The following is a 67410-nucleotide window of genomic DNA, read 5'->3' as shown; positions in this document are numbered from 1 at the left end:
ATGATCGTAAGGTCCATTGACACATCAATGATGATCATATACTCTTAAAAAAGTAGGGGATAACGAACTTTCAATTTGGATAGGAAATGTAAACGTTAACGAACATTTCAAGGACAGGCATCTTATGAACGCACCACCATTTCCCTCTATTACTACCCCCAAACACTACGTATGATATGCACGGGCACAATGCAGTAGCCCCATACACGTGCATGGGGTCCCATTCTTGATTTTGACGTTTTTTCAAGAAGGTCGAGAAATCACTTAGAACATTAACTTTGACACTCATCTTGCATCACACATTTGTTAGTGTTTGTTTCTAGTCGTTTGTTTTAAAATGAACATCGCATCGTGCAAATTATATGCCATACACCAATCATCTTTCAAAAGCGACTACATTCCAAATATCTATGGTTGTAAAGAAATGCAAATGGTGATGCACTCACAAAACATACAATAATATCATATCAACATTCATTGACTCCGACAAATCTCCTAAATATTTTAATCGTAAATAAAACAAAATAAGATCCCCTAATTTTTTTGTGAAGAGTAAACATATTTTATCACCATGGAATAACCATTTTAACATGACTGTACACTGTCTTTGGCCAAGAAAGCTATTGTGCACCGTCTTGCAGAATTCAAAGGTTTGCTGTGATTCAGTTAGGAGATAAACATCATGTGTTGGCCAATTTCCGGGTGTTATTGAGTATTTGAAGCACGGGAATGCATTTGGAACCGACGGCCTCAGCCGGAGGTTTCAAATGAAATATTATTATTACATATAAATATACAACATCATTGTGAAAGAACACGGAGCTTTGGCTATCCTCAGGAACAAATTCCGTGTAAAGGAAAAGATCGCTGTGAATAGTTTTTATGAATGATTCACTGAAAATCTGTGGTGACACCATGTGTTCGCAATAAAGCAGATATCATTTTCATACGTAATAACTCCATATTTGTCTCTAACTTAATCAATTTTATTTTTTACAGCTATTAATTGCTTCACATTTACTTCTGAATGTTGCAAAGAATAATAACCAACAATTACGACTGTGGCAAATTTGATAAGACAATTCTGTTTGTTTAAGAACACACTCTTTTATGTCATGGTTTGGTATCTGGTTGTGGTTTTAAAACATCCCTTAACTCAATATGTCTTCTTTTTCGGCCATATTGTAACTGGCATGCTGGTTACCGGTTATCGATGTATGTGCTTATATGTAACATTCAATAGTAAGTGTTCTAGTAACTGCCTGCTGTGATATTATTGGAATATTGCTAAAAGCGTCGTAAACCCATACTGACTGACAAGGTATATCAGAGAGCAGTTCAATTTTGGCCTTGCTTAACGGCTTTCAATCATTTTGACCACCCGATTACCTACCCGTCTATTTGTCTTTGCTGCTACATCACAGACTAACTGGTCATTGCATGACATGGAACATGATTTGTGGGTTCATGTATCAGCGGACAAGGAGTATTGTCACCTTGTAGTGAGTGACATATATGTATCTATCTGTCTTCTGTTGCTTGTTCCAGTTTCACTGTTGCTTCTACCAGTGTTGTTCCAAATGCTGCAATTGTTGCTTCTACTAGCATTGTTCAAATTGCTGTTATTATTACTTCTACTAGTGTTGTTCCAATTGCTGCTATGATGCTTCTACCAGTGTTGTTCCAGTTGCTGCTATCGTTGCTTCTACTAATTTTGTTCCAATTGCTGTTATTATTGTTGCTTCTACTAGTGTTGTTTCAATTGCTGCTATTGATGCTTCTACTAGTGTTGTTCCAAATGCTGCTATCGTTGCTTCTACTAGTGTCGTTACAATTGTGGCTGTCGTTGCTTCTACTAGCGTTGTTCCAATTGCTGTTATTATTACTTCTACTAGTGTTGTTCCAGTTGCTGCTATTGATGCTTCAACTAGTGTTGTTCCAAATGCTGCTATTGTTTCTTCTACGAGTGTTGTTCCAGGAGCTTCAATTGTTGCTTCTGCTGGTGTTGTTCCAGTTGCTTCTTCTAGTGCTGTTCTAATTGCTGATATTGTTGTTTCTACTAGTGTTGTTCCAGTTGCTGCTATTGTTGCTTCTACTAGTGTTGTTCTAATTGTTGTTATTGTTGATTCGACTAGTGTTGTTACAATTGCGACTATTGTTTCTTCTACGAGTGTTGTTCCAGGAGCTTCAATTGTTGCTTCTACCAGTGTTGTTCTAATTGCTGCTATTGTTGCTTCTACTGGTGTTGTTCCAACTGGCGGTACTGTTGCTTCTACTAGTTCTGTTCCAGTTGCTGCTATTGTTGCTTCTACTAGTGTTGTTCCAATTGCGGTTATTGTTTGTTCCATTGAGTTTGTTCCAATTGGTGAAACTGTTGCTTCTACTAGTGTTGTTCCAATTGGTGCCACTGTTGCTTCTACTAATTCTGTTCCAGTTGCTGCAATTGTTGCTTCTACTAGTGTTGTTCCTATTGCTGTTATTGATTCTTCTACTAGTGTTCCAATTGCTGACATTGTTTCCTGTATTGGCGTTGTTCCAATCGGTGCCACTGTTGCTTCTACTAGTGTTGTTCTAATTGCTGTTATTGTTGCTTCTACTAGTGTTGTTCCAATTGCTGGCATTGTTTCTTCTATTGGTGTTCCAATCGGTGCCACTTTTGCTTCTACTAGTGTTGTTCTAATTGCTGTTATTGTTGCTTCCACTAGTGTTGTTCCAGTTGCTGCTATTGTTGCTTCCACTAGTGTTGTTCCAGTTGGTGGTACTGTTGCTCCTACTAATTCTGTTCCAAATGCTGTGTTGTTCCAATTGCTGTTATTGATTCTTTTCCTAGTGTTGTTCCAATTGATGGTATTGTTTCTTCTATTGGTGTTGTTCTAAATGGTGCTGCTGTTGCTTCCACTAGTGTTGTTCCAATTGCGGTTATTGATTCTTTTCCTAGTGTTGTTCCAATTGATGGTATTGTTTCTTCTATTGGTGTTGTTCTAAATGGTGCTGCTGTTGCTTCCACTAGTGTTGTTCCAATTGCGGTTATTGATTCTTTTCCTAGTGTTGTTCCAATTGATGGTATTGTTCCTTCTATTGGTGTTGTTCCAAATGGTGCTGATCTTGCTTCTACTAGTGTTGTTACAATTGCTGTTGTTGTTTCTTCTACTAGTGTTGTTACAATAGCTGCTATTGTTACTTTCGCTTCAACTGCCGCTCGTCTATTGTTACTAGTATGCCTCTATTAGTGGTTACTATTATGCTTTGTTACTGCTATACCGCAACCACAGTTTCTACTGTTGTTGCTATGGCTACCACTGTTATTGCTATGTTGTTGCTACGGCTTCCATTGTTACTACTATATTGTTGCCCTGGCTACCCCCGTTATTGCTATATTGTTGCTACCGCTTCCATGGTTACTACAATTTTCTTGCTATTGCTACCGCTGTATTACCATACCACACCACACCACACCACACCACAAAACACCACACCACACCACACCACACCACACCACACCACACCACACCACACCACACCACACCACACCACACCACACCACACCACACCACACCACACCACACCACACCACACCACACCACACCACACCACACCACACCACACCACACCACACCATACCATACTGTTGCTATTATTACTATATTGCTGCCATGGGTACCACTGATATCACTACTTTGTTTATTCTAACTACCACGTGCATTTAGAACCAAGCTGTTACTATTACACTGTTGTTACGGTTACCACTGTTACTACAGTGTTGCTGATGCCACTGTTATTACTGTGCTGTTGCTATGGTAGCACTGTTACTTCTGTGCTGCTGCCACCGCTACCACTCTTACTACTGTGTTGTTCCTGTGGCCACTACTGTTACTACAGCGTTTTTGCTACTACTGGTGCTATTGTCTTGTTGCTATGGCAACCACTGTTACTACCGTTTTCGTTGCCGCTTCCATTGTTACGACAATATTGTTGCTACCACGACGACTGTTACTCCTGCGTTGCTACTACCACCACTGTTACTACCAGTATTGCTTCACCCCGCTGCTAATGTAAGTGCTTGTCTGCTATCGCTGCTATCAAGAAGACATTCCAAGCGGGAAGAGCAGGTACTGAAAGCCAGTTGAACATTCAAAGTTATCCTTCAGCAGTTATTACAATTAAATAGCGAAAATCTCTTTTAAATTACAATTTTATGATGTCAGTTATGCATTTTCACCTTACAGTGGACACGTTTTGACATGTTTTTTGACAGCGGCGCAATGTATTCAACTACACACATTGCTCAATAGTATCACCCAGGTCGCCATCTTGCACCCAGTGCCCCGTCAGTTGTATGGTTATACATGCTGGTACTTGTTGGGACATGTCGCCTGCATGACGACGGGGACATGGCGTGGGAGCAAGACGGCGTTTGTTGACACTGTCAACGTTCATGCTCCTCGGAACCTAACGAAGTCAGCGCGTGTATACATGTTGAAACATTGATGAACTTGGCAACGTCACGATGGCAACCCTGATTGCTGTGAGAGAAGTTTGAAGACGTGTTATATTGTGTGCGCGTGCGTGTGCGTGTGCATGTGCGTGTGCGCGTGCGTGTGGTGTCTGAGTCAGTGAGTGAGTAAGTGGATGGGTCCAACGCTGCTTTCAACATTATTCCATAGATAGGACTGTTTGATCTGAATCTGAGATGTTAGCATGAAATGACGCATGTCTTGCTCGAGGGCAAACCGAGATTCGAAACCAGGATCATAGGTTCCTGGCGTGCTAAAGGGGCGCAATTCTACATGCCAAAATGCGGAGTCTAAGACATCTGGTCTAAGTGAATAATCTGAGTTGTTCTATTGTCATGTGCAATGTCAGAATTTATATTATAATCTTTGTTACGAATAAAAATGATTTATGAAAATGGAGAAAACTGCCCCAGCATATCATGATCTTTTAGATAACTTCATCAATAATATATGAACCTATATCGAAGCAAATGAGTTTGAATCATTCGCACATAACTGTTGCTTTTAGTGAATGAGTGAGTGAGTGAGTGAGTGAGTGAGTGAGTGAGTTTGGTTTTACGTCACTTTTAGCAATATTCCAGCAACATCACGGCGGGGGACACCAAAAATGGGTTTCGCACATTGTACCCATGTGGAGAATAGAACCCGGGTCTTCGGCATGACGAGCGAGACATTTAGCCACTAGGCTACCTCGTTATGATAAACATGTAATGGAACTGTTTGTAACAGCTGCGTTCATTACTTATTTACTACATTGTAGTTATGAAGTGAGTGAGTAAGTTTAGTTTCACGCTGCTTTACTCAGCAATATTCCAGCTATAAGGCGGCGGTCTGTAAATAATCGAGTCTGTACCAGACAATCCAGGTGTTCAACAGCATAAGCACCGATCTGCGCAACTGGGAACCGATAGCATGTGTCAGCCAGCCTAACCACCCGTTAGTCGCCCTCAGTGACAAATATCGGTCGCGGGAAGCCTATACTATCCCGGATCTTCACGGATCTGTTATGAAGCGGTTACTATATAAATGATGAAGAATACTGAAAATGCATGTTTTATAGTCAAAACAATGTAATCTGGAACAACTGGTATTATCGTTAAGGTCAGTTTCACATGAAAAGTCGAAACTATCTCATTCACTATTTATGCAACGGATGGCGATCATATAACATAGCATAATGCCACAGAGCACAAATAAGTAAAGAGGAACAGCGTTATGTTTTGGTTTTTTTTATATGTACCCCCATGAGTAACGTAGTTTTAGTTCACTTTGTGTTCGTAAATCGACTTGATAAAGTACCATTGATCTTGTAAAGGACACATTCCCTTTTACATGATAGCACACACCTTGTATGAATCGATCTCTACGTATACAATGAAGTTTCTGAAATGCAATCTCGGCCAAAATTACCATAAATATAATTTATAGAATTGAATAATTCTTTTGATGTTACGGATAGAAATGTTCCTCCCTACACAGCAGGGCAAAAGAACATATACAGACGCATTCTGGATTTGACTGCTTTTTACATGTTTAACTGAAACATGACATACTGAAAATAGTCAGTGAAATATTTCAAACCAAAGTCTAAATACAACTATGATACTTCGGTTCCTTGCTTGTTTTCAAGGGCGGTGTGAAAACCCAATAGTCAAAGCGTTCGCTCTTCACGTTTTCGATTAACTGATCTGAAATCTTTTTTTTTAACCGTTTAGGGGCGGTAGACCCAGGTTCTAGTCCTCACATGTATACAATGTGTGAAGCCCATTTCTGGTGTTCCCCGTGTGATATTGGTAAAATATTGCTAAAAGCGGCGTAAAACTGAACTCACTCTTTGTTTATAGCCACTGTCAATTTTTGTAGATATTTTCTGTTGCCCGATTGTGTAATATCAGACAGCTTCTTCTGGACTGTTCGTAACTACGAATACTATTTGTGTTCGTAACTACGAATACTATTTGTGCTCGTAACTACGAATACTATTTGTGCTCGTAACTACGAATACTATTTGTGCTCGTAACTACGAATACTATTTGTGCTCGTAACTATGAATACTATTTGTGTTCGTAACTACGAATACTATTTGTGCTCGTAACTACGAATACTATTTGTGCTCGTAACTACGAATACTAATGAGTTCTTACATGATCATTCTTTTTGTGCTTTCGTTATTTCAAGACAGCATCTTGAACAATGCTTGGAGAGTGAGTGAGTGAGTTTAGTTTTATGTCGCACTCAGCAATATTCCAGCTATATGGCGGTGGTCTGTAAATAACCAGACAATCCAGTGACCACCCGATCCCGTTAGTCGCCTCTTACGACAAGAATAGTCGCCTTTTATAACAAGCATGGGTTGCTGAAGACCTATTCTACCCCGGGTAGACCTTCACGGGTCCGATGTTTGGAGACACGTATGAGCAAAGCGATCAGCAGTTTGCACTTAGGTCGAATTGACACATAAAACAGCTACAGTAAGCTGCGTTTATGACTAACACGCTCATATCAAACTGTCAGATAAACGAACAGTTGTTCGGATATCCAGGAAACTTGCGCTACAGAACGCCGACCAGGCCTCTAATATTGGTTGCCATCTACAGACGAAACTCACATTCACACACAAACGCGGGAAAAGGGGTTGTAGCCTCGTGGTTGAAACTTTCTCTCTTTACACAAAAGAGCCGTGTTCGATTCACCACTTGGAAAGAATATGTGAAACATTCTTGATGCCCTCCGCCGTTCAATTGCTGGAATATAGCTAAAAGCTGCATAAAACAATACTCACTCACTCACTCGCTACTGTGCATAACTCGCAGATGCTATCGCCCAAAAGGTATAAACAATACTCCTAACACTATAGCTACAACCTGTCATTTCGCGTCATAGATGGACCAGATGAAAGAAAAATACACTGGCATGTTATGCAGCACGGGAGAAATCAATCGGCAATGACGCCAAGCGTCAAGATCATACCACGATCAGCTGACCGTGTGTGACATCTGTTAAGGTTGTTTCATCTCTGTCACCAGGTGTGTGCCCGGCGGCATATTGAAATGAGTGAGTGAGTTGAGTTTTACGCCGCTATTAGCAATACTCCAGCCACATGGCGGCGGTCTGCAAAAAATCGAGTTTGGACCAGACAACCCACTGATCAACAACATGGGCATCGATCCGCGAAATTGGGAACCGATGACATGTGTCAACCAAGTCAGCGAGCCTGACCACCCGATTCCGTTAGTCGCCTCTTACGACAAGCATAGTCGCCCTTTTATACCAAACACGGGATGCTGAAGGCCTATTCTACCACGGACCGTAACGGGTCTCATACTGAAATGAGACATATTATACGTGAAAAAAGTGTCATTTTACCATTTTCTACGTATATTGACAGCCGCGTACAAGATTCATTAGACGCTATTTCACAAACGACATTAGATTAAAAATTTCATGTTATGTTCACAATGGCACGGACAAGGAACGGGAAGGAATACAAACTATAGATCTGCGTGATACATTACCTGGTTGAGATGATATAGACTTCTACAAACCATTTAGGGCGGTGGGGTAGTACAGTGGTTAAAGTGTTGGCTCGTCACACTGAAGACCCGGGTTCGATTCCTCACATGGGTGCAGTGTTTAAAGCCCATTTCCGATGTCCCCCGCCGTGATATTGATGGACTAGAGGCGTAAAACTAAACTCACTCACTCACGCTACAAATCAACTTAATCTTACGTTACCCAAAAAGCCTTTCTCACTATGGATGATACTAGATGTATGCTATATTTTAATTATACAACAGACAAAGACAAATGTCCTGCCAAAAACTCTATGATGAGTCTATTGAGAAACTGTTGGTGTGCGCTTCGTCTTGAAATTCTTTCCGTTTCTGGATTCGCATTTTTGTTAGTTCAAGGCGAATTACTCTAAATTTACTTTTTATCTGCCCAGGAAATGTCGGTATTTCTATATCAAGGATTGATTGAGGAAGTACAGTTTTGTGTCGCACTCACCGATGTTCATTCATGTTCCTGAACATCAAATACACCATGAACATGCATTTACTGAACTGGATGTTAGAAGTAGTCGAGTAATGATTTTGAATGTTCAGAAATACATTTGACGATTGCAAACAATCGGTTCTCACAAAAGACTTTATAGAGTGGAAATAACCGTCATGTATTCAGCAATTATTTACCGAAAAAACAAACGAAAGACAATTCAGGTGATAGTCTCATTTTGTCTGATCTCCAAGGTTGGCACACGTTATAAAGACTGAACTAAGGTTTTCTTTATGAAAGACAGAAACCAGTGTTAGGTAATCTGGGGTAACGGGTCGCTTTATGGACCCATGCTCGATAAACTCAATTAGGTTACTGGGGCAAATAGACCCGAGGCACGTAAATTATCATACCGTGTTATCTATGTTTAACGGTATCTTATAAGAACGAACCTGTTATCTTCGATATGGATGTCGTTACGTATCATCATGGTAACCACAGTTACGGGATCAACCGTTGAAGAGAATCTGTTCATTCAACTGAGGATCGTGATTTACTTTGATATGTCAACGGGTTGACGTTATCTCGGATGTGTTTATTATTTTTGGTGGGATTAACGATTATAGTTTAATATGACATATATGCATTTCTAATCTACATAAGACATATGCATTTAGAAAATAGATGTTACATGTATGCATTTATTACCCATATGGTAGAACAGAACACGAGTCATATATTATTTTTTAATCTAGGAGGGTGAAAATATCGGGATTCATATTTTTCATTCCGAGCTCCGTTGTTTCTGTATTTTGTCGTCTGTGACGTCATTATACAATCGAACGTGACGTCAATGAAGAGGGCCTTCACACTTGTTCAACGTGTTTTACTGGACAAATCTACATTAATAACATGGATAACTAGGAAATAATTAGACTCGAGCAAGTGTGTCATACGACTTACACCACACTCGTTCCGTATAAGCGATATGACACACTTGGTCTTGTAATACATAATCTCTATGTAGAACCTTGGTAAAAACACATGCATTTAGAACCTAGATGTTACCTACATGTATTTAGAACCTAGGTAAAACATGTATTTAGAACCGATTTGTAACGTACATACATTTAGAACCAAGCTGAAAAGAGACTGTACAATCATTTAAAACCTAGATATAACAAACACACGTTTAAGAATTTGATATAACTTAGATTCATTTTGAATCCAGAAGTATCAGTATTTGACAAGACCCGCATGCATTTTGAATCCCAGCTAAATGTGATATTCAAGCACACGGAACTTAGATATTAAATATATGCGCACACTGTACACACATTTAACATCTATATATTATATAGGAGCATTAGGAATCTACTTGTATGATTCTGGAATACAGATATGAAGCGGTTTTGAACTGTTCCAGGTATATCACGACCTGTCTGATTGATTTGAGGTCAAGCCCAGAGTGATCCTGGTGTGCAGAAACCCAAGTCTAAAAAAACCCAGAGGCAAGGATATTGTACACACGCAAACACGTATCGTGAGCGCAGAGCATTGTATGTGTCCATTAGAACCTGTTCGTGGCCATGTTTTCAGGACGAACTGACTTATATGAAGTAATTGGGATTGGTTTAACGCTAGTTTGAACAATATGTCAGCTATTATCTATCGCACTGTCCAGTACGTCCATTTTAGAGCAGACACCGAAAATCTTCCATGTGTACACTCACGCCTTTGATGTATGGAAATGCTCAATTAGCAAAGGTAATTCATCAGGTGAGATGAAAGAACGCCGTGTTTTATTACCATACCTGTTTGATTCGCTGTCAGGTGCGTCCAGACTTATCTCCTCGGTCAACACAAGAGCAATGACCAATAAGCTATCTGTCGGAGGACAAATCCTGCGTAAGGGTCAATCTCGCAGTCGTATTGGCCCTTAATCTGAATAGTTTTTATTCGGTTGTTGAAACGTTATTGTTATCTTTCACCGAGAAACACATTTTTCATATATAATATTGTAACACACCTCATAAAAACCCTCACCAGATTTCGCTTGCCATGGCAATGGAGAGTTTGCAGCAGTGCGTGTTAATAGTGAGGGATTAATGGAAATAGCCATTAGGTCACAGTGACCAAAGGGCACGTGCAGGTTTATTGCACGTGAATTCATTGTATCGGACAATTTCTCAACAAATGAATTAGTGAACCGTTGTTTCGAGGTCTGATTGAATGAGAAATTGTGGATTTGGATACTGCACATAAACCTCTAACTAAATATTTTGAAAGATCAAAACTGCGAAAGACTGACACAAGTAGATTTGGCGAGATGTCAAAAGATTAGGGGATTAGTAAAGAGAAGACTGGGGGTCAATTTGGTGTTCTTCATCAGCTTCATCTCGCTCGGAATAATTTGTCGTATTACTAGAACACAACACTCGTTCTTTTTCCCATTGAACGAATACGATATTATTGTCTAATAGAAACATAAATGTTTCAAGAAAATGTTTCATTTCTACAGAAATGGTCTGTACTGCAATTTTACACATACGTATTACATTTAACTGTTTTTTCGCACTGCATTAATTTTCATTAATCTAGCCTTACCGACTGTCTGTCCTGAGCCACGGCATGTGCTTATTTTACCCCCAAAGAACTCCGAATCCCTAGCTACTTTAATATACACGGGCTATTGTAAAAGCGTGGCCAGTATATTCTTTTTCGCTGTAACATTCGCTCTATCTGCATGTTCATTGTACCATTTCAACAAGTTTTGATATATATCGATGTATGTTGAAAGCGAAGAATTTACATGAGACGAAGAACGAAAAGAAGTGAGAAAGTGAAAAGAGTGGTTCTTTTCTTTGGAGGTGAGGTTTGGGGTTTCGAATTAAATATTCTGTTTTGTTTCATGATGTAGCGGTCACGATATGGCTGTAATATTGCCGATGTGGCGTTAAATATTAACTCACACTTAACTCATGATGTGGCGTGTATCTGAAATTCACTCACTTAGTCGCGTTGTGTATGACAACGTCATTGTTATCCAGTTTAAGTTTTTCCCGTCTACTTGTTCAGTGTCGTTTGTTTACATGTACTACTTGAACACAAACCCTTTGAATGAACTAATTTGTCAATAAATTTCAAATGTAAACGCTTGCTAAAATGCCCCTCATGACTCAGAACGATGAAGTGCAAATTTATTCAAGGGCACAGTGCAAATACTGTGTTACTTAATCCATTGGAATCGCGTCATTCACAGGGATAGGGGATGGGAGGGTTTTTTGTTAAGACTAGAAACCAAATGAGATGAAGGAAGCAATCGAGTGATACGCAATGGCTGGAAGATCTAGATTATCGCTCGACCTAATTCGCATTGAATTATCTTTATACCTCAGACACCAGTTTTCAACCAGCAAATATGATATCGTTATACAAAAGTGTCTTAGCGCCAAGTGTCTTAACTCCCATACTTTAACATGGACTTACGATAACCGCAGTGATAAGGTGATAGTAACTCCAATACTCTGAGACAGACTTAAGATCATCGTAGTGCTAAGGTGATCGCAACTCCCATACTTTGACATAGACTTACGATCATCGTAGTGCTAAGGTAATCGTGACTCCCATACTTTAACAAAGACATACGATCATCGTAGTGCTAAGGTGATAGTAACTCCAATACTCTGAGACAGACTTACGATCCTCGTAGTGCTAAGGTAATCGTAACTCCCATACTTTGACATAGACTTACGATCATCGTAGTGCTAAGGTAATCGTGACTCCCATACTTTAACAAAGACATATGATCATCGTAGTGCTAAGGTGATAGTAACTCCAATACTCTGAGACAGACTTACGATCATCGTAGGGCTAAGGTGATCGTAACTCCCATACTTTAACAAAGACATACGATCATCGTAGTGCTAAGGTGATAGTAACTCCCATACTTTGACACAGACTTACGATCCTCGTAGTGCTAAGGTGATCGTAACTCCCTCACTTTGACACAGACGTACGATTACCGTAGTGCTAAGGTGATAGTAACTCCAATACTTTGACACAGACTTACGATCATCGTAGGGCTAAGGTGATCGTAACTCCCATACTATAACGTAGATTTAACGTTGTCGCAGTGGTAATCGCTTTGTGTAAGTGGGTACAGCTTGGTTGAGCTTATCCCGCAAAAGAAGCACTTAGGAGCCAAAAATCCGTTGTCGTTCATATGTTACACTGACTTATGTATATAAAAGTAGCGATCTGACATTCAAATGTTTTTGTAATGAAGTTCCAGGTATGACAAATATGACTGCAGTGAGAAGTATTTCATTAAATGATAGTTTTCTGAAATAATGCAAATCAGGGCCAGATAATCAAGTGATTGCATCAAGAGCATCGATGGGGCAATTTGAGTGTTACAACATCTATCAAGCCTGATCATCAAACCTCGTCAGTCGCCTTTTTGGCAAGCATGGGTTTCTCAAGAATCAATTCTAATCAGAATTCGCACGACATTTGGGGAAATTCTGCTGAGCTGAGCTGAGTATTTCGTGTGGCAGTACATGCACATCCTGATGATCCACGAATGCAGTATCTCAAATGAAGCAGAGCATAAACCATATTTTTCATAGTTTCACGTGCAGCACGCAATCCCATAAACTGAACGGTCTAGATCTATTTGATCTACTGACGATCACTTACTTCCCCAAATCATTTAGCCGAGCTTTAACTCATATTATTACCAGTCTGTGTAAATCATCCATCCTATGGGTTGAACAAAACTGAATGTAAATTTCCACTATCCAACGAAATTTGCGTAAATCAGTGTGTGATTGAGTTTAGTTCTACGCCGCCTTTAGCAATATTCCAGCAATATCACGACGTGGGACATCGGAAATGGGCTTCGCACATTGTAGCCATGTTGGGAATAGAACACGGTCCTTCGACGTGACGAGTGAATGCTTTCACCACAAGGCTACCTCATCCCTCCATGTAAACCACAACCCATTATGCGACTTCGAATGTACCAGGAATGTGTTCACGGAAAGTTGGGCATACCTTCTGTACAGGCAACACCTGTCACAAACACATGCAAAGTCAAATAAAACAAATCTCTGTACAGTTTTCCTGATGTATCTAATGCTTAAGAAGCAAGTGAGATATTCACCGGAAAATACACAGGAACGTTATTTGCAAGGCAAAATAGGGAATTGCATCATGCATATTTTTTGTCACTGATGAACCATCTCCCCACAACAGACCGCCGCCACATGGCTGGAAAATTGATGAGTGCGGCGTAAAACTAAACTCACCCACTCACTATTCTCAATTTATGGCGGAGAGTTGAGGAAATATTTGACACGATTATAACGTTTAACGATGTTCGGTAGGTTGATTATGTCGGTACAAAGTACATTGGTTTGAATTTTAATAGGTCTTTATGTGTACTGTTTCTGTGGCGGTCAAATTGCACATTTGAGGAAATATTTTTGTTCCTCACGAATTATCTCAGGATAATGATAATAATAACAATATTATAAAGAAAAAACATAATTGCAGTTTTAGGTCATATTGCTTTTGGAATTTAACGGACTGAATAATTAATGGTGTTCGATAAGTTAAATAAATTCTACAACCGGTGGTTTAAAATGTGCTTCCACATTGCCCTTTGAAGTTCAGTAATTAACAAACGTCATAATTGCATATTCGAGTATCGTCTCGTCGTTGTTATAAATAACATCAAAGAAAAAAACCCGTTATGTTGTATTTATTTTGTATCTGGGTGATCCAGGAACTTAATTCACCATCATGCGCCACCACTCCTCTCATCAACCTGTTCTTTGTACTGCCGAGCGCTAAGATCTGTGTATATAGACTGATGAAACCAGTCCATTTACTGGGCCCAGTCTGCTACCACTTGGTAAATAGTAAAACTAGCAATTAGACTTAATACACTATAGATAACAATGTAATGAATTTGAATAGATTTTCTTACATATACTGCACTAATTATAAACTGTTTGAATGGAAGGAATTTTGAACATCTGATCAGTGTTAGGCTTCTGAAATACTAACATTATTCATTGCCAAAGTTGTCTGATATCTATTTATGGCATTTTAACCATAATTTCGTGATAAATTGACCTGAGGTACCTTTTAAGCATTATGGCTGATTTACCCATTACGGTGGTTTATAGTCCTCCTATCACCGGAATGACTGGTCCATGTTCAGATATTTACGGACCATTGTAGTCTGGCATGTAGGCTTTGAAACAGATATATCCAAGAAAGCCCGGGTAAGTGTAGAATGTGTAGCAAGTCTAGATTTCAGTTTCTCAAAATGAAGAAAGTCTCTGGGTTCCTTTTCACTATACACGTAAAATATGATTATTTTATGAACAGTATTTTTCTGTAAAAAATGTTGATTTCAGAGACTGGATGTAACTTTAAATTCTCTGTAAAATAATACTGAGTAAAGCCTTGAATAACGTGAATATTTGATGCTGAGCTTCATGTATACCCAGTCTCATCATGTGCTGACAAAGTGAATCATACAAAACAATTGTATTTTGATATTTAACATACAAAATATCAGGAAAATTTTAATAGTGTAGATGAATGATAAACGTCCCTATCCATATCTTCCACCTTGTAATCTAACAAGAGAAATTTACAACCTAAATTTCATATTTACATATCCAGGGGCGGTAGGTAGCCAAGCGTGGCTCGTTACACAGAAAGCCGGGTTTGATTCCAAATGAGTACATTGTATGAAAAGCGCATTTCTGGTGTGATATTACTGGAATATTGTATAAGCTCACTCACTAATACACAAATCAGCCACTACATACTATCATACATTCACAGCTACCCAGTCATCCACCACAATAGTATACAAAATACTCTCTCTCGTTGCCAAGCGACCCCACTGAAATATTTACTTTATCGAATTTATTGAATTCCCAAGCAAATATCTGCAACTCGTTCTGTCTTGTAAGAGACGCTGGGCTTTCAGAAGAGGCAGTGAATTATTATATCAATTTTTAGGAGCTACTTAGCTTTTATATATGCTTGTTTTCATGGTTCTTAGGCGTTATGGTTGCCACATCAAGGTGTGTATGCCCCGAAGCCAGTCAAACTTGTATCAACTTGCCCATCGATAAAGCGTTAGTATGCGATTTACTGAAGTAAGTAATTAACAAATAGCTGCACCCTGTTTATAAATATTTATACAACACCTAGGATATATTGGTGCAATTGCAGTGTTGTGAATAAGCTGTTGTAAAATCGATGTATACAATATCCCAGAGGATGCTGGGTTTGAAGTGTGATAATTATCTGTTGTCGGAATTGTTGCTGTCTGTTGGTAGGGTCACGTTCACCTCTTCTTTTGGGGTAGCCCTGTGGTTACAGCGTTTGCTCCTCACGCCGAAGTCACAGGTTCGATTCTCCACAGGGGCACATTGATAAATGCGGTGTAAAACTATATCACTCACTTTTATGTGATCGCAGTGAACCTTACGTACATGTAATTTGTTCATACGGTCACGATGAACTTGGACTTTCGGTTCGTTGATAACAAAACGCGTTTGTCAATTACTTATAACAAATACGCTTAACTCATATTCAGCCATGGAGAGACCTGTGAATAGTGTGAAGGTATAGATTGAGAAGAAGTCTGGATACGATTTACTTCAGTCAGTGGGTGAGTGAGAGAACATGATATCCCAAGTTTTATCAGCGTTTTACAGGTGAATAGAACAAAAGTTGAACGGTGTGCTAGTCTTGGGACCGACGATGACACTCTCAGAATAATACTCAGCCAACTCGGAACGAAGTTCGGATACTGTAACGGACAAGAGAGACAAATCTAACAGCCATTGGTCAATCCGAAATTATTATTAGCTATACCGACCAACCAAAGCAAACTTCCTAATAAAGTGTCGCTTGTGGCCCGCTAGCATAATGTGTCTCAACTGACTGTAACCCTGTTAAGATCAGGGTTAGAACTAGTCTTCAGCAACCCATGCTTGTCTCAAAAGGTCACTATGCTTGCAGTATGAGACGTCTAACAGGATCGAGTGGTCGGGCTCGCTGACTTGGTTGATTTTTGTCCCCGTGGAATGACGTAATTTTAAGCAATTTGGGTGATTGTATAAATATATCCCTCAGCTGTTGTACCACTTGCTTGACAACGACTTTAGGATCAATGTCGAAACGTCGACAATACAGAATAAAGAAGGCTGTATATCCAGAAAACTTGTCCCCATTCTTCATCTTCTCAACTTTCAGAATGTCAGTCAAAAAACAACTACAAACAAATAAAAAGCCACCTAACCAACTAACCAACCCACCAAACAAAACATGTCATCGTATCCCAACTGCATGGATAGCTGTTTGTTAAGTCATCACTGCATTGTCTGCGTTGTCAGCTGGAATACTGCTGAGCGCGGCGTTAAACAACAAACAAATAAACAAACAAACACTCATTATCATGCTCATACTTATGAGGTGTGTCCCAATTTGTAAGCACTCCCACATAACCCTGAAATGCTGTACCTTCACAGGCTCTCGAAACCATTTTCAAGTGAACGTAAAGCGCAGCGTACTCTCAGCTTCAGTATAATCTGGTGACCCTGGCGCCCTGACACAGCGTTTTCACCGCCGATAATCATTTCATGGAATCAATACGCCTGAAGCAAGACTATTGCTGATGTCAGAAACACTCTCCTATGACAGAGGCAAAGCAACGAGTTTCAAATTGATCCCCACAATACCTCGGAATCATTTATTTTTGGTTTAACCACAATGCATTTTTCTTCAACCGGAAGTGAGACGAACCATGACTGACACATCCAACGTTTTTCATAAGGAATAATCGATACTATATTGGTATTGCACAATGTAGATTTTTTTCATAATTTTCGAGTAATATCCGTACAATTTCACTTAATGTTCCATTTCAAAAGACTTGTGTTTCACCAAAAAGGACGCGTGAATATGTTAGTTATGAACTCGGCGATGCGGAACGTTCGTAACTAAAGCAAGGGGGAAGGAGGGGGGGGGGGGGAGGATTTCAAATAACGGGCGTAACTATGCAATACAATGATGTCGTAGACACGTAGATGTCGTTAGAAACGTCATCGCTTGTCGATCCTTGCTTTGAGTCTAACGGGTTCCATTTGGGTGACTTTTCGATTGGTCGCTATACTTTAAAGGTGTTAACGTATAAATAAATGGTAAATGATAAATGCCGGGTGTGTGTTCAATGCCAATTACTTGCAGAGACTGATATGGCATGCTTCAAGTAACACCAGGACACGGTAGGGTAAACGATTCTTGACAGGCAAAGGGTGTTTTTTGTCACGCGGTGCAGGATCATTCTGATTGATTCTTTGGAGAGAAATATTGATTTCCCGTCTTAACTAATTTTACGATTCAAGGAAGCATCCATGATTACTAAACTTAGAGGATGCATTAAGTAATACTCTGATACCATTAAAGGACAATTTGTTGGTGTTTCTGCAGAAATGAAAGGTTGAGAGAAAGACATGCCGATGATTATGAAGATGATCACTTTGTTTATGATGGTTATCAAAATCATGGTAATCGGAGAATAGTGTAGACGGAATTTAGACGCTGTACATAACTCCTAACATTTTTATTCCATTCTCCACAGTGACGATTCGTTTCAAACGCATTCCGGCGTAAAACCGCCATTACGTCCCATCCGACTCGTTGTCTGTTGCCATGGCGACACGCGTGACACGACTGTTGTCTCATGTGTACACCTGTCGCTAGGCGGATGATGCTTTTGAGTGGTTCAGAAGCATTTAAATCAATTCCAGTTCAATCCCCGTTGCTATGGCGACCATCCTAACACACTTCTCGCATTATACGAAGGGTTAGTGACAATATTTGGACAAGATAGCAAATGAATAAGCTATCATATGCGCTTCATCTTTGCGACACGTCTTCTGAAATATTCATATGGCATCAACTTTTAGAAGCTTGATAATTTGTTCGCGGGACAATGTTTGACAAAAGTTCTAAGCTCAAGCGCGTGGCAAACAAACTGAATGTAAACAGTCGCTTCGCCATCAATGGACGAGACAGGATATTCTTTAATCTACCTCTAATGCTCGGAATAATGACACCATTATATTGGTTTGGACAAAGCATCTCGAAGAAAGGTTTCGGGATCTAGAATTCATCTCAAGAAGGACATGAATTAAAATGTGTCTAGTCTGTTTTAATTACAATACGTAAAACCATCGACAGTTTGGGTTTTAATAGCAGCAGTTGCAGTTTGGCGTCAAATGGAATCTTGAGATAGGCGCAATGGGGGATCACCCCATGGGAATATGATTCGAGATCCTGAATATTATTTTATTGAGCTATTATGTCTTCCTTCGCACGGGGAGATGAGATGGGGGAAATCCCTGAGATGGGGAAATATTCCTGTCTACGAGGTTAGCGGTTAGCGGTTTAAATATTTAAATATCATCGTGTTCCTCACACTAATTTAACAATGCGGCAAGTGATGGCAAAGTGATGCGGCAAAGAAACTTTGAAAGTATTATTCTAACCAAATGTCATTTCACGGATGAATCCTCGTTAAGATTATGTTTCGCTGATCGATTACTAAGTGTTGACATATTTACGAGATATTCTCTGACACGATCTCATTTGAGCATTTACAACGCGACCTGACATTGCAAACAGCCATGAAGGGGTGTACCCATCTCAAGAAGCGAACTGGACTTGCCTTGAAGTTCTAATACTGCAGTAAAAACTCCCCGAGCTATCGTACAGTGGTCTGTAAATAAACTAGTCTTGACCAGACAATCCGGTGATAGACGTAATGGGCAATTGGGTATGTGGGAAATGAACTCTGGTCTTCCGCGTGACGAGCCAACGCTTTCACCACCGGACAGCCTGTTATTACGACGCGAGGTAGATGTCAGGGTTTTCCATCTAAACAAGTAATATTTGTTCATCTATATCTTTTTCAGAAAATAGAAGACAAACTATTTTTAGATCAGAATACGTTTCATACCGATACGTTCCATGCAAGAACAAAAGTTGATTCTTAGTAAACATTGTCCATATTGATAGCTCGCATCTTTGATGTTCTGTATCTTCTCTGTTGTTTTACTCCACACACTCCAAACACTCCAAACACTCCACACTATTCATTTGAATAGCCGCTAAGTGCGTCAATGAAATCTTTCTACACGCCACGCTTTCGACACGCTGGACATGAGGATGTCGGTGACCCCAACCTGATTACCTTGCGTGCTCTCCTTTCCTGTAATTCCAGAAAGTTCCGGTCAGTGCCAATCAGCTGGACATTGGTCACGTGGTATTGACTTCGAGATCAATTATATGATTCTACCTGCGTATTAATTTACAAGGGTAGCATGGTGGCTAGGGCTGATTGGATAGGTTTGAGAATCTTTGAGATGTATGGGCTTCATCGGTTGTATTAATTTTTGTGTTGTGTCGTGCAGATGGACATAAAACAGTCAATTAACTATATCATGACCTGGATTAACACAACTGCGAATGTCCAAGCAAACAAACAAACAAATAAAAAGCCAACCAAACACAACATGTCATCGTATCCCAGCGGCGTTGATGGATGTTTATTAAGTCATCACTGCATTGTCCGGCCCAGCCTCGATTATTTACACACCGCCGTCATATATCTGGAATACTGCTGAGCGCAGCGATAAACAAAAAACAAACAAACACTCATGATCATGCTCGTGGTTTTCACCAAGGGCCGAACTTATGAGGTATGTCCCAATTTGTAAGTACTCCAACATAAAGCTGAAATGCTGATATAAAAATCAGAGAATGGAATTACATCTTGGAATCACTGGCACTTGACAGTCCTCAATCAAATGATAATGTCACTTGAAAGATCCAGGTGGGGCTTTCTATAACGGATGTGGACATTTCAAGAACACAATGGAAGCACGAATCAAGGGACGCCAGCACGTCCAGCGACGGACAGTCAGCTTGACTAACGCTCAGTCCCTGAATATCTGTAAGTAACAAATAAACCCTTTTAAACTGAAAAGGAACCCCAGTGAGATTCGCGACCTGGGGAAATCTAGACTTGCTTCATTGAGGGTTTCATCAATGCGGGGATGGCCAGACTGTTGGTAGAAATGATGTACCAAGATTTAGTAAGCGTTTTAACCCTTTCACACAGAGGAAACGGTCATACTGTATGAACAGGTTTCAACGCTTAGTAAATTTTGGTTATTTCAGCAAAAACTGTCCAAATGAAGTAAGAGCAAGATCATCGGCTTAATGTGACTTGCCTTGTATCAGGCGAACTTTGAAACTTCAGACACGACTACAAGGAATACAGGAAACCTTGAATCGCATACAAGTATAACCTGTGAAATTTAGCATTTTCTCACTATATGTCGACAAATTAAAACATCGTATTACGTTATAATGTGCTTTTCCGTATATAGTCGTTATTAAACTCACAAAAACGAAACCTCACATTGCTATAATCATAAATAACCCCCAAATAATCTCTTTCGATCGTGGACTGAGTGGGGTCCAGTTGAAGGGGTTTGATTTCCAGTTTGTTCAACAAACAGGTCATATGACAGTTTGCGTTGAGAAGTGATTACAAGATTACAAAATCTCATTATCATTAATGACTTTTGATGGATGTCTTTCTAAGTATCGGCGTGATGAATGAAAGATTTGACTGAAAGTTTTTTTTATGTTAAAGTCTTGTAAGTTTATGGAAACGTGAGGTAGCGATTACGTTTTTGTCACATGACGTATTTATAATCAGGAGGCTGGTGGTCTTGGAGATGAAATAGGGTTCCTCCACATGACGCCGTTCATGCGAGTGTATGCGTGACTGATTGTACTAGCCACAACTTATGCTGGTCTTAAAGTGCTAGCTCACTAGCTCACTGAGATACCAGGCCACAGATAAGCATGAATATCCCACCTCAAACACACTTCACTGACTCCGGTGCGACCAACCCTTGCCGTACCCATTAATGCCGAGCACCAGGCAGGGACCAACAAGTACCATATTTGAAAGATCACATATACTGTAGGGGGTGCAAATGCACAAATGACTCATTGGCATCGTTATAAATGAAACCCCATCATTAAAACTGCTCATTTCGATCTTTAATTACCTTAAATCGACCTTTTTGTCAATCGTACACAATTCTCAGCCGCAAACGAAATTTCAACAAATCCGTGACGTAATAGTAGGTATAGGTGTGAGGGTCTGTGTAGAATTCATCTACATTTCAGGGGGTAAACTATTTCGTTTGCAGGTTTGTGCAAACCTGAAATCGAGACAGCTGTTGTGAAAAATGAAAGCTATGTGTCTACAATCATTTAGTTTTGTCTCCTGCTTTGCCTAGTTTCCGAGTTACAAACCTTGTTTTCATAGACGACTCTTGGTTTCGCTAGGATGAAAACCGTGTTAGGTGGTATAAACCTACACGTTATTTGTCATCATTCACTTAATGCTCAGTTAATGAATTTGTAACAGGTATAATTAATGGTAACGCCACTTAGATTACCCGACAAAGGTCCTCATTTGGCATTTCTTGTGTCTGGATCGATCAAAGGATTAACCGATAACACGCTGATTGATTAGTTAGATTTAAATGGGGGATTTGTCAAAAGGTAGTGTTTATGTATGTACATTTACTAATCTATACTGAATACACGCTGTCGTATCTGTGCCTGTGTAAAAACAACACTCTTTTTTCAAAGGATTAACCGTCAATACATTGACTGACTATTGGATAACTAATTACTTTTTTAAAAGAATGACGCACATTATGCAATTAATTGCCAGGTGTGCTATCTTGAGTGACCAATGAGACTATACAGCAATGTGAAAAACCTGAAACGATGCATCACGTTTTCGTATATTAGACGAAAGAATATAAGAGATCCATATACAAGATATAAAGAATATAGAATATAAAAGACTTGGGAAATCTGCAGATGAATTATACATCACTCGTTTTTGTGGATATTGATGGATACATTCCCCGAAAAAAGTAATAGCCTGACATTGCACCTCTAACTTTAATTTGTATTAATTTTAATGTTTGCATTTTGTTTTTATGGCTTTCAACAGAATCACTGTTTTCGTCGCGAAGTGTAAGGATACCGACGACATACATGAGGGCGTGCGTGCGAATTATGATTCATATAGGCAAACTATAAAATGTCTAGATATTACACTCCTGTTATACATTCGCAGATTGCTTTTTATTAAGTTTCAAAATGCATACAAGTATGATTATAAAGTAATTAGGATTATGTTATGTTACAGGTTGTGTCATGCAAACTCCTTTTGGTCATGGTTAAAATACATATTTAACTACTAGTAGAAAGTAGTTTTGATTTTCTAACTTGATGAAAACAAACCATAACTCTCGCTTCGCACACACAAACAACCAATCTAAGTACAATCTACGGGGTTCGGTGGAAATCTGCATAGTGACACCATCACTCGACCCCAAGGAGCACTTGTGAGAAATAGAAATAATGTCGAAAAGCGCAATCTCCATACGGTGGTAAATCATCAGTATCACCGGTCAGGGTTCGATTCTCCGTATGGTTACCTTGTGTGCAGCCTATTTCTCATGTCTCCTGTCATGATATTGCTGAGACTGCGCTGAAAGCAGCGAAAAACCATTGTAAACCGATGCGTAACATTGTGTTTCATTTCTTTGGTAACTTGGCATTTAGAAGCTGATATTAGGGACAAACAACATCGTTATTGCTATAAATGCGACGGTTCGATGTAGATGCTGTCAAGCAAGTGATACAAAGTGTTATGAATAAGGAAAGTATATACCTGAAAGATATTTGAGTTTATACAGTTAACGAGGTTGGTACGCAGTGTGATGACGTAACTGGTAATTGTTGTGACAACAGAATGGCATGAAGCCAGATGGACAAAGTGATAGTAATGGTCCGCTCATGGCGCTTTATTCATTGCCTGCTGACGGCTCTGCGTACATTCCCCAGTTATGGGACGTTATCGTACTTTCCGATACGCAATGAACTATACTTTCACACTGTCAGCACATCCGCAGGGGTACCCATGTTACAGCTGGGTGAACTGAGAGAATGTGGATCTAAGTATTTTTTTCAAGGATACGACAAAGGGTAGTACATTACTTGTCTATCCATAACAAAATCTGTCTTCTTTATTAATAACAACTGTGCCATGAGATTTTTCAACACAGTATGCTTTTTCTTTAAATCTTAAAAACGCGGTTATGGTACGCGTTCGGTTTTAAATCAAAATTAGAACTATCATAACTAACACAGTGTTATTTGTCTCCTATTTAGACTACTTAATACGCACAGTTTCCATTATTTCTTTGATTTGCTCATGATTATTTAATAAAGGAGAAGCATGTCGACAGAGCCGATTTTCATTAACTTCTCTCTTTCTTAAATCTCGAAAAGAGATAAACGTTTACCATTTCAAGTGACCCTTAACGACTGTGTTCTGCCTGGCGATCTATCATCGCGTTCGGTTGCCATGACGATTGGAATAAGTCACCAACTACCAGCCTATGGTCATAATTGGTTATGGGTTTGTCGAGGGGTTTACTGCGGATGGCTTCTGTTATTTGGATCCCATGGAGAGACAGTAGAACAAGGCAGTCTCTCATCATTGTAATTGCACCACACGGATCGATGAATTATTTATCGATGAGGAAACATCCTCCATCACCCTGTGTGCTACCTGTATCACGTGACAGGCGCCTGACACACGTCACGTGATACATACTTACGGCGGATGCCGCCATTTTCATTGATGCGAGGTGTAAGTCTGTTTGTTCACTGGAGTGGTGAAGGTTAAAGGAGAGGGGATTAGGGATGGTACAAACGAGTGCTGCGGTGATCAACGTTACATTGGTTTTGCAGTTTATTGCTTATGTCCATTAATCACTCACTGTATGTAAGAAACTATGACAATAATGGTTAGGTCCTCCTTTCACAAAGCACAAAGGTGATCGTAAACCATTAAGGCAACCTTAGAGCATTGTTAAAGAATGGGAGTTAAAGTTAACCTTAGCAAAGGCTGCTTCGTGAAAGGAGCCTGTGAAAAAGACTCTTTCGTACACAGTGACTGAGTTAGTGAGCATGCTTTGACGCCGCGTTTAGCAATATTCTAGCAATATCACAACGGGGAACACAAGAAATAGAGTTCGAATCCCTTCCCCCACACCCATGGATCCACCAGAGCTCTGTAAACCATATACTAAAGTCTCTGAAAACCAGCTGCGATTTTCTCTGTGCACCATATACTCTATATGCCATATACTAAAGTCTCTGAAAACCAGGTGCGATAGTCTCTGTGCACCATATATTCTGTATGCCATATACTGAAGTCTCTGAAAACCAGGTGCGACAATCTCTGTGCACAATATAATCTGAATACCTGCACACCATGAGAAGTTGTCTCTGTCAAAAAACGTGAGAAAGAATCATTATATCTTACCAATAATCTCTACACGTCATAAGCGATGGATTCTGTGTAACAACTACAATTTCGAGTGATAGTCTCAGAACACCATTTTTATAGAACTCTTTAATGTGGTCACCGCAAGATGCAATGTTGGTTATATATAACGAGTTACATCCCAGGCTTGGTGTTAGAAGGCCATGAGAGGAAACGGTACTTGTCGATCACATTGAGGGAGACGTGAACACAATCCATGCATGAGATGGACAGACATAATGTGGGTGAGTTTAACGCTGCTTGAAAGTTTAAGTCATCAGTTTGCTGCAAGGCGTGAGGCAGGTATTAGCCGAATACCCTTTTAGGTGAAACCCACGGCTACGGTGGAATGCTAACAAACAAACCAGTGCAAATGTTCGAACTTGATGTCGTAGTGAGAACGTTTAATGTATGCGCAACTTCGACAACTGGCTACATGTGGCTACCACTGGAAGAAATCAGGGACCATTAAACGCAATGGTATGAGTCGACCAAATGAGGTGATTGATCATTGGTGAGGTTGTGTGTGGTGATTAGAACACGTTATGTGTGGCAGTGAGGACACGTTGTGGGTGGTGATTAGAACACGTCATGTATGATAGTGAGGACACGTTATGGGTGGTGATTAGAACACGTTATGTGTGGTAGTGAGGACACGTTGTGGGTGGTGATTAGAACACGTCATGTGTGATAGTGAGGACACGTTGTGGGTGGTGATTAGAACACGTCATGTGTGATAGTGAGGACACGTTATGGGTGGTGATTAGAACACGTTATGTGTGGCAGTGAGGACACGTTGTGGGTGGTGATTAGAACACGTCATGTGTGATAGTGAGGACACGTTGTGGGTGGTGATTAGAACACGTCATGTGTGATAGTGAGGACACGTTATGGGTGGTGATTAGAACACGTTATGTGTGGCAGTGAGGACACGTTATGGGTGGTGATTAGAACACGTTATGTGTGGTAGTGAGGACACGTTATGGGTGGTGATTAGGACACGTTATATGTGATAGTGAGGACACGCAATGGTTGGTGATTAGAAGACGTCATGTGTGATAGTGAGGACACGTTATGGGTGGTGGCTAGAACACATTATATGTGATAGTGAGGACACGCAATGGCTGGTGATTAGAAGACGTCATGTGTGATAGTGAGGCCACGTTATAGGTGGTGATTAGAACACGTCATGTGTGACAGTGAGGACATGTTATGGGTGTTGATTACAACATGCCACGTGTGGTAGTGAGGACACGTTATGGGTGGTGATTAGAACATGTTATGTGTGATAGTGAGGACGTGTTATGGGTCGTGATTGGAACACGTTATGTGTGGCAGTGAGGACACGTTGTGAGTGGTGATTAGAACACGTTATGTGTGATAGTGAGGACACGTTATGGGTGGTGATTAGAAGACGTCATGTGTGATAGTGAGGCCACGTTATGGGTGGTGTTTAAAACACATTATGTGTGGTAGTGAGGGCACGTTATGGGTGGTGATTAGGACACGTTATGTGTGGTAGTGAGGGCACGTTATGGGTGGTGATTAGGACACGTTATATGTGATAGTGAGGACACGCAATGGTTGGTGATTAGAAGACGTCATGTGTGATAGTGAGGACACGTTATGGGTGGTGGCTAGAACACATTATATGTGATAGTGAGGACACGCAATGGCTGGTGATTAGAAGACGTCATGTGTGATAGTGAGGCCACGTTATAGGTGGTGATTAGAACACGTCATGTGTGACAGTGAGGACATGTTATGGGTGTTGATTACAACATGCCACGTGTGGTAGTGAGGACACGTTATGGGTGGTGATTAGAACATGTTATGTGTGATAGTGAGGACGTGTTATGGGTCGTGATTGGAACACGTTATGTGTGGCAGTGAGGACACGTTGTGAGTGGTGATTAGAACACGTTATGTGTGATAGTGAGGACACGTTATGGGTGGTGGTTAGAACACGTCATGTGTGATAGTGAGGACACGCAATGGCTGGTGATTAGAAGACGTCATGTGTGATAGTGAGGCCACGTTATGGGTGGTGTTTAAAACTCATTATGTGTGGTAGTGAGGGCACGTTGTGGGTGGTGATCAAGATACGTTATGTGTGATAGTGAGGACACGTTATGGGTGGTGGTTAGAACACGTCATGGGTGATAGTGAGGGCACGTTATGGGTGGTGATTAGAACACGTCATGTGTGATGGTGAGGGCACGTTGTGGGTGGTGATTAGAACACGTCATGGGTGATAGTGAGGACACGTTGTGGGTGGTGATTAGAACACGTCATGTGTGATAGTGAGGACACGTTGTGGGTGGTGTTTATATAAAACACATTATGTGTGGTAGTGAGGACACGTTATGAGTAGTGATTAGAACACTTTATGTGTGATGATTAGAACACACTCAGTGGTGAAGGGAACACTTCATATACGTTATTCTGCCCCCATTTCACACCACACCACACCACACCACCACACACCACACCACCACACACCACACCACACCACCACACACCACACCACACCACACCACACCACACCACCACACACCACACCACACCACACCACCACACACCACACCACACCACACCACACCACACCACACCACACCACACCACACCACACCACACCACACCACCACACACCACACCACACCACACCACCACACCACCACACACCACACCACACCACACCACCACACACCACACCACACCACACCACACCACACCACACCACACCACACCACACCACACCACACCACATCCCACTTGTGTGTGCCCCCATCCATCGTGCTGATTATTGTCCGCGTCTTTGCTAAAGTTCAGGTCCATTGGCCGTACGCTAACACACCTCCATGCTGGATCAAAGGAACATTTCCACAATACATATTTTCGATCCTTTATACAAATGAGCCACAAGTAAGCACATGTATGAAATAAGTACTACCAAACTGAGGACGAGAAATCAGGTTTTGGTGTGGAGGGGTGGCTGGGTGGGGAGGGGTAGTTTGCTCACCTGATCAAGCGGGAAGGGTGACACCCGAGTGTGTCCACACACAGGTCACCACAGGGTAGCTTCATATGAATACTTATGTTGTGTGAATAAATAGTTACGTTTGTTCATGCCATATTTGGTAATGTACTCTTAAATCCGAAATTGGACACGAGGATACACATTTCCAGCGTTGAACGACAGGGGGTGGACAGAAGGGCAAATTATCATATTTCAATAGAGATATGGTCGAGAGGGGTGATGAGTGTTTTGATACATTATAGCTGACACAAGCTGATACTCAGTTCACACGTACCCCCCACCACCAGCCCTCCCCCGCCTCCCAGTCCCGACCACCCTGTCGCCATTACAACAGATTTCGCTCCTACACCTGAACAAACCTTCCTTCGTGAAGTGTCAACATGGAGACGCATTCAGAATCGAGAATAGGGGTATGGGGATTGCGAGAAAAGATCTCCGGGCCCACAGCCCGCTTTCATTGACGGGATACTGGTTTTAACAACCAGATTAATTGTTTGCTTACGTCCACTTTAGTCCCTTGCCCTTTTGTAGAAACCCGAGTTTGAATAGCTAATGTCGTCTGCTCGACATTTCTGAGCAGACGTAGGTATAATGGCAAAAGTCGTTTGGTACACGAGTCATTCAGTAAATAATGGTCAGATGAGCGAGAGACTTAGCATTCTTGTACACCTTATAAGGCTTAGCAGGAAAGGTCCTCTTGTGTACACATGATCCAGTAAATGGCCTCTTGTAACAATTACTTATGCCCAGTAAGCTGTGTGAGGTCAGTATCCTGAGACATTGGAACATCTTGTGACAGCACTGGAAAGACACGCGATGGTATAATTACATTGTTGACCATATAATTATGGCGTTATTTTCACGGGAATAATTATGGTTATTTACCAACAGGCGTTCCCATCTTTACAATTAACACAAATGACCATGCGCGTGGCATAGGTCACGCGAGGTCAGTCATGCGCAGATTGTAATTATTGTAATTTTTTCAGGAAACTAATTTGTCACTCAAACTGGACAAAGAGACGTCTACAGTATTAATTAATAATACCGATGAATGGTAAGGGTAACTAGTGTTGGTTTTTCTAATGGTGGTATGAATGCGTGACGCTGTAACGAGCTGTACTAAAGTCTTGTTTGTAGAGGCTGATCTCCACACAGACTGCGATGAACTGAGAGATTACCTTAAACCCATCTAAAAGGAATACTTTTAATTATTGATATTTATGCTCGTTGTATGTTGACCGTATCCAGTTCGTTTGTTTACCATTGGTTTTACTGTTGACTGCACCGTTGTTTGGTATGTTAATATTTTACGGGTGAACGTTTTCTAAGGCTTGTAGCGATCAGTCGGAATCAATATATTGTTAATTCTCTAAAGAGTATTAGACTAAATATTATAGGTGTCAGTTTCTTCGTTGTTGAATACCTAATCTACCAAATTTTAATCGTAGTATCATCGTCATTTTAATATGTGGCGAAATTTGCTAACAATTGCCCGTGGCTGAGGGGATGGTGTAAATCCAGCGGCTCCGCACAGGCAACATATGCACTGTCAATCCCCATAGTGCCCTGTATGTTGATCTACCTTCAGTTGATGGCCTTCTACTGTCTGATTTTATACTGTATAGTTCAACTGTTTTAGATTTATTTACTAGTTTTAAATTTATATCTGTGGTATTCTAGCTGTTTTACTGTCCTTCGTTGACAGGTTTTATAATTTATCTTTAAATATTATGAATCTATAACTTAATTCAGTCACACTCTGGCTGAAATACTGCCGATGTGACTTTTGATTCACCCACTTACTTTAGTGATTACACAACGTTTCTGGGTTTTTTCCTTGTCGCTTCATCATGGAGTGTTTGACGGATGCACGATATATTCAAGCCTCGCCTTAGCATCATACGAAAATAGATAAATACATAGCTACATAATTATATCACAGTGAAAGCTGAGCCATTCCGTGCGTGTTGTGAGCGTCTTGTCTTGTACCAATGAATCGTAAATACTGTTTGTATAGATATACAGATATGACGGTGCTTAAACATCAGGCTTTGTAAGTGTATGAATAGTGTTTACACCGCATTTGGCAATATTTCGACCTCACTACCTCGAGGGGAAAAGTTAAGCACTGGCGTGGTGTACCAATGTTGGGACGATAGGCCGAACCAGTCCAGCAAAATGTAGTTTTTTCGTAATTTAGATGCCTTTAATATTTTGATAGATTCTAAACTGTAAACTGTTCTTAGATTAAAGAGGTGGAACATTTATGAGTGAGTAAATGAGTTTTACGCCGATTTTAGCAATATTCCGGCAATATCACAGCGGGGACACCAGAAATGGACACTTGCGATGGTTGCTTAACCAGGTCATGTATCGATAAGGGGGGTAGGGAGATTCTCTTGTTGTTGGGACTTATTAAGATAATAAAAATACAGATTGTTTGAAAACTAACAATAATGTTATTATTGTTGGTGTTGCAGTCCATAGTATGACAAATATTTTGCTTGTTTATGCTGACTACATGTGAAACACTGTGACAGGTATTAGTACAATGGCGATGGTTTACTGTGATAAGATCAGTAATGGAACTCTTACTTAAAGTGAGTGGGTTTTGTTCCCGGTCGCTTTCAACCGCACTTCAGTATTTCGACGTTTAAGACAGCTGTAATGATAAACTTGTCATGACGACGACTATAAGGAACCAATGACGACGACGACGATGATGATAATGATGATGATAATGATAATGATAATGATGATGATGGTGATGAAGATGATGATGATGGTGATGATGTTAATGGTAGTTTTTGGAGTGTGTAGTTAACGTTTTTAAATGAATAAAATGATAAAATAGTTCTAAGAAAGTCGCACCTTGCCCAGAAATAAGGTTAAATCCGTGATCACTGTGTAAAATCAATTATTATCGGCACCTTAAAACGTCTAACTGAAAATCGCATGTCGTTTAATGGGGGACATTATATACAGGTTATTTCCTAGCCACGCTACAGGATATTGCTTGATCTGTTTATTGATTATACATCTGGATTTAATGCATTCAGAACCCTTTACCCCACCCCGGCAGCATTTAGTATTAAACACGCCTTAGGGGGCTATCAAAAGTACATTGGATGTAGAATATACGACAAACTATAAAACAAATCGTAGATGAGATGTTCTGTTTTAGTTGCTGTAAAAGAGTTACGGGTCAACAGATGACCTGCGAATTTTTATTGTTGTAAGAATGGGAAACAGCCGGGCCGATCTAATCCAGCAAAATGCAATTCAAGCCTGGCTGGCTGACTCAAATGGTCCCTTAGTGTTTTATGAAGTTGTATCCATGGTACTGATGTTGTAATGTTGCCACATACATCACCCAGGGCGTTGACTGATGGTACATAGTTACAGCGTTGTCACAAAACAACAGCCTCGTAGTGACATAACGGTGTTCCTCGCGCGTCAGTAGCAACGGCGGAACTGCCTTGCCGTCATCACGATGACTGTTAGCTGCAGTGGATGCATTGTGACACATATTAACACCGAAATATCTTTACCAGGGCATTGATGAACCTAAACAATGTGCTCAGTAACATAATAAAGCTTTTTCTCTATGGACGACAACTTGTGTATGGAGACGTTTCAAAGTATGCTTTCATCATTGACTTAACAACTTCTAGAATGTCGATCAAACTATTGCTCAGTAATTAACATTTTGTACCGAAATTGTTCGAATGGAGTACTGTATGTGTATTTTTTAAATACATGAACTACCGCAAGTTGAAGCTCTCTGAACCATAGACTTTATCACTGGGATAATTGTATTTTCATGTCAAATAAATGTTTGTCTCATCACACCACCTGACATGAGTGAGTGAGTTAACAATTAAATTCCCATCGGCACCATTTCAGCTATGTAGTGACTATGAAACCTGCAGATTAATATTTTTATGATGTGAAAACAAAGCGCACTAAAATAAGTACAATATCACAGCTTTAGATTTAAAACGAACAAGCAGCCATGCAATATTTTGTTCATATCGACATGACATAAAACCAGACTATTCATCGGCACCAGCTGAAGGTGGATCACCATACTAGAGATCACGGGGATTTACAGTGAGTTTGCTACCTGCATGGGCCCTCGCTGGATTTAAGCTAGCCATGAATTAAAATCGCATATATTCTACTATTGAAAACCAAGTAGCCCGTAAATTTACCTTGAAGGTTGTGGTCTTAATACGTTCTCAGGAAAGGTGGATGTGAGTTTAGCAGCGATGGGTTAAACTCCAGATGCAGATTCTGTAGTTCTCTTTTAATCAAATCCGTGGTTTATGACGCAACATCCGTGGTATATGACTCAACATCCGTGGTATATGACTCAACATCCGTGGTATATGACTCAACATCCGTGGTATATGACTAATAACGTGATATATGATAATATCAAATATGGAAAGTCAGCAAGGGAGAATACATTTACATATACCTTTAAAAACACAATTAGTTAATAGTTTCATAGATTTATTCTGTTTATACGACTGCTTAATTAATCCTCTGTTGATAACTGTAACGAACTTACAAAGTTGATTTTAGTCTATGATTGAAAAGAGAACATACGCAGCATTTTAGCTTCGCGATGTCTGACTGTCCAAACATAGATTTATGTCAATTGCGCTGAAACATCAAATACCTGAATCAGCTTGTCTCAAAATTTGGCTGACCCCTGTAATACAACTTGAAATTCTAAATCCCACGCCTTCGCTTGATGACTGAACCGTTGGTGAGGTAACATTAAATGATAAACTGGTCACGAATTCCTCTGTATAGTCGAAGTGTTTATGACAGGCGTTCATCTCTTCTAAATTGGCCCCAATTCCTCAGAGAGAGCTTAATGCCATATCAGTTAAACATTTCCACTTCACGATCGTCAAATCAGCGCTAAGATCTCTAAGCTAAGGGTAAAATAGTGATGTAAGGCTTGGACTGAGTGGCTTTATTCGCAAGTTAAAGCTCTGTGGCGTTTGGTCTACTAATAATCGCCTCTGGACCAGATCGCCCAGTGACTGACATCCCGTTTCACTTGGAAATCTAGGCTTTCTAAATGTTTCTGATATGTTCGTTCAAATATTTCCAATATGTTCATTCAGCAAATGGTGGAAAACAATCCTGGTATCCTCAATACACATGACAGAATGGGCGATAATTCTGGCTGCTGAATATAAAATACTAAAATGTCTCTGTGAATACTGTGAATAACTAATATGCCATGTTCTTCGTGTATCCTTTCACGATTACGCTGAGAGATGAGCATCTATATCACGCATCGTTTGTGTTATGTCTCCTCTGTATTAGTTACTTAGATGAATGTTAGTATTCCAAAAGCAGCTTCTAGCAATTGAATACGTTCAGTTTTGCCAGACTTAGTTAAACAGAGATATGCTAAACATGCGGAACAATTTTAAGAAGTCACATGCATTCTCCCAAACTTTCCAGAGCATTCGCCCAGTAAATTCCATACATATTTCAATACATGTCTTCAAATTTAGGCTATTTAAAAACAAAAACAAACAAATAAACGAACAAACAAACTTACAAAAAACAAAAAAACCAAAACAACAAAACACTAACACCAACCAAACAAAAAAAACACAAACAAACAAAAGAAACCAACACCTGTAAACACGCTGCTAACAGTGCACATTTTATGTAAATATAGATGTGAATGAACCGTACAAATAACTAAAGAATACTTGACATGTGGTATTCAGATGACTGTCAGTTATTTTCGACGTGGATATTGATACCACTTTCAGTAACTGTCTTCACGCGTTGAAAGACGAAAACGATACCTGTCATGTTTCAATATTTAGAAAAGATATAAAATCACGCGATTTTACTGTCCAACTTTCTCACGGGTCTGGCAAACATGACTGGTATATGACGCGCAAACAGGCGGAACTTTCCCAACACATTTGAATATCATTTCAATGTTCTAACACAACTAATATTCAATATTCATACAAAGAGGTGTTAAGTCTAAGTAAATGATTCGCTCTACTGGGGTCGTGGCGTCCTGTGATATCTCCTCATAGTAGAAAAAAACGAACTCTTCTACAAGTTTGACAAGTGCGACCGAAAACAGCTTACTCAATGTATCTATTGACAGTACCTCAAATGAAGTAATCAAGAAAGTTTTTTAAGAAAGGGGAGAGAAAAAGAATCCGAACATCCACGCATATTTACAGAAAGATTCGGTTTTTCACAGTCGGTGGTGGACCACGATTCACGGACATATTCAAAGCAGGGCGGTGACCAAATTAGGTTTTTGGCGTAGGCGGTGATGGATAAGGTGTTGCGCTAAACTTTTCCTTTGATAAAAGTACATGAACTAAAATGGATTTTCTGTTGTATTGTCAGCTTTCGAAACGCCCCGAGAGCAAATTTTGCGTTATGTACCTGCATGTTCGTCAATAGTATATGTTTGAATACACGCCCATCATTCATGATCAAAGTTATGTAAAATGAATGACCGTTATGTTGTAGAGCTGGATATTAACGAATTGTGGTGGTGTTGGGTTTGAGAGGTTCTGGTCAATAATTATTGCCTAAAATTTACAGGATTACTTCGACTTGTACATTGAAAGTAATAACGTGCTCTACACATAATGCTTTCATTAACAATTAAAATTAATGCATTAGATTTACGTTTACTTACTGAAGTTGTAAAACAGGAATCAGATTAAATGTTAAGCAGGCAGGTACATAGTCACATGGCGAGATGCTCGCAACGAAAGGATTGTCTATTTACTCGAGCAGCTTTAAGCCTTCGTTCCTCGTGCAGTGATTTCGATATGTGATGACATTAAAACGCGTTAATCACAACCAGCACTGTTCACAACGAAGGAAATTGTTAAGTAAAGAATTTAATAACATGGAAAGTCAGGCTCATGTCAGTATGTGCACAATTTCATTTCAAATGTTCAATTACAAGATTAAACATGAAGAGACGTGTCGTGTTATTCATCATTTGACGTTATTGTCTACCCTCATGTGTAATACGAAGTCATTCATTTACACATTTACACACAAGTTATCATTAGGACGCAAGTAGTGTAGTTATAGAAGTAGCATCGGCAGTAGTAAAGACAGCAGCAGTAGCAGCAGCAGCAGTAGTAGTAGAAGTTGGACTAATAGTTTTAGTACTTTTATCTGAGTACTAGCAGCAGCAATAGTAGTACTTGTTGCAATAGTAGGACTACTACCAGTAATAGTAGTAGAAGATGCTGTACTAGTAGCCGCAACAGCAGTAGTCGTACATACAGTAGCAGTAGCAGCATGCGATGCAGTAGTAGTAGCAGAAGTAGTAGCAAAACAGTAGTAGTAGCAAAACAGTAGTAGTAGCAAAACAGTAGTAGTAGCAAAACAGTAGTAGTAGCAGTAGCAGCAGCAGCAGCAGCAGCAGCAACAACAGCAGCAGCAGCAGTAGTAGTAGTAATAGTGCAATCATGGTGTCTGGAGAAGTAACGATGTTGGTTAACGTGTTCCAGATTCTGACGTTGCTCTGTGTTGTCCGCTATTCCACCAAACCTTGCCTGATGCTGTTTCAGTAAATGTGTAGCCCGAAAACAGGGTGACCTGGAAATAGAAATATATTGACACAGCGACTGTACTAATTACTTCAACATTTCAAATTTCAGTAGTAAATACAACTGGCCTTTGCAAACCAAGTGGTTGTTAATCAGCACGAGGCGACGGTACGCGTGTACTCTGTTATACTCACAACTAGCTGCGCCAAGATTTCTCAAACTACATTGTAAATCAGCCGCCGACACTGACAAATTCACACCTTTAAATCTTTCAGGTAAATCAAAAACGCTTTTGGTTATTTGATCTATGTCATAGGTGTATCGTTTGAACTGCATATAAACAGGTTTTGAAGAAAGTAAAGTAATATGAACACATTCACTGGCTTCATGGTGTTGTTCGGATAACGTAAAGGTATAAATTGGAATGTCGTGTCTTAGTGGGTCAGATTCGTTTTAAGAAAAGAATGTCAGAGTATTTTCCTAAATTCGTAAAGTGGGTAGGTGCTTTCACCTATTGTCCGCACCTTCAAGTGACAGAGTGCTGTTTTACACCGCTTTTAAGAACATTCCAGCAACACAATAGCTGCAGACACCAGAAATTGGCTTCAAGCATTGTAACCATTTGGGGAATTGAACACGGGTCTTCATTAAGACGAACGAACTGATTTCACCACAAGGCTATCAAGCAAAATACAAACAAACAAACAATAACACACAAAAAACCCCAACAACATGCTAAACAACAAAACGAAAAAAGAAACCCAACTCGACAATCAATCTCACCAATCGTCTCTTCCTGTATCACTTCCACGCATAAGAGAAATGTTGGAAGCCAAAAACATTTCAGGCTGAACTTGATTCTCTCCATGTTTCTGTTTAGTATGGGACGATGAAACAATTATATGTTTGAGGGAGCTTTTATGTGATGAAGAATCGAGGAAGAATGGTATAATGAATTCTACCAGTGGCCAAATTCAGGTACAATCGGTAGTGGCTGAAGGGAATGGTGTAAATCCAGCTGGGGTCCATGGAGATGGGAAAGGTTCTGTAGGTCTCCATAGCTCCTTGTATGGTGATAAACCTTCTTACAAGAATTTAATTTAATCAGATGTGACATGTAATGTTTGAGTTTAAAAAGTACTGTAATATTTGAAATGGTTACTTATTAGGCACAAATTGTGATATATTGCTATTATCTTACTGTCCAGTGAGGCAGATATCTACTATAGATACCACAAAGTTTCTCGCCACAATATGGCTGAAATATTGATGAGGTGACGTTATGGTTTAGTTCGATCATTCACTCACTGATGAAGGTGCTAGTGGTTGTTCCCGATACGCGGAAGAAGGCAGTCAGCCAGTGTCTTCCCTGCATATGTCACCTGACATTTGTAATAAAACACTATCGACGATTAATCGCGACAGTCTTGTGAAAATGTAAATGGCGTTATAAAGGAGTAGCGCTATAGTGAGGTATAACTGCAAATATAGGTTAAGCATACGTATTAATTAATTTGTTGTTAAACAATCTTTGGAAATGTAGAAGAGCGGTGGTACGACAAAATATAACCGTAAATGACAGTTGAAAAGCCGAAGTACTTGATTTATTTGGCCAACAGGTCGTTGTCATGTTTCACGGTGCATACCAGAAGCACTTTCAAATCTAATAAAACTTGTTTTCAGTGTTCATATGAGCTTGACGACCTAGTAAGTACAGACCTCGGGTTGGCTTTACATCAAGTCATACATGTGCATTAGGCGGCTGTTGAATAACATAAAAACGCATTAAATCCTCGAATGCCTGCCCCACTGAGGATTCGCAGTTTTGAAGGTCTTTCACTGTGGGCAATCATTTGAAAAACACGTGACTGCAATAGCTGGACGTTTTATGTCATATACAATACGCCTAACCCAGATCGCGTTATACATGTATGAATACGTAACACCGAGGAAGAAGTACCGCATATCACATGTTGTTCGTGCGATGCGTCTTTACACTCAAAACCATCCAGCACGCCACATGCCACTACAACTCTTGACTATACCTTCTGTTTGAACGAGTGAAACGTTGAAAGACCCTTGCATCTGATAATGATGTCTGAAAGCTATGATTTATTAACTTGCTGTATGCTTGAATTTCTACTTCACCTCTTGTAGGAGACAATCTAAAATGTACAAATAAGTACACCTTTGCTCAAATTGTTAACAAAATATTATCTGTCTGTGTGTACATAGTGTAAAATATAACAATGCAACAAGTATCTCTCCTGGAACAACTATACGCATTTCGGCATCAATGCACCATATGACACGATTAGGTTAGTCATTAAATACAGTCATCGTGTTATTTGTGAATTCAGATGTGAAAAGGTTCCTTCGTGGACTTTGGAAGTCCTTTTATGTTCTCTTCATTAAATGTATGCACTCAAGCATATTTTTATGTGGTATGCAAGATAGACTTGTGAATTGGGAGTGCACTCCCTTTGAAAAACATGTTTCCGGTTTGAAATGTGCCAATGTAGTGTATTTGTAGTGATAGAAACGTTATCTTGTCTTGAAATTTGTATGAATATTTGAAATGTAAGATAACTTCAAAATAGTGCCTTTCCAGTGGGAATGTTGTCAAGGTAGTACCGATAAAACCGTTGGTCAAACGTGACCAACAAAAATGACCGACATGGAAAGGACAAACGACGTCGCGCGTTGTGAGAACGTCGTACGCATGTTACGACGTCGGCAGCTCGGAGGAAGGTGTAATATCTACAGGAAAGATCTGAAAATATTGCGGAGCATCATTCTCAGGGTATATGTCTTGTATAACAAAACGTTCCTGTGTGTTTCGCTGATAAACATCCATATTGATAATGATATATGTGCGTTCTCACAAACTAACCACTGTGAAACTAATATGTACTAGTATACTGGCGTCTCCTATTTTCGCTGTACTTACGAATATCAGCTGAAAAAATAATATGAACAGTTCTTTTCGTATGTATGCTTGTTGTTTTTGAAATGAAGAGATTCCCCCTCTAACATCTGCATCTATCAACTGCTTGATCCATCAAGTGTATTATCTCACTTGAGCTCGATAAAAAACATGGTCGTCTGCCGCTGACTTTTCGAAGCGTCTCCTATTCTCACAGTACAACGGGAAAGTGATGTTATTAGGTGTAAGGAAGGGGAATCTTATCGGGAAGGGCGGGGGAAAGTTAAGATTTTTCCAAGTTGGTTAAAACTCACGAATATTTGTTTCATTGCACAATTTTGATAATTCACAGACTTGGGCCACTTCCAAGTTACTGGTCAATGATGTAAACAACCGCTAAGTATCACACATCGGCGACCTCGGCAGGAAACCCTTGAGAATAGGAGATGGCCCTGTAATACATCCTAACAGTTTTGACAAAAACAAACAGTTGCGATAGTAGTCATCCCCAATGAGAAGGAAGATTCAGAACCTGTATGAATTGTGGGATTTTTCATTTCATTTTGTAAAGATCAGATGAAAGTTGAAATGATAGTGAATTACTGGGATAAGGAAAATAAATATAGTTGAGGGACTGTGGGCTGACATCTGCAGAGAGTGTACTGTGAAGTTTGTTGCCATGTCATCATGTTATCTGGCATGCTTGGTGAAAGAAACGTGATGTTTATCGTAACAGGATGACAGTAGGTGGGAGACTGGTGTGTACAAAATGCTGAATCACAAAACATTTCATACCTGTTTCAGTTGATCACTGGGTTGTCTGATTCAGACATGATTATTTACAGATCATCACCATTTAGCTGAAATATTGCTGAGTGCACATTAGCTTGATTATGCAACAAACATATAACTCTCTCTTTTATTTTTCATTCATCATTCAGTGGATACTAATATTGTCAGTCAAACATGATGTTAAATGTTAGAAACTTCTCATGGTATGCTATATCTCCTGAATAGGTGAATGATTTTACATATGCCCTGTCTTAATATGCACAGATCATTTGAATGGAATTCAGGCTGAAGGAGGCCATTAAGACTGGTTTTGATGATGGACATGTATGAATATTTCTAAAAAGTCCAATGCAGTATGAGGCAAAGTTAACATATCTCTTCTCTTATTCAAAGGGTAGAACAGAATACCGCAAAGTGTGGGAGAAACAATCCAAGTCTCATATTTCCTGTGAAGGGTAAGTGTTATTGAACAATTTATAATTTTAAGCTTGCTTGTTGCATTGTAATCATTGCCCGATTCTCATTTGGATGTCAGATGAATGTGCCCACAGCTTATGTGTGAATGCATGTTTATTGCAGATCATTTTCAATATTTAATCTCAGTACGCTTATTTCAGGAGTCGAGTCTACTTTGATAACTACAAGTCATGCTATACAGGGTAAGAAATATTACTACTGGTACAATGTAACATATGTCATATTTGGAAGTACAATTTCTTTATACAGTACAAATTCTAGTACTGTTTTGGTTGAGTCCCATCTGGGATTCCAACCCATTCGATGTAGTTCTCTCTCCCTACTCTAAAATTATGGCATTTATCCAGTTCCATATGCTAAAGGCAGGCATACATGTGACGTCGCTTTTTTTTCACTTCTTTTTGACACATGTTGCTGCCTATGTCTAACAGATCAAATATTCATCAACCTCAGAGCTGTTTGACAAGGTATACAGCAAAAGGAACATGTATTGTCAGCTGTTATTATTATTACAATGACCTGAAGTGACTTAAATGTCCTATGTTTATTCTCCACAGAAATGGGAAAGCTGGGGCTCCAAGGCAGCTTTACCGTCTCCAAGACTGCCCGAACTCATCCAAAATAGAAGATGCCTTAATATGTAATATTGCCCCAGTAAGTATAGACACTTTTATAGATGCATGCTTCTGTTTCAGTTATTTGTAATCTTTACAAATTATTTCACTCTAATGATCACAAACCTATAATCCTTTCACTGTAAAAAGTAGACAATTCTAATAAGCCCAGGATGGAAATGATGTGATGTTTAGTTGTCTTGATCTCACATGACCTACAATACTTGGATGTTCAGTACATCCGATATAAAACATCCCTATCGAGTATATCCCCTGGTAAGAACTCATCAGTGATTTTTCGTGCCAGAAACCGTCAAACAATTCCTTAGTTTCCTATTTTGGGGGGTACACAGGTTTTTACTTCATACAGTTTATTTCATCAAAATATGACAGTGAAAACAATGGGCCTTTTCCATGTACAAGTTACATACTCAAAACGTGAATACACAATCTTATCATTATTACTCAAGCTACCTGTGAGGCACTAGAAGGTTAATAGTCAAATGTGTTATCCCACTGGGTACCCATTTTCTGTTGGGTGAACAGAGGCATTTTTTAACAAACTTACTTTCTAAAGATCAGACCAAGAAATTCTCAGGAGTCAAGCTACCAAATGCCCATACAAGCAGTGTGCATGCCCAGCGTCACTTCACTTCACTTGGTGATTTGCTTCACTTCACCTGAGCTCTATGCCCAGGCTACCCGTGAAGGTCCTGGGGTAGAATAGGCCTTCAGTAAGCCATGCTTGCCATAAAAGGCGACTATACTTGTCGTTAGAGGCGACTAACAGGATCGGGTGGTCAGGCTTGCTGGCTTGGTTGGCATATGTCATCGGTTCCCAGTTGCGCAGATCGATGCTGATGTTGTTGATCACTGGATTGTCTGGTCCAGACTTGATTATTTACAGACCGCTGCCATATGGCTGTAATATTGCAGCGTAAAACTTAACTCACTCACTCACTCTATGCCCAGGACACAATCCACCTCTACAATGTCTTTAGCAGAAATGTGGGAATTTGGTAGTAATATATTATTTACTGGCAGGTGGAATTTTGGAAAGATTGTTTGTATGATTCAACCTTGCCTGGTCTGGTGATCATCCTGAGGCAAAAACTACAGACTAAACCCTTCTCACCTCTTCAGGAACATATTCCTCTACCTCACAGTGGTCACAAAGGCAGCATCGTAACAATCACCTCAAACCGCTGGCTTCACCGCCGGGATCTACGCACAGGCACAGTTCTAGAGGCTGTCTACCTCTCACCTAACAAAAAATTCAGGTGTGTTTTTATGAAATGTAGCAGTTTTAACCTTAAGGGGTTATACAAATTGCCTACCTGTAAATATCTGATCATGAATGAGAAGTGGCATACTCTTACCAAAGATCAAGATACAGTCAGCTGTGTTTTTGTGTGTTTTCGCACATGCAAACATGTCATGCTCTGTCACTCCCTCTCTTAAACTAACTCTTTCTCTCAAGATATATTTTTGACACCTTGTAGCATGAAGTTTGACCTCTAGAATTTTCAATCAGGAACCAATGTTAACATGGTTAATATCAGGGTGCTGGAATAGCCTAATGGTTAAAGCATCTGCTTGTCACACAGAAGACCCAGGTAAGATTCCCCAGAGGGGTGTAATGTGTGAAGCCCAATCTGGTTTCCCATCCAGGATATTGCTGGAATATTGCTAAAAGTGGCTTGGAACCATACTCACTATGTTAAAATCCTATAAACTGGAAACAAACCAGGTTTGTCTCCTAATTGTTATCCGTACTATGAGTTAGTGAATTTCGACACCAGTCTTTGGTATTGCTGAACTGCTCACTTATTATTTCTACTGAAATTGATCTGGAGTTATCATGTAGTGACGTAGTGTGTGCATAAGTGTTTGTGTGTGTAGGGAACTTGGTTGGATCACTGAACAGGAGAGATTCTACGTCCGATCAACTCACACTCCAGCTCTAGCTGTTCACAGACAGGTAAATACAAGATTTCCCTTTACAGAGTTATGTACCTGTCCATGTCAGGATATGCTACTCAGTGATATTGATGGATTTGCACTTTTGAAGAGAGGTGTGTTGGATTTATTATGTTGCTAATAAAGAAAAATCTAACCATGCTTCACAGGGGGTTATATCAATGCTTCACAGTGTCTGTTCCACATAGTGTCTGTTCCAAATTGATGCAACATTAAAAAACAACTGACCAACCACACTTCACATTCTGTATTGGCCAGTACTCATCCTCGTAGGATGGAGACTGAAAAAATATTCATATTTGTGTCATGCAAGTCATGTTTGAAATGCCTTCAGCTAAATCACATTGTGACTTAGATATTTGATGGAGCTTTTTCAGATGTTGAAATCACCTCTGATACGTTAGGCATTACTTATTTCTACATTTATCTGACATGAATATTTACTGAATGTTTGTAAAACGTTTAGTGGTTGTAACATCAGTAGCTGATAATTATGGGGGGTCATAGTACGAATCAAAGATGCAAAATGTTTACAAAATTATCACAATTATGTTGTCCTTAATGTTTGGTCATCTGAGGGATTGGATTTACATAATGCTGTCATTGCAAACCAATGTAGAAGTGCACCTGCCGTTACAGGTGTAAAGAAATATGATTTGTTCGGCATGCCTCCTGTTGTACTAAAAGGAGCGAACTTGTGACTCAAACATGTTTTTGCAAGATTCCAGCAATATGACAGTCAGGGCTACAAAAGAAATGGGCTTCACACATAGTACTCATGTGAGGGATGGAACCTGGACATTCAGCATGACAAGGGAATGTTTGATCATTAGGCTCCCTCAATACAAGTAACCAGGAAATTGAGTACTAAAGACCTCCAACATACTGTGTTATTTCAGGCTGGGATTCCTGTGTGTGTTGTCATGGTGCTGGCTGTTTTCAACATTTACCCTCTAGAGTTTGTCGGCATGCTGGAAATTGACAAAAGGGTATGTAAGTTCCCTCGTTTATGATCCCATTCCAAGATGATTATCTGTGTAAATTTCAAACTCATGTTATGACAAATGAGTATTATGTCAAATCAAACTGTATGACTTTGTGGATTCATATCATTATTCATAGTCAACAGAACTGAAACGTTATTAACAAACTAGTTCCAAGTATATCTAGGTGAGCAGTGCTGTAAATTGTGTTATTTTGCCATGGTGCCTATGGAACTTGCAACAAGTTATTAGCACCATTGTTTGTAATGTATTGCTCTTTAGTAAAAAAAACCCATTTAGATGCTTCTACTGAAGATATTGTACCGAATGTTTGTTATTTTTATTACTTAATATCAAATATAAAGTGTTTATGAATAAATATTCTTATTCGTTACTGAATATTCATTAATGGTATCCTGTTCGCCACCTAGTGTATTTGTTGCAGTCTAAGAGATCGGTTTCTCAACCTGCTCAGAGATCCATGCTCTGAAACACACTGCATAAATGTCAGTTTGAATTCCTACGGTGGAATTAAAGAGTGCCCAGTTCATGTTATAGTTTTAGGCATCACAAAATGTACACGTTTAAGTCAAATCTGGATTATAGGCATAATAAGGATATCCTAACTCCTTTTTGCCTAGTATCTTTTATAAGTGAAGAACATTATCAGATTATATAAACTTCAAACAATTCACTACACTATCCAGGGATAGATAAAGGATTCGACTGTTAAAGATCTAGGTTAGAATCATTGTTCAGCAACCAATGCTTGTTGTAGGAGAATACTAATGGGACAATACTAATGACCAGTGGTCAGATTTTATGACTTGGTTGACAGATATTATTGTATGACCTCTGCATAGATTGATGATAAGCTGTTTTGTCTTGTCCAGACTGAATTATTTACAGACTGCAGACAATAAGTCGGAATATAAGCATAAACACCCAAACTCATATATAGAATAAAAATCACTCCCTTTGCCGACATACTATGACAGAAGTACTTATTTATTTTCTTCAGAAATATTTCATTTTTGTAGAGAACATTTGCATTCAAATCTGTGAGAATTATTCGAAGCATATGAAACTATATTGGTGGTATTCTGTTGTTTCTGCATGTATATTTCATGAGTTCGCTCTAAAGTCTACTTGCCAGATCACTACAAAATTTGTTTTCTTTTCACTGCCTGGCTTTAGGTATTTGGCAGTGACGTCACTGACGCCATGTTATCCCAGGACATGCTTATTATTATGCATCAGTCAGGGCACGTGCGCCTCTACAGCTTCAACCATATTTTGGAAAAGGTAAATTATTGTCCTGTGTTAATGTATTAGTGCTTGTTATTAACAGTAAGAACAAAACTCGAAGAGGTTCCAACTAGTGACAAAGGTGACCTCCCCACAGCCTATGTGACTAGGAGTGATGAGTTCACGCATCTTCACAAAAGACGTGAAAGATGTAAGGACATTGTAAGTCATTGAAGACATCGTCTGGAGCCCAGTCTTTGACAGGTGGGCCTTAGATACAGTAAAACAGGATATATAAATCTAAAAACTGACTTTTCCTGCATTACTCCCAAATTAATCCTGATGTTTTGGTCATGTAATGGTCTGTTTCATCACTGGTTGGAACAACGGTACCTTTTTCTGCTAACTTGCCAAACTTAGACAAATTACACGGCGTTCAGAACTGTGCTGCTCGTTTTATTACAAATGCACAGAACACATCAGTTCAGAACTTAAGTCTCTCCACTGGCTCCCTATCAGATACAGAATCCTGTTTAAAGTTCTTATTTTTGTGTTCAACTCTCCCCACCTTCTATCCCCAGTATACATCTGTGACTTGATCTCAGTTTACAACCCCAAAAGAGCACTGAGACCCAACTCCTGTGAGTGTTGGGCATTCCTCTGACAAGAAAAAAGAATTTTGGTGACAAAGCTTTTTCTAAAGCAGGACCATGTCTGTGGAATAACTTGCGACCAAACATTCAGAATTTTGAAGATCTTGAACTATTCAAACATGTCTTGAAAACTCACTTTTTTAAAGTGCCTTCGCCTCTATATAAATACTAACTCTATGACTTTGTTTTTGTTCATTTCTGTACTTCATGAGCATATGCCAGAGCTTGCTATTATATTTAATGATGTAGAATAAGATGTGAGCTTGAGTAGTTTAGAAGCTACAAAGTCAACCTGAGAGAGCAGATCCCAGGGTCAGATGCAGTGTGTGGTGACTACCCATCTGGAGTCCCTTTCAATATCAAAATAACAGGTGAGTTGTGCCACAAGGCCTTTTCTACATGTGTAGAGATTCCAGAGTATCTAAACTTTCTGTGCTTGTGGCTTACTCATGAGTATTGCCATTTTCAATAATCTCCATGGTGTATGTTTACGATAAATCTCCACCATACCTTGGATGCATCAATGACCAATGTACTTATTACCTCCCTTGCCTAGTTTTTTAGCCAATTAGGTGTCTACTCTGGGAAGTTGAGCTCACTAATCACAACTCACTTTCGCTTCTTAAATTATCCAACCAATTAAACTTGGCAATACAGTTGATGCAGAGGTACACTGAAAGAAGTAGAAAGAGTTCTTGTGCAAAATTTTTTAAAAAGTTTGTCTGTATGATTTCCCCCTAAATCTGAGTCGCATCGCGAACAAACTTCATGGCTGCAACCGCTATCCTTTTCGACACTGGTAAGCTCTCTGGTAGCAGCGGCTTAACTGACTGGCGACTGTGAGAATGCAGAGCCAGCAAAGGGTGATACCGGTAGCAGAATTATTGGGTCGAGCCACAGATGCATTAGGGTACTAGTGGAGATTTATGAGAACATATACCCTGGAGATTATTGAGGATGGAGTATTGCATGGTCTTTCAATTTGTCAGAATTACCAATTTTCAGATATTAAATTTTTCAGATCACTGACTCAAAATTCATTCATTATGTTATTTAGAGTTGGCCAAATGATTGCACTGGAAAGTCTATGGAATATGAAAAAAACCATTAAAAGTTGGATACACTGACAAAAACATATACTGTCATCAATAAAATACACTATCAAAATCTGTTGTTGGAGGTATGTGAAATTAAAGCTTCACTTTTGATAAGCGTCATATTATCTTTCTCAGAATCCATCATGATTTTAAGCATTTAGTTGACTTCTAACTTTGTGGTCAAACCACTAAGTTTGATCCTTGAAACTAATATTTGCAATATTTGGGCTTGGCATCTGGGTGTTGGTATAATTTAACTAAATCACTGGTAGATGGCAGGGGAATGTGAGCACAGCTGGGTAACATACTGTACTGATATTTTCCTGTTGTTATGAATTACCAAACATCAGGACCCATCATCACCAACTTTACTTCCAGAAAAACCAACACCATTATTTGAGACACGCTGTTCGGAGCACAATGTCCAGATTGGTGGGTTTCCATGGCATTACATCATCATCCCCCATGGCTGTTGTGGCTGGTTCCAGGTGCATTCCATAGAAACAGACAAACTGGTATGTTGATAGACCTCACATGGTTAGCCAATCACATTTTACACTTGGGCGGCCATCTTGGTGCACACCTCATGCACCAAATCTAGGCCTTGGGAGTGAGTTTAGCTTTACGCCAATTCTAGCAATATTCCAGCAATATCATGGTAGAAGACACCAGGAATGGGGTTCACACATTGTAACCATGTGGAGAATTGACCTGGGTCTTATGCATGAAGAGTGGACATCTTAGCACACAACTGGAGCCCAAAACCGAGCCATGAACACAGCTTTTGAGAAAAGGACAAGTCGCTATTGCAAACGTTTAATTAAACTGTATAACTCCTGTCTAGTTAAGATAGAAACCAGTTTTTCCCAGTCTCAAGGAATTGAATTTATCTCCCTCAATTCTGCACATTGTGTACATTATTTTTAGAGAATATTGTTTTTGTTGACAAAGAAGCAGTTGCTTCAGGAGTTATCTGACTTAACTATACTCCTGATATGAATCAGAGAATTGTTTTTGGATAGGCTGCACAAGTCAGTTAAGTCCCCACCCACTGTATAATCAATCAGTCATGAAACACAGTAAGCCGCTGGTGTGAGGGGCGGTTGGGTTGCCAAAGTGGTTAAAGCATTCGCTTATCACCATGGACTCAAGTTTGATTCCATACATGGGTACAGTGTGTGAAGCCCATTTCTGGTGTTCCCTGTTGTGATATTGCTGGAATATTGCTGGAATATTGCTAGAACCAGCGACAAACAGAGCACACCACTGATGTGTGATATATTTATAAGTTTTATGCCCAAAACATTTCATTGGCAGCATGGTTAGCCAATCAAAATCACAAGAATCACTTGCAAGGTGGCTTACTATGTTATTATCTTTTCCAAAGGCCAAAAATGGAGAAGTGAATGTCAGCAGTTTTGGTATTGAGCTTGACAAGGCCGTGTTCCATGGTGACGAGTCAGGGCGGGTGCTGCACATCTCGGAAGATACAGTCAGGTGAGTTGTGACAAACATCATGCTAAGCACTTGAACCCTTGGAAAAGGTAGTCATGACTATTCTGAGACCAAGCAACCTTCAGTTGATGCAAGACATCTGGGGATTTCCAGATGGAATATAAAGGTTATGTAAAAGTTTTTGCCTCACAGTGAAAGTTGTTTCCTATCAAAATTGCTGACACATAACATCCTCCTTAAAGCCTCCTTTGATGCCTTGGTCCAGCACCATCTTGTTTTCCCTTCAAAAGTTTCATATTTGTCTCCATATAAGCTAAAGTCACTTGGTCTTTAATTATGAAAAAGTGTAAAACATGAAATGAATACACAAAATCTTTGCTCTCTTCAGAAATTATTGTCACAAGAAAACAGTATATTTATTTGTAGTTCTCTTATCTTATATCTCACCATTGGCACTATGTGTGATTCTTGCAATGATACTCACTGATTTGGGGCGATGGAGTAATCTAGTGTTTAAAGCATTAGCTTGTCATGTAAAGGACCTGGGTTCATTTCCCCACATGGGTACAATATGTGAAGCCCATTTCTAATGCCCCCTGCCATGATATTCCTGGATTATAACTAAAACTAAACCAATTCATTCACTTCAAGTCTCAATGCCTGTACGATGAATGTTTCAGAGTTTTGCAGCTGTCCAGCCAAGAGTCCAGCTCAGAGACTGTTCTACAGGAGGTGTTCTCTATACATCCAAACAGTAACACACACAAGGTTGGTGATTAACATATATCATGATTATGTCACTGTAACATCCAGGTAAACATTCGACCCTGTATGTTACTAAAGTTTTGACAGGGATATGATGCTTTTTTCTTGACAAAGGCTGCATATTGTGATGTTATCTATACCTGACTGTCATTTCATTTTAGTGACAGACATCATTTGCAGGCCATATGAACTAAGGTGTGTTCAGAATCGTGTGCGCTGGACCTAAGTGTCTTTGCCCAGATGAGCGCCCACGCTTGCCCATGAACCATCCTCACATCTCTCTCGCCAAGCAAACAAAGATGTTGACCATGTATAATGAAAAAAAAATTCAAATCATCATCAATAGTTAGCAAGTGGTCACATCTGTTTAGGACCCATGTGAGCACTCGTGGGAGGCAATTGCGCGGGCACTCGCGGTTGTGAACACGCCTCAGATGTCAAACCGTCAAACTTTTATATGTAAAATGAACTCTTGTGTCATGTGAAGTATTGATGTAGGTTATGAATATTGTGTTGCTGTATTTTGCTCAACCTTGCCGTCTCATTTACTCTCCGCAGAAGGAAACTACACAAAGAACTGTGACATCATCAGGTCGAAGTATTAAAAAGAGGGTCAGTCTGGATGAACTGTTGGAGTGCTCTCCCTTGGTTAGTTGTGCAAATTTTCATCTCCTGAAACACTAGTTCTGTCAAAGAAAGGAATTGTGTGATCAGTAACAACTTTGAAACCCCAAATATTGCAACTTCTGTTGCAATGTTTGAATTGGCTGCTGAGGGAGTAGATGGTGATTTTTATGGAGAAGTACAATGCAAATGACACACCCTAAAATATGTCATGAACATAAATGCATGTGATGTATAAAATCATAAAATCAATGACTCCCATGCCAAACTATCAATATTTTAATGTACATAATATCTGACCACCCCCCCAAACACACACACGTATATATATGAATATATGACCCCACTTAACTCCCAGAACAAAATGCATGACCCTGAATAAAGCAGAGGGGACTCCAATATTTATTGATTTGACAGACGTTGTGTTTCTTTTTCTTCAATACTGGTGGCGTTACATATGAATGCACAAAGATCATGTAGGCTACTTACCGCCCCCGATTACCCTGACCCTCCAAGAGTAATTAGCTCTGTGTTTTGTTTTCTTTAGACAATTCATGATGTTGACTACGAAAACGAACTGGATGTCCTTATTGTCAGTGCTGTCTCCCACAATCCTGAGGGTCCAGTTGGACATATTGGTTACTATGACAACCTGACAGGCAAGCTTCTGAGAGAATTCAGTTTGGAGGAACCGGCAAAGGAGGTATTGATACTAACACAGCAAACATACATGCAGTTTACATGTTCTGTTATTTTAAAGCCACAATGTCATGCATTTTTATCAATATTTTGGCCTATATATTCTTTCTTCGTTGCATATGCACTCAACCCTCTCCAAGTTTCTTTTTCAAAAGTAAGCCGGCAGTAGAGGGTAATTTTGTGAGGCTGATACTTACGAAATGTGGTGTGACATTGTGCCTTCAATTTATTGGAACATAGATGATACACATTGTTGCTTTGGGAAAGTTATGATTGTAAATCAACACCTGAAACAAGGATATCATGACATACACAGGTTGCAAGACAAATTCACCTGTGCTTTCAATGAAAAATACCAAAGCTCTTGGCAAGAACTTTGAGGAAAGCAAATCATAAATCCTTTGTGACTAGGTGGTGGGATAGACATTGAGTAAAGTCTCAGTTCATCACCAGGTCCGAGTTTGAACAAATGTTTAAAGTTTAGTGGTAAAGCTAATGGATGAAATAATAAAATGACTAAATGATTAATTTTTCATCACTAAAATCCACTTCATCCAGTTCAGTTCTGTTCCAGTACTACGAGCACAGGACCTTTGTGGATGCAGACACTATAGTACAGCGGGTGAAGGTCACACCAAGCAAGTTCATCTGCATTGTCTACAAGCTGTTTGGGGTGGCTGAGGATGAAGAGGAAAAAATATCCAAGAAGTGCGAGAAGGATGTTAGCATCAGTTCTGAATCAAGCCGGAGAAGGCGGCGGCGGCCACGGAGTGCAAGGTATAACTTGTGAAATCAAAACCAACTCCTCATCTCGGTGATGCAGTGTTTGAAGACAAAAGAAATAGGGTTATCCACACAGCTAATTCTTAAAATGCGTTTCCTTAGTGTCTGAACAAATGGTGTTTTTGATGATGCCTAAATTATGTGTGTGCAAACAAGTGGCCTGTTGCATACAGTCGTCCACTAAATCATGCAGTCCTTGTTTCAAGAACTGTTGGATGATGGAGGCCTTCCTTACAATTCTCAAGGGATGTGTTTTTGTTGATTTATTCAAACAGTGATTTATTCCAGGCAATGCACATAACAGTGCCACATCTCAATCAGAATTTTTACATATCAACACATTTTTCGCTACTGGATCCATGTTTCAGTGAAAATATTCATGTAAAAACCTCTGTTTAGTAAATACGTAACTTCAGTTCAGGTTTGTTTGATTATTGCATCAGTGACAGTGTTTTCTGATAGACTCTCGACAAGGTACAAAATCAATTATTGTGTACTGACGGTAGAGAGTGAGTGAGTGAGTTTACTTTTAAGCTGCACTCAGAGATATTCCAGCTATATGACAGCGGTCTGTAAATAATCGAGTCTGGATCAGACAATCCAGTGATCAACAGCATGAGCATCAATATGTGCAATTGGGAACTGATGACATGTGTCAACCAAGTCAGCGAGCCTGAGCACCCGATCCCATTAGTGGTCACCTCCTATGACAAGCTTAGTCGCCTTTTATGGCAAGTGTGGGTTGCTGAAGGCCTGTTCTACTCTGGGACCTTCACGGGTCGTGTACTGATGGTAAAACAGGCCTCTATCATAAGGAGCAACACCATAAGCTGACATTAGAGCACAAGGAGTATTGCCCTTGTTAAGTGAGTAGAACCAGTGGATGAAATAGTGTCTGCTTGGTGGCCCGCTGCTTGCTAGTTACATGGCAGACTTTACCGTCTCTTGGTCACGACTTACTATTGATATTTATTTCCTAATCCGATGTCCCCTCTACAGTTCCATAGGTGATGCATGTTGTCAGCATGTTATAGAGTCCAGAATAGAGAATGCATAAGGCAAGAGTAAAGAAAGATTTGGTGCCTTTGTCAGTCACACGGTGACCAACCTGTGCTATTCCGGGACAAGGGAGAGGGCATGTGCCAGTGTATGAAATAATGTCTGCCTGGCAGCCCACTGCTTGCTAGTTACATGGCAGACTTACAACTTTATTTCATAGCCAGCCCTGAGGGCCAATACATTTTCCGAGGGTATACATTTGACCATGTCATTGACTACGGGAAAGTATTTTGAAAATAATTACAAATGTGGTAGCAAGACAATGTCTGTTTAGTTCTTGATCATTCAAACCATAACTTCCACAGATCAGCCTACCAGTTTATCTAACACTAAATGTGATTGGTCCAGAGAATGCTTTCAGCCAATGAACAGTGTTGTTCTTTTCTGATAGTATGTAACAATCACACATCAATTCATCAATTACATCATTTTAACACCTGATCTCAGTTTCCTATCTGAAATACTGGTCTGGTTACATGTTAACAGGGCCAGCAATATTTTTCAGTTACTAGCCCTGTGGGCTTCCTGGTACTTTTAGGGGTTTCATACACTGATAGAACTGCTGTCTATTCACCTTTAGTGTATTTTGTAATACTATTCCTGACTGCTTTCTCCCAATTATCCAAATTATTCTTTCAGAGAAGGATCATATGCTGCTACAAAGCTAGCAACTTCTTAAAATCAATTCTTGATTTTTGTTGGTTTTAAGCTGCTTTTTCGGTTTGCACAGAGAGGATGATATGAGACATGATATATAGTCTAGCATTGGCTTTAATTTTATATTGCTGTATTGTCCCACTCAGCAACATTCTAGTTTCAAGTTACATCACTATGGTATATAATTGTGTCAAATATCAGACAACCAGTGATTTACATGAATATAGGCCTACACAGATAACCTGACAACCAGACCCTGTGAGATGCCTCTTTGAAAGAAGCACAGTTTGCAAAAGACAAATTCTAATCTCCATTCTGAACCTCAGCAGTCAATCAGTCAGATAAGTTTGCTGGGAATTATCGTTTGAAGTATTCCCACATGTGCCATAAGGGCTGGTTGGTTGTTGGTTAACGCCTCACTCGGCAATACTCCAGCTATACGACGGAGGTTTGTAAACAATCAAGTCTGGACCAGAAAATCTGGTGGTCAGCAGCTTGAACATTGATCTACTCAACTGTGGTATAGTGTCATGTCAACCAAGTCACCTGATCATCTGATCCAGTTAAGACACCTCTTACGACAAAAGTATGTGTTACTGAAGGCCCTTCTAATGCGGAGTGAGTGAGTGAGTGAGTTTAGTTTTACGCCGCACTCAGCAATATTACAGCTATATGGCGGCGGTCTGTAAATAATCGAGTGTGGACCAGACAATCCAGTGATCAACAACATGAGCATCGATCTGCGCACTTGGGAACCGATGACATGTGTCAACCAAGTCAGCGAGCCTGACCACCCGATCCCGTTAGTCGCCTCTTACGACAAGCTGAGTCGCCTTTTATGGCAAGCATGGGTTGCTGAAGGCCTATTCTACCCCGGGACCTTCACGGGTCTCTAATGCGGATCTTCATGGGTGCCAACAAAGGAACAGATCTTGAGCCTTTGCATGTGATAATGCCCTAAAATACAGTGTTAACATTATTTGAATTGGTAATGTGCAGATAATGCACCACTAAACCAACATATTCAAACAATATTCTCCTAAAGCACCATCAAAGCACCCATTGGCTTTGCGACACATCATTAACAAAGGATTACCACTCAAGCAGCATAACCCCAAGCAACCTCAACAGTTTTGAGAGCAAATGGAAAATATGACACCAACAAAGTGGTTTCCATGGGTAGTATCACACTGACTTCAAAAAGTTACAGTCTTATGGGGCAATGATTGATACAGGCACCTGCACTGAAGTGTTAGTTTTACCTGCAGTCCAGTTGAAGTTTAGTCATCACAGTAGGTGTGGTTTTCTCCCAAATACATGAAAAGGAAATCAATGACCCAAATATCATCATGTATGCTGCTCAAAGAAATTTTGAAGCACTCCATGTGACCATCCATGTGCCCTGTTAGTTTTTGAGATGACACTATAAACTTGAGTTAAAATGAGTCCAGCAGGACAAATTATTGCAAAGTGAGTGAGTTTAGTTTTACACTACATTCTGCAATATTCCAGCTATATTGTGGTGGTCTGTAAATAATCGAGCGGGACCAGACAATCCAGTGATCAACAACATGAGCTGTATGATGACATGTGTCAACCAAGTCAGCGAGCCTGACTACCTGAACCCATTAGTCACCACTTTCGACATGCATGGGTTACTGAAGGTCATTAGTCTAACACGGATCTTCATGAGTATTATTACTGCAAAGAAAATCAACAGACACCCAAATTTAAGTTACAGTCTGTCTCAAGCAACTCTTTATCACAAAAACATTATGACAAACGACAAGACACAAGAGCTTTCACTATGTACAGTATCGGTGTTTATTTACAATGTAATGAAACCTGACAAGAACTACAATAATGCTTCTTCATTTCGTATGTACTCCCCTACATCTGCTTGGTGAAAGGCCACAATTGTCATTGGATCACAGTGACGGCAGTCCTGTGTTGACTTTGCTGCAACACCAAAACCCTGTAACAGAACAATTCAAGTTGTAGAAAGTGAGTCAGTTTAGTTTTACACCGCACTCAGAAATATTCCAACTAATGCAGCAGTCTGTAAATAATCAATTCTGGACCAGACAATCCAGTGATGAACATCATGAGCATCGATCTGCACATTTGGGAACTGGTGACAACCAAGTCAACAAGTCTGACCACCCGATCCCGTTAGTCGCCTCTTACCAAAAAAATAGTCGCCTTTCATGGCAAGCATGGGCTGCTGAGGGCCTATTCTACAAAAGACCTTCACAGGGTCACATGGCCTTGGATATATGATGGACTCTCGGCATATATGACATCATGAGTGGAATATGCATAATAACTGAAGCGACAGAAACATAAACATACATATTTTTTTTCCCAAAATTTGGGTATATGTTTCTGATAACTTGATCTTTCACCCAGCAAATTACTGCAATTCTCTCGGATTCTCCTTTAACAAATAGGCAGCCAGACCAACCCCTTAAGTCTTTGACTGCTGTACGTCATCAATAGGCTTATGTCAATATATATGTCTTTGCTTGTTTACAACTGCATTCATTGACCTATGTATAACTAAGATAGAGCAAGGCAATCTGAAGATATTTTTAAAACTTAACAACCACTGATGACATGCAGTTAACTTGAGTTTGAGAGAAAATCAGCAACAATCATGTACTGACAAAGCAATGGCCACAGAGCCAGACAACAGTGTTATGTTGTAATTAGATGTGCTAATGGCAAACCTGACAATACAAAATGGCCCTGAAAAGCCATTTTCAAAAATCAGTGAAAGAACCTTGTTTTCAGCAACTTGAATGTCATTATTCAAATCTGGGTCTTACCAAGGGGAGATCACTCATGCTGTACACGACCAAGCCCTGGTACTGTGATGTGTTCTCTGTTATCCTCCCAAGTCCAGACTTCATCACATGGTGGCCATACAAAAACTGCTGCTCAGCACTTGGCTTTAGCCATACCTTGAACTGAAACATGTGAGCAAGTGACAGAATAAGATAGGAATATTCCAACAATATCCTGACGGGACAACAGAAATGTTTTTGCACACAATCTGGGGGTCTACACTGTAACTGATGGCTTGGGGTGGTGGTGATGATTTTAAGGTGTGTGTCTGTGTGTGTCACCCATTTTGTTCTGGTGGTATCTCTTTGTTCATTAATTATAGGGGATGGTGGTGATGGTGGTGTGTGTGGATGGGGTTGGGGAGGTTGACATTCACATTGCACATGTAACTCCATAAAAATCATCACCAACCCAACTAGCCATAGAATATGAATAGAGAACATAGAATATGAATAGAGAACAAAGATAGAACACACTTGACACTATTTTCAGCATAAAAGACATAACACACCTGACACACCTTCACCAGCGGAGATATAACAAACCTGACACATCTTTAGCATAGGAGATATAACAAGTATGTATTGGCAAGGATCCCATCACCAAGACCTAAGAATACACAAAGCCTTTCAGAAGTGGTTCAATGATAGTGTTTCTTCTGTCGAGGTGAAACAGGAAGTGCCAAACACCAGAAGTACTTTGAACTACAGTCAACTGATACTTGTCAAACACTATATTACCGAGACAAAAGCTGAGTTTGGTCAGGTTAACAGCCATCACATTAAGGCTTTTTAGGGGTTACACCATGCCATACACCAATCATCTTTCAAAAGTGACTACATTCAAAATAACTATGGTTGTAAGGAAGTGCAAATGGTGATGCACTCTCAAAACATATAATAATATATCAACATTGATTGACTCCAGTAAATCCCCTAAATATTTTTAATCATAAATTAAAAAAATGAAGATCCCCAACTTTTTTTAAGAGTATATGTCGAGGCAAATCAAGGCAGTTACCGGTATATGCTGCCCATTACTGTGAACAAACCCTTACCTTAGCATATGGTGCTATATAGTCCAATGCCGTTATATGTAATCTGAAGCTTCCAGACTTGGTGAATTTCCCAAAACAGGTTCCCATGGAGATGAGATTGTCCCTTGACACACATCCTGCTTTCTTCATCAACTCTTCTCTGGTAAAAGAAATTGAATTAGGATATAAATTTCAAGAGACTTACAAAATTATACCAGCTGCACTGATATTTATCATTGTCAGCAGTCATTATTGCCTTCCACTTCACAACCACATCTACATGTTTGGACCTTAAAGAAATCAATGACCCTTGACATCAACATTCATTGGCAATCAAAAATAACACAGTTTACAACAAGCCATTTAGCACGTAAGGAAAAGCAGTAATCTATTTTTAATACCTGACATAGAAAACTCGGTCTCTGTGCAGTCGAAAGCAGTATGCTCCATCTGGTCGATCAAGTAGCAGCTTGATGTTCTCACCAATACTGTAAGAATACAAGGGAAGATACATGTGATTTTCAGACAGTTTTACATGTTGTAAAACAATGAAGGGTGCTTCATCATATATTGTTTTACAAATATATTCCACAAAGTGAGTGAGTCTAGTTTTAAGCTGCACTCAGCAATATTCCAGCTATTCATCTGCAGTCTGCAAATAATCAAGTCTGGGCCAGACAATTCATCACAGCAAAAGCATCGATCTGCCCAATAAGGAACTGATGACATGTCAACCAAGTCACAGAACCTGAACACCCAATCCCATCCACTCTCACGGGTGACTGAGTGAGTTTAATTTTACACTGCACTTGGCAATATTTCAGCTATATGACAGCGATCTGTAAATAATTGAGTCTAGACCAGAAAATTCAGTGATTGACAGCATGAGCACTAATCTGCACAATTGGGAAACGAAGACAGGTCAACCAAGTCAGTGAGTCTGACCACCTGATCCTTTTAGTTGCCTCAAGATCCTGTTAGTCGCCTCAAGCATAGTTGCCTTTTATGGCAAGCATGTGTTGCTGAAGGTCTACTCTACCCCAGACCTTCACAGATCTACCTTTCACGACATGCATAGTCGCTTTCTAAGGCAAGCATGGGTCGCTGAAGGCCTATTCCACCTTCATGGGTTACATATTCCGTATAACTCTGAGCATTTGCTCATTTCAGCTGGAAAGGTCGAGCAATTTAAAATACATGGACACACTTGACTTGTGTACAGAAATGTATCCTTGACAATGTCAAAATACAAAAAAGCTTTCTTCTATAATGCAATCAGACAATGAGACCCCTGAAGATCTGGGGTTGATTAGGCCCTCAGCAACCCATGCTTGCCTTAAAAAGTGACTATGCTTGTTGTATGAAACGACTAATGGGATCAGGTGGTCAGGCTTGCTGACTTGACACATGTCATTAGTTCCCTATTGTGCCTATTGATGCTCATGCTGTTGATCACTGGATTGTCTAGTCCAGACTTGGTTAGTTGCAGACTACCACCTTATACAGTCATATCCAAACTTTGCATATCCGATTACCTCAGTTTCCAAGTATTCTCTACAAAACACGTAAGTTACTAGTTACAATTTATCTCATATATCTGAATGTGCTGTTTCTGCATCCAAGCAGTCAATTTTCGTAACGAAACAGCAAAAGATGTCAAATATTTCCCTCTTTTATCACACAGCTGTGGTTGGCAAGATGTCTGATGTTTACCACTCTTTAACAGTGCTCACTGTAATTGATCAATCCTATATCTAACTCAAGGTCTGTTGTCGGTGAGGTATTGTAACACAAAGTCTGTTAAGTTTACTGCTTATCAAAACATTGTGCTGACTGCTAGCCAATTCATTGTTTATTGAATATTTATTACAGAGCATATAGGTTAATTGAAGTTTGATATTGAGTTGCTTTCTTTTCACACGTAGCCAACCGCCAAAGTCCTGGACTGTAGCTGGAATACTGCTGAGTGTATGCACTCAGTCAAGCAATGAAATCTACATGCATACCAGGACATTACACCCTTGTCAAACATGATGCCAACAGGGGTGCTTGATACAATGACGTTCAAGGCAGGTCAGCCCCCATACCATTGTTACGTTAATGGTACAGCATGACAGCTGTAGTGCAGGTCAGCCCCCATACCATTGTTACGTTAATGGTACAGCATGACAGCTGTAGTGCATTAACATTATTATAGTCCGTTTGAAGCACTGAGGATTTTGCAGAATATTTTCCCTTAAAATAAACATGTTGTTTAACAAACAATCACTACAATATTGGCACAGTTCACTGTTTATTATGAGGGAGGAGTGCACAGAAAGGGTGTGCAAGAAAGCATGGAGACAGCACAGCACAGTTTAATGAAAAAATAACTTTCTCAGCATTTGTGCACATGCTTCTCAAACACCTGGCTGTGTCTTTCTCTGGACTATAGGTGGTGGACCTGTTGTTGCAGGGCTGTACCCTGTAAACTGTACTTGTGCAGCTATCTCCTGTATGAAATTTATGTTGTGAAATTTAAGGAAACTCCGTGAATCTTCATCATGTTTCAAAGGGAAACTGGTCATGCACAGAAAAGTCAACAGTATGGAACTGATCACTTGGAAATTATTGTGACAGCCTGTGCGTCTGTGAAAAGTAGATGAACTGACTATCATATGATCATGATAATGTTCGATATGTAACAATAAGATATACCATGGAATTACAAACAACAAGTCAGATGAAACCTTTGTGTCAACAGTTCATTGCTAACTCTTCTTACTAGAGCATGGTTGCTCTCAGTAATCTTAGAAATTTGAAGACAGTCAGTCCATGACTGGTAACTGTCTGAGTAGCGATCTCTAGTAACGATTTCATAGCCTAAATTTCGTATCATGCAATTAAATACGTACTATTTAGACAATTTCTGAAAGAAGGTCTTCGTTTCTTCGTCGGTGAGTGGTCTCATCTTTTCTCTTGTTTAGACAGGAAGTTCTTTCCACGTGTTGATGTTTACGAATTTACGCATGCGCAGTGTGTGTTCTAAAATTAGAAATTCATCTGAAACGGAGAATGTGCAATCGGGAGGAAAAGGTTATAAGGCATTACATCGACCTCAGAAATCATAGCCAGATTCATAAAAAACAGATTATATTGTTATACTTCTGTACATTGACACGAAATGCCAGATTTGTTTGTTATATATTCCGTAGCAAATGCAATCTTTTCCCGTTCGATAAAAATAAAAAAACATCCCATGCAGGCATGCGCAGTCTCAACACTTCCGTTGCCATGGGATTGTTTACACTATGGCGGCAAAAGTAGATGAATCCTATTGTCAAAGATGCTACCAATATGTCATTGTAACAATGCAGTTATGGCCTCTGAATCAGTCTTTCAAAAGGGCCCTTCTGAATTCATATATGCAAACGGAAAGAACAACATTTGGTTGGTGGAGAATTCGCCAACTTCATTAATCGAGTTGAAACTTCATTCACAGAGTCAAAACATTCTGTCTTCGCCTTCGGACACACCTTCTCTTGGAGCACCTAGTCAGCACAAAGACGATGCTGTCGATTCAGCAAGTCTATTTCCAGCAATATTTGACATAAAGAAATCAAGCAAGGGCAAGGGAACCTCGTTTGGTCTACTGTCAGATGGAATTTACAGCCAAAAAGATGAGTGTGCACCAAATATTCGGCTTGGTAGTGCAGGCTTGAATGAGAAATCATCAAGTGTATACGAATTGGAGGAAGGCAAAAACGGTAGCAAAGAGATGCCACCTATATCACATAAATGTAAGTTTTATAAGGCTACAGAATACTGGATATTTTCAGCCATCTGAAAAGCAATCGAGTTTACTTTTGCCAAATTTGGTTAGGGTTAGGGTAAAATTTAGGGTGATGTGACACTAAGCAATGTGGCTGGCAGTTTATAATGTAGGTGTACTGTGAGTTTCACTAACAGAGATGCAAGTTCGTGAAAAAGAGATTTTTGATATGTAGGTGTAATAAGTATTGTAAGTCATAATTTGTGTACTAGTCTGCTGGAACAACATTTATTTTTACATAAGAATCTTTTGTATTCTAATCTGAACACTTCCTGCTGCATTGTGTTATTGTGTTAATGATGTGCGAACAAGTACTCATTAGCTTCAATGACACCTTTTTGTAGGACATTATCTAGTTACAGAACTATAATCTGTGACTTCAAATACTATTGTATCCAGTGAGATGAGTTCAAGGCTCTGCAGCTCTACTGGGATTTGAAAAAGTGTATCTCATGAAGTTCATTACTGTGACATTTGCTGACAACAAAATTTATTGACTCCTGAAAGGTTTTAGGACTTCAGTCCTGCCCTATAACAAAGCACATGAGATACATGTGGTCTTACCTTAGGCAAGTGAGTTTGTTCAAAATTGTCTCTCTTCACCCAGCAGAAAATGCATACCTGGTTGGATGAAGTCACATGACTTACGCAGCTTAGATTATTCAGGGTAATAATAATTAGATTCTGATTACAGAGTCAGATGGATACTGGGCACTTAATAAGTGAATTATTATTATATTTATTATTATATATCAGGTCCAGTTAATGTGCAGATCTTTATGAATCAGTTGTAATAACAGGTTCTTTTGAGTTTGTTGACATAATGTGGTAATAGCTGAAACAGAGACTGACATGAGCTACTGTTTCCCAACTGATCATGTTGATGCTTTGCAATGCAGTATGATTCTCATGTTGTGATATACACCATGTGCAATATATTACCATTCACATTTAGTTCAGAGTACTTCTCAAAGTAAAATGGAGAAATGAAAATGATACGTTGTATAATCATGGAGGGTGGTCTTATCACTATGGTGCACAGTGTATGAAATGTGACAAATAGACAGAAAGATCATGTCACAATATTTATGTGTATTCATTTCCACAAAAAACTTAGATGAATTAATTAAGATGAAAGCTTATGTTTGTTTGTTATTATTCCAGTTGTGAAGAAGAAAGGAAAGTCGCACAAGAAATCACGTGCCACCCCAGTGCTAAAGAAATCTCAAACCACCCTTCATCTTTCGCAGTCACCCAAGTTATCTGATGGTGCTTCAAAAATCCAGTTCCGAATCTCTTCTCAGGAAAACTCAACAGGCGATCTCAATGTCCTGTCAGCTCAGTGTAGAGCGGTGAAAATGCATGAACATACTGAATCCAAAATGAAACTATCATTTGTACATAATTCATTTCATTCAAAGGAACTGGGTAATTTAACTAAACCATCCGTCATAAACAAAACATATACAGTGTCAAAATCTATGAATCAGATTCCAAGATCTCAGACTTTTAATGGAGACAACAAAAGAAAATCTTTCTCAAGTACGTCTCCTTCGTCAATACAGCTGACCCGCAAGTCTTTAGCTCAAGCTGAAAATGTGTATCTGCAACGTGTGACTAAAGTCTATCTGTCTGAGAAACATTCAGGTGTGATAAAAGATGAGGGTCTTGAAATGCCTTGTGCCCCACCTGCCACACCCACTGCAGGTAAGGATTGACTATCTTTCTGATTCTGTTCTCTACATTGTACACTTCTGATCTAAGTGATTGTTGATCACATAATCAATAATCATAAATGTTCACTTATGCTTAAACAATATCAAATAGCATGTTAAATTCAGGATACACTGTAACAGATAATGGTATTTATTCAATATTTCATGAAGGCAGCTATTTTGACTTTTCAGTTGTGGTCCTTGCAATGTCCTTTGGCCCTTTTGACCTGTTCCTCCTGTGATGACAAAGAATCAGTCCAACATGTGTCACCTTTGTTAATGCTTATCAAGATTTTACCTCGACCCACAAACACATGGGTCCTTAGGATACTTAATTATTAGTTTTAAGTGTCCTTGAAGCAATATGAGGGTCGTGTGAAGTACTGGTGTAGAGACGTGTACATTTTGATAATTTCTTTAGAGCGTGGAATGAATCATTGATCATGTGGACTGAGGCATGAAATTATGCAAGTAACCGCTCTGAAAGAAATAACCAAATGCAAAGTTATAGCAAAGTGATAGATGTGTTGTGGGTACAGTGAATGATATTGAGCAGGAAAGTGGATGCAGGGAATTGGTTTTCTGCATCTATCCTGTACATTTCTGCATACAAGACGCACATTTGCATGTCATTCACATATCTCACAAAAACATATTTTGTATTTTGTATAACTGTGTGTGAATTAGGACTGTAATATTGGTTTGCTGGTTTACATAACACTAACAGTAATTCATCTGGGTCAGGACAGTCTTTATACAGTGTTATCTGGGCAGGACAAACTAGCTGCTGATGTTAGGACAATTTCTCTTGTTAGTTTCTGTTGAGTCTATGATCTGAAATGTTGTACGTTTCACATGTATTTTTTCTTTTTTGTTTCTAGAGCAGTTGAGACGCTATGAATATGTCCCCAGTTTAACTGACATCAGAGTGAGTACATTTTATTTTTGCTGGGGCTTCATTTGTTACAAAGCATGCTTTTCTTCTTTATCATGTTAGAATATGAAGGCATGCAAAATGCAGAAAGTGTTGTTTTTCTCAGAATTTCTTCCTTTTTTTTGCAGCCTACTGGTAACTTTTATCTCTAAGGGATCAGGCTGAGGTATATTGTCTATAAGCAATTTGTGCAGGATTCAACATTTTACCCACAATTCAACAATCGTTCAACAAAACTTAAGCATGCAGAATGTGGAGTTTGGTTTAGTCCATTTTTGTTTTGTATTTAACCTATTTTAAAAGGTTTTTGATGTATTTTTTTTGTGGTATTTGAGCTGGATCTTATGTTTATACATCTTGTTAACTTCATTGTGTTGATGCTGTTTGGGGCCCTTGGTACAGATCTACATTTGAAATCTGGAACATGCCTGTGCAGGTACAACTGGACATTGCATCTTGTAATCGGTGTAAGACATACACATTTTAGTTATCTGTTAATGCCTGCAGTCCCAGCGTGCTGTCCGACAGAAACTGCAAGTGATGGAGAGAAAAGAGCATCAGAAAGAAGAAAAGAAGAAGGAAGAACAGGCAAAGATTGACAAGATTTTGCAGAAGGATAAGGAGAGTGAACTGCGACGTCGACAAAGGCAGGAGGTATTAGTGTTTTGTTCTTTTCATCATTTGTATCACCACCTACAATATAATCCAGCTTGCAATTCCTGTTCCACGAGGCTGGGGAACCTTGGGTTGTAAGAACTGATGGTCAGAAACCTGTGTTTGGTGCAAAGAATGCCCTAGGTTGTGAGACTTACTACTCTGCATTGTTATTGTGTCCCCTGTAAGCAATCCATCCTAAATTACAGTGAAACAAATGTCAGTATCACAAGCACTTGACCTATTTTATTTCATTTTTTTTTGCTTTTTTTTTCAATAGTTCACGCTTTTTGAGTAAAAAAAGCCACTAATGCTTGTGTTTGTTGTAAGATGCGACAAGTGGGATCGGATGTTCAATGTCGTACCTGGCAATATTCCAGGCATATGATGGTGGTCTGTAAATAATCAAGCCTGGACCAGACAATCCAGTGATTGACATCATTAGTATCAATCTATGCAATTAGGATAAAATGACATGTGTCAACCAACCTGACCACAGATTGCACGAGTTGCTGAAAACTACTTGTAACCCAAATCTTTACGGGTAATAGTGGGTGATTGAGTTTAGTTTTACATCACACTTGGCAATATTCAAGCCATATAGCAGCGGTCTGTATGTAGTTGAGTCTGGACCAGACAATCCAGTAATCAACATCATGAGCATTGATCTGTGCAACTGGGAACTGATGACAACCAAGTCAGCGAGCCTGACCACCCGGTCCCAATAGTCGCCTCTTACGACAAGCATAGTTACCTTTTAAGGCAAGCATAGGTTGCTTAGGACCCATTCTACCCATATCTTCTCCCATATGAGTCTCATGGGTAATAAATTCAGAAATGCTAGTGTTAGGCTATGTGCTAAGGTCCCATATACTATTGGGATGGTCTGGTTTGATCATTTTTTTCCGTGGTGCTCATAATATCAATCAAAGGTTTTTGGGTCACTCTCTGCAGGATATTGTAGAAACATTGCTTTGAGAGGCACAAATTTACAGAACCACCAGTAAATGAATATCTATTTCCACTTTTTCAGATTTATGCTTTGAACAAGATCATGACAGAGCTGGAACACAAGCGTTTCATGGAGTTCTGTATATCCAGGGGGTTCAACTCCGGATAGGGAACAGCTTTGAGGGTACAGCTTCTTGTTGCAGCTTCTAAAGTGTTTACCATTGACGGGATGGTACTGGAAAGTTAACAAAGCTTTTGTCCTCTTTTTTCACGAACACTTGTTTATGGTTTCCTTTGATGTTTTTATTTAAATCATTTTTGAGGCCAGTTATATTTGTGGGTTTTATGCTCCATATTTAGAAAATCTTTAGCTACTTCAGTAAGGATGAAGGAATACGGCTAGTGATGATGTATGAGCTGTTAGAGACAAATGCAGTCACTTTCAGAATTGTGCTGAGATAACCAGATGATCATTACACACAGCCATAATGACGATCTTGAGAAGAAGAAAGAAATGACAAAAGGCATTGTTTTTAAAACCTGAAGATTTAAGGAACGTTTTTGGTTCACACTATCATGTTATTAATTTTTTTATAGCATTTTAAGAATGTATGAGGACTACCAATAGATACAGAATACCTTCATGGATATATTTTGGAAATGTTTTACTAAAGTCTGCTCAAATTCCTAATCATGTTTAACATTTTTTTTTTATATCATGTTTTGTTCACTGGAAATGTTGTTATAAATCTGTGATATACACGATTTTACTTTGGCAGTTTTATATACCATTTTAAATACTGCTGTTACGAACAGTATTATTGTACTGAATAAAGGAACAATGTGTTTCTGGTGGCACTACAGTGAAATGCTGTTGTGTTGAAATTTGTAGGTACTTACTAGGGCAGTGGGGTAGCCCACTGGTTAAAGCATTCACTTGTCTCATCGAATACTCGGGTTTGATTCCCCACATAAGTACAGTGTGTGAAGCCTATTTCTGGGGTCCCAAATTGCCGTGATATTGCTGTAATATATCTCAAAATCGGCGTAAAAATAAACTCACTTACTCACATACATACTTAGAGTTATCTGAGGTTTGGTACATAGTGTACTACAAGCTGCATCTGTCGAGTTTAGGCTCTGATGTAGACTTTTCAGTGTCTGCCATGAACAGCCCTTGAAAGAATGGTTTTTAGAAGGGATATACTAAAGGGAGATAATTTATGGATGTCAGCTTCATGGTTCTAGGAAGGGGTAAGTCTATGTTCCGAAATAAGAAATCTACATCCATAAATGTTCTCCTCTTATGTTTTCGATGGATGGCCTGGTTTGATTGTGCTCTAGGTCTCGCTCTCTATCATGTAACAATAACATTCTTGAGACATGTTTACAAGGTCATCTTAAGGCTTCTGCTGTACACTGGGGTTATATACACTGAGGAATTATACAGGTTTGGTCATTCACTGATGGAGCAACATGTCACATATTTAGACAATATGATGAGGCATGTGCTGATCACCATCTTGATTAATGTTGTTTCTCAATACTCATTTTCCAGAAAGTATCATTGTTAAAATTGCTTGGTATAAGGGCAGAGATCAGTGTAATCATTAGATGTTGTACTGGTGCACTTCGAAACTGCTAAATGCAACCTTACAGGTAAATCAGCTTGAACCCAGTGCATGTTGATATTTTGTGTTTGAAGAACACAGATTTCAGCTGGAAAACAGAATGATGATGAACTGCCTTGGAACAGTAACTGTCATTATCATAGGCACTGTGACTGAAGGACTGAAGGACTCAGATTTCTTTGGTTCTAATTATGCAACCATTCTAAACCGCCCTTACCGAAACTCATGCATTACATAAGATTATACATTAAAGTAGGGGTAACCTGTTTTAGTTTGGTGCAACAAGCTGACTGACACAGATTGCACTGGTTGCAAGGTGGTTTCATTTCCTGAAATCAACCCCTGAAGTATCTACTCTGAAAGATTCCTTTAACAGTATATTACAGAAGTTGTTCTCCATACACTGAGGCTTTGTAACTTATATAAGTATTTAACAGAGCCATATGTATTATGAAAAAATGCTACATGGCCGCATGGTGGCATGGTCGCTCAGAAATTGTATTTTCAAAGTAAGAAGATGTGTTGGATATTTTTTAGCTGTTATTGTCTTACCTGTTCCAGAATAAGAAATCTTTACATTGTGAGTCTTTGAATGGCATTTAGAAATTTGGGAACAAGAATTTCATGGATGTCAACTTCTTTATTGTGATCTACTTTATGTCAGTGTAACATTATTCACTTGATGAAGGAGTTGAGAATATACTTCAAAACATCAAGTCTATCAAAATGAGAGAAACTTACATCCATAAAATTCTTGCCTTTCTTTACATTTTATTCTTAGTTGTCTTGAAATGTGTCTCAACAGATCACGTCAGTTGATGTCATCTGGTACATGAACATATATTTCAACCAAGTTCAGCTAGACTAATTTATCGCCTGACCAATAAACTCCCATTTTGTAACCCATATTGAGAGAACCCAAATGTGTATATTTAACCACAGTGATGTTTTTCAATGGTCTCGTTTCATGCCAAATTCAACATATAATATGTTGAGGGATTAAAGCTTGTATGTAAACAATCCTTGTTCAGACAATCAAGTGATTTATAGTAGGCCAAGGATTCAAAGTAGCACCCTTGTTGCCCATTCATTCAGCTGCCTCTAACAACTAGCATGTGTCCTTGGCTCGACTCCCAGATCCTATAAGAGGTGACTAATGGGAATATGCTGGTTAGGCTCACTGACTAGGTTGACATATGTCAAACATCCCAAATGCACAGAACAATGCTCATCCTGTTGATCACTGGATTGTCTGGTCCAAACACACTTATTTACAGACCGGGAAACATATTGCTAGAATATTTCTGAGTGCGGCATTAAACAACAACCACCCCATTTCGGAT

General features: G+C 39.5%; 4 protein-coding genes across 4 annotated transcripts; 2 read left to right on the top strand and 2 right to left on the bottom strand.

Moving 5' to 3' along the window:
- Positions 1-1658: 1658 nt before the first annotated feature.
- Positions 1659-2621, bottom strand: LOC137267629 (uncharacterized). Its single transcript, XM_067802113.1, has one exon. It carries the CDS (start codon positions 2619-2621, stop codon positions 1659-1661), a length of 963 nt encoding a protein of 320 aa, XP_067658214.1.
- A 35518-nt stretch (positions 2622-38139) lies between these two features.
- On the top strand, positions 38140-51188 carry LOC137267929 (DDB1- and CUL4-associated factor 17-like). The gene is made up of 15 exons (XM_067802380.1): positions 38140-38479; positions 39788-39849; positions 40012-40053; positions 40429-40525; positions 41629-41765; positions 42388-42466; positions 43365-43454; positions 44646-44753; positions 45621-45720; positions 46825-46961; positions 47834-47943; positions 48582-48669; positions 49225-49314; positions 49838-49993; positions 50564-51188. Exons 1-15 carry the CDS (start codon positions 38345-38347, stop codon positions 50777-50779), a joined length of 1647 nt encoding a protein of 548 aa, XP_067658481.1. The 5' UTR covers positions 38140-38344; the 3' UTR covers positions 50780-51188.
- A 3100-nt stretch (positions 51189-54288) lies between these two features.
- On the bottom strand, positions 54289-59385 carry LOC137268184 (60S ribosome subunit biogenesis protein NIP7 homolog). Its single transcript, XM_067802716.1, has 5 exons — positions 59266-59385; positions 56773-56859; positions 56393-56531; positions 55317-55457; positions 54289-54463 (listed from the first exon to the last, which is right to left on the bottom strand). Exons 1-5 carry the CDS (start codon positions 59319-59321, stop codon positions 54344-54346), a joined length of 543 nt encoding a protein of 180 aa, XP_067658817.1. The 5' UTR covers positions 59322-59385; the 3' UTR covers positions 54289-54343.
- A 259-nt stretch (positions 59386-59644) lies between these two features.
- LOC137267628 (uncharacterized) lies at positions 59645-64605 on the top strand. Its single transcript, XM_067802112.1, has 5 exons — positions 59645-60150; positions 61347-61889; positions 62779-62825; positions 63339-63485; positions 64519-64605. Exons 1-5 carry the CDS (start codon positions 59697-59699, stop codon positions 64603-64605), a joined length of 1278 nt encoding a protein of 425 aa, XP_067658213.1. The 5' UTR covers positions 59645-59696.
- Positions 64606-67410: the final 2805 nt, after the last annotated feature.

This window comes from Haliotis asinina, chromosome 16 (genome assembly GCF_037392515.1).
Source record: "Haliotis asinina isolate JCU_RB_2024 chromosome 16, JCU_Hal_asi_v2, whole genome shotgun sequence".
Lineage (NCBI taxonomy): Eukaryota > Metazoa > Mollusca > Gastropoda > Lepetellida > Haliotidae > Haliotis > Haliotis asinina.
The sequence above is the reverse complement of the archived record's forward strand: the minus strand, read 5'-3'. Positions and strand labels throughout refer to the sequence as shown.

Bases quoted from the DNA above. Each gene is read 5' to 3' on its own strand.
- LOC137267629 (XM_067802113.1), bottom strand. From the start codon at position 2,621: ATGCCAGCAATTGGAACAACACTAGTAGAAGCAACAATAACAGCAATT.
- LOC137267929 (XM_067802380.1), top strand. From the start codon at position 38,345: ATGACCGACATGGAAAGGACAAACGACGTCGCGCGTTGTGAGAACGTC. The intron at 40,054-40,428 runs GTAAGAAATATT...TATTCTCCACAG, and splicing joins TACAAGTCATGCTATACAGG to AAATGGGAAAGCTGGGGCTC. The intron at 42,467-43,364 runs GTAAATACAAGA...GTGTTATTTCAG, and splicing joins CTCTAGCTGTTCACAGACAG to GCTGGGATTCCTGTGTGTGT.
- LOC137268184 (XM_067802716.1), bottom strand. From the start codon at position 59,321: ATGAGACCACTCACCGACGAAGAAACGAAGACCTTCTTTCAGAAATTG. The intron at 56,860-59,265 runs GTACGTATTTAA...GTATTCTTACAG, and splicing joins TTTCAGAAATTGTCTAAATA to TATTGGTGAGAACATCAAGC. The intron at 54,464-55,316 runs GTAAGACCCAGA...GTTCTGTTACAG, and splicing joins GCATGAGTGATCTCCCCTTG to GGTTTTGGTGTTGCAGCAAA.
- LOC137267628 (XM_067802112.1), top strand. From the start codon at position 59,697: ATGCTACCAATATGTCATTGTAACAATGCAGTTATGGCCTCTGAATCA. The intron at 61,890-62,778 runs GTAAGGATTGAC...TTTTGTTTCTAG, and splicing joins ACCTGCCACACCCACTGCAG to AGCAGTTGAGACGCTATGAA. The intron at 62,826-63,338 runs GTGAGTACATTT...TAATGCCTGCAG, and splicing joins CCAGTTTAACTGACATCAGA to TCCCAGCGTGCTGTCCGACA.